Source organism: Leuciscus leuciscus, assembly GCF_965113295.1.
Source record: "Leuciscus leuciscus genome assembly, chromosome: 24".
In the NCBI taxonomy this organism is placed as follows: domain Eukaryota; kingdom Metazoa; phylum Chordata; class Actinopteri; order Cypriniformes; family Leuciscidae; genus Leuciscus; species Leuciscus leuciscus.
Genome location: NC_138723.1, coordinates 18579145 through 18644896, shown reverse-complemented (window position 1 = coordinate 18644896; position 65752 = coordinate 18579145). Strand labels below are relative to the sequence as shown.

Below are 65752 nucleotides of genomic sequence, written 5' to 3'. Positions count from 1 at the left end.
CAGTCATGAATTAGAAGTTTAAAATACATTTTTTGAGAAATGTCGAGGGATTTCAATATAAGAGAAGAGGAGCTTGAGTTTGTTGCCCAGCCCAATTTGTTTGAACCGTGAGAGGCATCTACTCTCACCTAAGCTTACGCTACAGATATTTTTTCATACAAAAACGCATCGCTTCACTTTAGAAGGAATTTATTAACACCCTGGAGTTATGGATTACTTTTATGATGGATGGATGTGCTTTTTTGGTTTTAAAATCTAAGGTACCATTTATTCCCATTATAAAGCTTGGAAGAGCCTGGATGTTTTTTATATAACTGTTTGGCTGAAAGAATAAAGTCATATATACTTAGGATGGCTTGAGGGTGAGTAAATTATGGGATAATTTTCATTTTTGGGTGAACTAATCCTTTAAAGTCACAATAAAATCAAAATTGACAATATTACAGCATTAATTATATATGATTTATTCATGCACAAGGGTATTTAAAAAAAAATCTACTTGGATTAAGTTGATCCAAGTTCTTAATCAAGTTCTTGGATTAAGTTGAATAGCAAACCACAGCCATCCAACGATTTAATCAATTCCCAAAGGGAAATAAAAACAAGCCCCAACCAACATTTTTTCTTATATGAGAAGCTGTTTCACTCAGATATACATCACAATAGGGAAGTAAAGACTATTGCTACTTCCGTTTCATGTCGACTTTAAAGGGATAGTTCCCTCAAATTAAAATTATTTCATTTACTCACCCCTTATGTCATTTCAAATGACGTTTTTTTTCTGTAGAAAGTTTTGCACAATCTCTGAGATGGTCACCATCTAATTTCATTGTATGGAAAAGGGCATTGTGACCACTCTGCTAAATATCTCCTTTTAATTTACACAGTACTAAATAAGTAAGTAAGTCACAGATTTTGAATGACATGAGGGTGAGTCATTTTAATGACAATGATGGGATGTTTAGGTCCCAGATTTATATATATATATATATATATATATATATATATATATATATATATATATTTTGAAATGAACAGCCAAACCAACAAATGGTTTTAGCTTTACAAAATGTGGGTTGCATTCTTGTCTTGGCATCCATGATGATTCTGGCAGTGCAGATGGTTGTGTGACTGGGTCATGCACAGGTCTGATTGGGTTACAGTAATTTGCAAAACACAGAAAAGAACCTCAGCCACCAAAATGATCAGAGAAAGAGAAGCGAGAACAGACAACACTGTGAATGCAGAAACTTCCCTTTTCTGCCTTCCTCTGTGTGGGCTTGAAAGACATTTTAAACATTGTGATTTTCTGTCCCTCAGGTGCATGAATATCTATAATTAGATGGCTGAAAATGGGACAGAGTTAAAGATTCCTTGAAGAACAGTGGGACTGTGGGACCAACATAATCAGAGCTCTGGAAAGACAGGTCAGCCTTGCAGGCTTTCTTCTAATGTACTCATTGACCTCACTATAACAGAAATGTGCACACTTAATGTAGTTCCTTTTATAAGGCAATTTTCAGACTAAATCCATTATATTATTGCATCCTGCATCCATCTATCCATCTATCTATCTATCTATCTATCTATCGATAGTTTTGTGGTCGAATGTTATTGAAAGCAGTATCATGCTTACCAAAGCTGCATTTATTTGATTATTAGAATATAAAATAAAAGTAACATTTTAATATATTTTAAAATGTCTGTGATGACAAAGCTGAATTTTCAGCATAATTTCTCCAGTCTTCAGTGTCACATGATTGTTCAGAAATCATTCTAATATGCTGCTTTGGTGCTCAAGAAACATTTCTTATTAGTATCAATGTTGAAAACAATGTTGAAAACTGCTTGATATTTTTGTAGAAACCGTGATACGTTTTTTTCAGGATTCTTCAATTAATAGAAAGTTCAAAAGAACGGCATTTATTTGAAATAGAAATACTTTGAAATATTACTAATGTATTGTCACTTTTGAATGGTAGCGTGTATATACAGTGGGGAGAACAAGTATTTGATACACTGCCGATTTTGCAGGTTTTCCCACTTACAAAGCATGTAGGAGTCTGTCATTTTTATCATAGGTACTCTTCAACTGTGAGTGACGGAATCTAAAAAAAAAAAATCCATAAAATCACATTGTATGATTTTGAATTAATTAGCATTTTATTGCATGACATAAGTATTTGATACATCAGAAAAGCAGAACTTAATATTTGGTACTGAAACCTTTGTTTGCAATTACAGAGATCATACGTTTCCTGTAGTTCTTGACCAAGTTTGCACACACCGCAGCAGGGATTTTGGCCCACTCCTCCATACAGACCTTCTCCAGATCCTTCAGGTTTCGGGGCTGTCGCTGGGCAATACGGACTTTCAGCTCCCTCCAAAGATTTTCTATTGGGTTCAGGTCTGGAGACTGGCTAGGCCACTCCAGGACCTTGAGATGCTTCTTACGGAGCCACTCCTTAGTTGCCCTGGTTGTGTGTTTTGGGTCGTAGTCATGCTGGAAGACCCAGCCATGACCCATCTTCAATGCTCTTACTGAGGGAAGGAGGTTGTTGGCCAAGATCTCGCTATACATGGCCCCATCCATCCTCCCCTCAATACGGTGCAGTCGTCCTGTCCCCTTTGTAGAAAAGCATCCCACATCAGACCACATGACCTTCTCCCATTCCTCCTCTGGATCATCCAGATGGTCATTGGCAAACTTCAGATGGGCCTGGACATGCAATGGCTTGAGCAGGGGGACCTTCCGTGCGCTGCAGGATTTTAATCCATGATGGTGTAGTGTGTTACTAATGGTTTTCTTTGAGATTGTGGTCCCAGCTCTCTTCAGGTCATTGACCAGGTCCTGCCGTGTAGTTCTGGGCTGATCCCTCACCTTCCTCATGATCATTGAGGCCCCACGAGGTGAGATCTTGCATGGTGCCCCAGACCGAGGGAGATTGACCGCCATCTTGAACTTCTTCCATTTTCTAATAATTGCGCCTACAGTTTTTGCCTTCTCACCAAGCTGCTTGCCTATTGTCCTGTAGCCCATCCCAGCCTTGTGCAGGTCTACAATTTTATCCCTGATGTCCTTACACAGCTCTCTGGTCTTGGCCACTGTGGAGAGGTTGGAGTCTGTTTGATTGAGTGTGTGGACAGGTGTCTTTTATACAGGTAACGAGTTCGAACAGGTGCAGTTAATACAGGTAATGAGTGGAGAACAGGAGGGCTTCTTAAAGAAAAACGAACAGGTCTGTGAGAGCCGGAATTCTTACTGGTTGGTAGGTGATCAAATACTTATGTCATACAATAAAATGCAAATTAATTATTTAAAAATCATACAATGTGATTTTCTGGATTTTTGTTTTAGATTCTCTCACAGTTGAAGATTACCTATGATTACAGACCTCTACATGCTTTGTAAGTAGGAAAACCTGCAAAATCGGCAGTGTATAAAAATACTTGTTCTCCCCACTGTACACTTTTTTTCAGACAGCGTAATAACAGAATCCCCTCTTATGTGTTCATACAAATGTACAAGCAGTAGAAACCATGGATAGAAAGAGGTTTTTGGATGAAACCAGTCCTGCTGCTGCAGTACATCCTGCTACAGACATTCATGTTGACCAAGTTGCTCAAGAGGTCAAATGAATTAGATAGAAAAAAATCTTGATTCTTTATGCCTCAAAAAGATTTAAAAATCACCATTAACAGTATCATTTACATCTTAAAGCCTCATCTTAATCCAATAAAAACACTTGCAGTGGTTCTCACAAATTAAGAATGACATCTAACTGTAAGTTAGAGTCTTTGCCAAGATGGTCTGGGTTTATTAAAACCCCCTGAGACTATTTTAATAGATTTTGTTTCAGTTTTGCAAAAGAGGCTTGAAAAAGCTTAGGTGTTCTTGCGAAACAGCCTCGGGTATGTAATACCAGTAGTTAAACACTTAGAACTAGGGGCCTCTGAGCGGTTTCCTCCCACACAGCTGAATGTGATAGAGTGTGTGCTCTACGTGCTCTTCAAGAGCACATACTGTTCATGTTCGCCACTTTAATGTTTACATAGTGCGATGAGCATGAATAATTTGTAAATGTTGCATTGTATTTACTTTTTGCATTAGATAATACAGACGTTCAGCCCACCATCTTCAAACTGACTGACTACTTTTTGCTCAGGGGCTGATAATGTGCAGCTTTAATTGTGCTTTAACTGGCAAGTTTACATGGAAAAACCCATCTTTCATGCGAGAAACTCAAGTCGCCTCTCAGCATGTGTGGGAGCGTTTAATCAGGCGAAATGCCCTGACTCGTAAGACTGACGTGGAAATGATTCTAATATGACTAAGTCTGACATTCCCGGACCAGGCGTCTGACTTTGGCTTTTCCAAAACTGCAGCACCCAATTGACGCAAATGACTGCTTCAAAATAGGCCAACGGATGCTCCACTCCCCTGAACAAGATCTCATTTGTCCACAGCTCATTTTTAATATGAAAAGGGATAGTTCTACAGTGAAATGGTGCCAATATTTTATCTGATCAGACTTTTAAATTGACTTTTGTTGGTAACCTAATGGAGTTAAAGGGATTAGTTCACCCAAAAATTTAAATTCTGTCATCATTTACTCACTCTCAAGTTGTACCAAACCGTTATGATTTAAACCTGTACTGACTTTTAAAGACTTTAGATGTCCGAATCTACAGTAGTTTACTTTGTTGCCATTATGCTATTGCATATTTGTAAATCATCTATTTATTTGTGTACATTGTGTGCGGCCAAATGTGTACCGTGGTTACGGCCTTGTTTTCTCCTCTTTACTGCCGTCTCTCTTCAGGCAGCACATCAGAAGTTGAAGCTGAGCCTACTGTTATGTAAGAATTATAAAATCTTTCTATCTATTTTAAGACTTCAATCTTGTCAAGTCTTTTAGAAACGACGATGAGCTGGTTTTGATCTCGGATCACTTAGTGCATGGATTTGATTGCATTAAAACCTTAAATGATGATGCCATTATTTTAAAGATTTTTATTTGTTTTTTTGTTTTTTGTGTGGTTGCGTAATGCCCTCTCTAGCTCAGCACAAAAACATGCCTTGACATCTCCATCTCTTCCACATAAACTCTAATTATTGCTAAACCTGACACCAGTGATTTATGAATGATGACTTAGCAGATTTTATATCATACTTGTATAAACAGTTTCTACCTGCATCTGGCAAAACATCACATTAAAACAAAAAAACCTATATATATTCAAATATTTAAAGGGATAGTTCACCCAAAAATGAACATTCTAGCATCTTTTACTCACCCTTATGTTATTCCTGTATTACTTCCTTTCTTCTGTTGAACACAAAAGAAGATATTCTAAAGAATGTTTCAACTATTTTTTCCATATAATGAAAGTCAGTGGGGTCCAAAACAACATTGTATTCCACAGAAGAAAGTCATACAGGTTTGAAACAAGAGGAGAGTGAGTAAATGATTACAGTTTTCATTTTTGGGTGAACTATCCCTTTAAATACAAATTCAGCAGGGCCAGTGGACAAACACCTTAACCCAGCTGTGACCTTAAATCCAAACCAAATCTTCACCAAAATCCTACTGTGCATGCTGTGTTTAATCCCTTACATTTACATTAGCCATAAAAGCAAACCAGCACGCTGCAATGGCTGTGAAAGGTCTACACTTACAACTTAATGTCACATGAAGTGGGGAATGAGACAGTTTTGTTTTACTTTCCTGGAATTCCAGTGTTGCAGATCTCTAGCCCTTTTCCAGAAACCCTTCAATACTTCCATAATATAAACCCACAAGTTTCACTAGAACTGCAAAACAACCTGCCCCCTTCACCAGCAGGAGATGGAGAGACCCAGAGGAACATTTTACAGCTCTTTCATAGCCAATTAATGGATTTGTCTCAGATGTTTCTCCTAAAATTCCTTAGTAGCAATAAATTATACAAAATTGTTGACATGCAGCAAGAGATTACAGCTATAAAATGAATGTGATTCGAATAATAAATATTGTGATGAATATATTTGGTGTCGTGGCAAATCTGAGCTCAATTTGAGAAATTATTCTCTTCAGAAACTCCAGAGACAAATCTAAGAGGCCAAATGAAAATCCGGTCTTCATTTACTCATCTTCCTCGTGTCGTTCCAAAACTGATTTTCTTTTTCTGTTGAACATAAAAGAAGATGGTTTGAGAAACATGGGTCTTTGTTTGGTTTACTATCAAAGTCTATGGTCTCTGATGTTGTTTGGTTCCCAATGCTTTTCAAAATATCTTTTGCAAAAGAATGAAATGCATACAGGGGTATGAGGTGGAATAAATGATGACAGGATTTTCAATTTTTGGTCAAACCATCCCTATACACAATTTGTAATGTATTTAAACTGGAGAGAGAAAAAGAGATCTAAAAGAAATCTCATTTTTGTTGGGAAGTGATGAAGAAAAAGCTGAGGGAAAGAGCAACCACATAACTGAAACAGAAATAGATGAGATGGAAAGAATAGGGAATCTGTGAGCGAGTTGGTGAATGAGCGAGCGAGGGAGGGAGGGAGAGATAGGCAGAAGGAACTTGCTGCCCCTGGTTGGTGTTGTGTAAGACTTGGCTGGCTGTAGCAGAATAACACTCTTATTCTCTCAGTGCTTTGAACTCTGGTACCCTACAGCTCCGACCACCCCTCTCTGCAACAGCAAGAACTCACACTGAGGTGCTCCTCTCTCTCTCTCTCTACCTCTCTCTCACTCTCTCTATCTATTTCCCTCTCCCCTTTCCTGCTGTGTCGCACTTCTCTTTCTCTTCCCATAAGTCGTATGTACCTCTCTGCTCCGTTCTCATTTGTCTTTCACTCTCTCCCACATGTAGTTGCCTGCTTCAGATGTGTCAGTGTACCCTTCACATATGAAGAAAGTTTGTGTTTTCTGTCCTGATGGACTGGGAACCCGCGTGCACAGCTTCTTCGTCTGGTAAGAACCACCTGCAACACGTCTGTGCCGTGCAAATTTGTTTTATAATAGTTTTATTTTATTTTGTAGGAGCTGCTGCATGCATGTATTTCAGGTTGCATCTTCCTAAAGGCGTGTGTAATGGTGTTTTTCTTGTGCAAGTGGTTTTGTAACACACACATTGCTTCCTTGTTGCATACGCGCCTGTAAGCAATGTCTATGTTGTTCAGACTGAAAGTGAATCCACGTGCGTGTGATGGGCTCACAGCAATGCTTGGGGTCTGCCTCTGTGTTGATCAGAGTCGATAACGGGTGATGTTTCGTGCTGTGTCTGTCTGTCTGTCTGTCTGTCTGTCAGAATGGCAAATCGTGTTTAGGATCGGTTGTCATTTCACGAGGCTGTTGGAATGAACGAACCCGTTGACCCGCGGTTTAGCTGACGACACGCCCCTCTCTCTGTCGTCGTCGTCTTGATGTTGTTCTCTTCTCACTCACACCTTGTGGTTTTCCCTTCGCCTTGCTCCGTCGCCGCTTTTTTATCTTCTATCACACAAATGTTTACGTTAAGCTTCTGTCTGACATACAGGTGCTGGAACGGCCACAGACAGATGCTTCAAACATCTGGTGGGTTTTAGGGAGGGCTCACTAACTGTGAATATCCCTCTGCGTCACACGCGCGCTACGCAGTTGCTGTTTCAGTTGGCACCGTCTCTGGATTCAAGTGCTGAAAAGAATGTACTAGAAACTTCCTCTGGAAAAAGAACTTTCCTGTCCTAAATGTAATCTGAGAAGGTTTAGTGACTTGTTTTTTTTACGGTTTGGCATGTTGCTGTGTTTCTTGTTATCTGCTAGAACTGAAGCGACACCGTGTGGTTGGTTATGTAACAGACGAACCCAGTGACCCCTCGGATTCATTGAGGTTTACTAGGAACTGATAAATTAAGTTAGTCATGCATAGACTTTAACTGTGAGCTAGAGTTATATATTATATATCTACATAAGGGATATTAATTATATCAACACAATTGTCGGACATTTATTTATTTGTTTGTTTGTTTGTTTGTTTGTTGTCTGGCATTTGATTTTTATTGGTTAAAATTGTTTCTACTTATTTTAAGATTAGTATTGCTATAATCTAGCACTAATTTAAAAGGATAATGGTGGATAATGGCAAATATTATCAGTTTTGTGTACATGTAGAACAGATATGTGTGTGTTTGTGCATAAAAATGAATGTGTATTTGTTCATATTTTACATTGTTTATTATACTGTTAATTAATTTAAATTAATTCACTTTAAATTCATTTAACATAAAAACGATTTACATTTTTAGTTGCTGGTTATGTATTTATTACATATAAAAGCTGAAAAATAAACATTTAGATTTTAAGATATAGAACATTTTAAAACAGACTTATCTAATACATTATAGAACTTCATTTTGTTTTGTGTTTTCCTTCAACTCTACACAATGTCCAGAAGATGGCGCCATAGACCACTGTGAGTTTTTGGCCCTGCTGTTACTAAAGAGTGCCATCTGAGACCTACACATTTTTACTCCACATTGTGTTTAAGAAATGACTAGACTTGTTACCTGTCGTGGCCTGAAACTCCTAAAGGGGGCATTTTAGAATTTTCAACACATGGATTTCTCTTTTCTAGAAAAATAATTCTTTCTTTTTAGCCTGTGAAGGTGTCATGTTTTCCAGTTTGTCTTTTGTGACAGAGCAAATGCACGGATCCATTCATATAATACGCTCTGCGTATATGATATATGTCATCTCTCTCTATACTTTTGAATACTATAGTAGTTAATTATTGAGCATGAACACATACATTGCTGGAAGAAAATACAGTTTTAGTGCAGGTTCTGATATATCTAGGTGAATCTTATGAAAACTGTCAGAAAAATCTGGGTCATCCAGATTACACTTTGCATAAAGAAATAAAACCGGAATCAGTTATTTTCATGTCAGTTAAAAACCTTTGATGCTTACATTGCAGATTCATTATCATAATAATTTTACATTTTAATTTGACTTAATGCATTTTGTGGTCACATTGAACTCTTTCATCTTTAGTATTTTTTGTTTAATGAATTTTTTTTTTTAAATCCGAAAAACGAGTTTGAGATCTGCTGCAATGTACAAAAAAATGATAATGATTTTATTTCAATTGTAAAGTACAACTGTAAACAAGTATACATCATGGTGGCATTAGTTGTATTGAACTTATTTACTCCTGATATTTTTTTAAAGGTCTGGACAGGGTGGGTTTCATTTCTGTTTTACACAGTATTCATTATGAGGAGGAAAATGAGCTTAAATGTTATGAAAATAATCTCACAAAAAAACTACAATGACTACTTTAATGCAAAATATAAATTCTTATTTTTCTCCCCTTTTTAATGTGAAATATAACCTGAACATGTTCCCAATTCATCATCGTTTAGCGCGTTTAACACATTTACTTTAACAACCAAATGTGTTTTAAAAGATTTTTTACGTTTTCTGAACATCACTGACTGTTTGATCCACCGAGTTTTGATTAAGTGATGAAGGACACACACATTTAGTTCTCGGTGTTGTCCAGCAGAGGGTGAAGGGTATAATTATTTAAAGAGGACCTGATGTTAATTCAATCCCACTCTTGTGAAGTCACTCTTTCCTTATGGACCTGTCAGTCCATCAGAAATATAGAAAGGATACATAAAACTGTGATGAAAATGTTCAATATAAATTTATTTGAGCTGTAAGTTTTTACTGGTCTCTAATGAATGACAGATGACCCACATCGCCAGCTCGTTCGAAGCCGCTAAAGACCGTTACTAACTGAACGAGCGCTGTGATAAAGGTCTTTATGAAGTTCTCGTGATTTGTGTTTTGTCTCTGTATCTCAGAGACTCGAGTGAGTCACAGTTCGACCCCAACATCTCCCTTTGTGTCTCTCAGTGGGAGGCAGGACCACGTGTACTCTACCCCCTCGCAGGAAAGTCAGTTGTTATAACTTCAACCAGCGGGCACTTTTATGGACCTTTGAACTGGTCTACAGACCACTATTTTATTCAAGTTGTAAAACATCATTCCTATTTCGTCTTACTTTCTATTTTAGAGATATTAACTCATCTTTAAGTTAAATATACTGTGATGTACTGTAAATCACGTCCATGATGCGTATAAAAAGAAGAAAAAAAGTATATATATAATGTAATCTAATAGTATAAAATAAGCAAATAATATTTATATATATCACATTCCTTAGTGTTTACATGACACCTTGGTACTTTATGAAATACCATGTCCAGTAAACATGGCATTGTCATGGTACCATGTTCAAAAAACACAGTAGTAGTGATTTTTGTGAATGTATTGCTGTCAGTAATGGCTGTTGTCATTGCACTTTTATTGTCAGTTTGGAAATTACCACACTTTACTGTAAATCAACAAATTTGACCATAAAAACATGGCATTGTATTTCAACATTTACACTTGAATGTAAGCCGTCATTTAGGCAATCTCTCATAAAAAGGGAGAGAGAGTGTGTGTGTGTGTGTGTGTGTGTGTGTGTGTGTGTGTGTGTGTGTGTGTGTGTGTGTGTGTGTGTGTGTGTGTGTGTGTGTGTGTGTGTGTGTGTGTGTGTGTGTGTGTGTGTGTGTGTGTGTGTGTGTGTGTGTGTGTGTGTGTGTGTGTGTGTGTGTGTGTGTGTGTGTGTGTGTGTGTGTGTGTGTGTGTGGCAGTTTTCCTCCTCATAGCCAGTGTATTCCTACAATGTCATTTTGCCGTAATCAGCTTTGAAACACTTTTTTTTTTTTGTAGGATGTGAGGAAAAGGGCCATTAGTCCATTTGAAATAACGCAGCTGGCATCCATCAATAAGGGAAGTACACTGCATTTCTCTATATAAAGTTTTACACCGGCTATAGAAAGTGATAAATGTGTTAAAGTGTTCACAAATTAAAAAGACTTTTAAATAAAACTGCAGTTGGTGCCCTGAAGCTGTAACAAACTATGACAATACAAATATCAAGATTTTTTTCTTGTCTATGTTTATCTTGTCTTGACATGTCAAAGAAAGGCTTAGTTTCTTCTGCGTTTCAGTGTTTTATGTTTAGTGCTTTTTGTGTGTTTTGTGTTCATTTTCAGATTTGTTGTTTACCTGATAAAAAGTTTTACATTTGTGCAATTTTATTTTATTATTAAAATTGAAATATTATTAAAATATAAATAATATGATTAATATACATTTGTAGTTGGTTAAAACATTTAACAGAACAATTAACTACTTGTAAACTGTTAGTGTTCAGTAACTTGCACGAATACACATTTATCTTGCTATCCTAATGTGGATGTGCCTTAAAATAATTTGAATGGGTTTCAAATGACTAGACACATTTTAACCAATCTCTAAACCTTTCATAAAAAAAATTGAATGTTCAAAATAAAAAAAAATTAATGTCAGGTTTTATTTTATTTTTTTCATTTTGAGGTAATCCCCCAAAAATCGTTTTTTGTGAGTTTGTTAACTTGTGGGCATATTTTCAAATAAATTTGTTTAGGCTGGACACACACACACACACACACACACACACACACACACACACACAGACACAGACACAGACACACACAGACAGATACATATATATATACACACACACAGATACATATATATATATACACACACACACACACACACACACACACACACACACACACAGATACATATATATATATATATATATATATATATATATATATATATATATATATATATATATATATATATATACACACACACAAACTGATGTTTGTTTCACTATGTTAGTGAAGACATTGCATAGACTTCCATTGATATTCATATCAAGTAAATTATATTTTCTATCATCTAACCCAACCCCTAAACATACCAATCCCAGAAACGTGCAAAACACTAGATTTAAATAAAAAAAAAATTCTAGTGAAACTTTTTACGGTTGTCATGATATTTCACTATATAAATGAAGACATTTCTCTTTTGCAATTGTCGCAAGTATAGCCAAACCTGTACACACACACACAATTAGTAAATTAGTAAGTACAAAATTACACACACTATTTACCATGATCCAGATTCTGAAGCCCATCTCACTGTTTTGGGAAATTCTTTTTGTGTCTGACATGAACTTTGCTAAACTATCCCAAATCCACTTGCAGTCCTAAACGTGAACACCACTGTCCAGGTGCACACAAATACACACTCCGATACCTCACCCCACCCTGCTAACCGAGCATGTCATTCATGATTGTGGGTGAGTTTGAGCTGTGAGTCAGATCTGTACCTGCTCAGGGCCGTAAAACCGCATTTTAGACACACGAAAGGAAACAGCCAATTCATATGGGTGATGTGACAGGTGTAAATGTGTGCAGACGTGCCTGATTTTGTGTTAAAGGTGAAGCAGTGCTGATGTTCGGCACGAGATCCCAACATCTTTTCTCTCAATTTTTAACTAAATGTTTTTTAGTTTTTTTTCTGTTTGTGCTTAATCATAGACAAAAGCTCCTTTTATATTGTTTTTGGGATGAATGAAACAGGCGCTTTCATTGATTCTTTTTCTCATTCACCAGAAGGACTATGACATGACACGCATCCCACGTCTGACTTACTGCTGATAAAACAAAGGGAAATTTGTCAATAGCTCCTGTGTTTATGTCTGTGCATGTGCATGTTTGAGTAAGTTGAACTGTTGTACAAGATTGTAGGTTTGTAGTAGGCGTTCTTTTTCTGCTGCTGTATGCAAATTAATTAGGGGCGAATCCCTGTCCGCAATCCCGTTGGAAGTAGCTGCTCATTTGCATGTATTGGAGTTTACAGCGTATTTATTTTGAATCTTAAAAATGTTATTTAATATATTTTATATTTTTGTGACATAAACATCACATTGTACTACCACAGCTAAAATATAAACTCTTTTTGTGTGTTTTCAGCTTGGCTTATGAGCTTAGCATAGCGAACATATTAGGAAAAGCTCTTTTGATTATCTAGAACGAGATAATGCACAACATTTTTGATTGATAAAAGGTGATAGGATCTGGAAGGGGATTTCCTAAATCACACCAAACATTGGCAACTCTCACTAGGAAATATAATATGTTTTTTTTAGTTTTTTTTTTTAGGTGAGGGTTTAATAAGAAATATGCTAGAATCATCCGTATCATCTGAATTCTTGGTTATATCCTGTTGCCCTTTAAAACATTATTCAGTAACAATTTACATTTAATGTTTCATTTGTGAACATTACTTAACTAAATGAGTTATCACGAACTAACAATGAACAATACTTCTACATCCTTTAATAATCTTAATTTCAACATTTACTAATGTTTTTAAACCAAAAGTTGTATCTAATAACATTAGTTATTAGGGACATGATTAATAAATGCATTAAATCTTGCTCATTGTTTATGTTAGATATTATAATGCATTAACTAATGATACCTTTGTACATTGACTTCACTTTTCAGTTGCAGTTCCTGTTATTTGTCAATTTATGATGTCACCTGCAGACCATTGTCTCTAAATATGTGTAAGAACATACTCCAGTAGCGAGAGAATCTGGTTGTTTGCCTTTCTGAATAGGAGAGTTTGGCAGTTCTGTTCATGATGAGGCCAATAAATTATGAATTACAAAGGCGTTGGTGTTTGTGCCGCTTGATGTCTTTCTAGAGCAGGACACTCCCTTCCCTCCCGACAGATCAAAACAAATTAGGGCATAAATGGCTGGACTTTTAATTGTCTTGTAATCTTGTGATGCATGAAAGACCAAATGTGAATGTAACCAGTCAATCAATGCACATTGTGTCTGTTTTAATGCCAAGTATAGTCATAAGAATTGTTTGAGGTCTGTCTCGTCGACGGCCTCACCTAATTGTCCTTGGGCCGGACAGCATGTGTGTGTTCCGGTGGCATTGCAGTGGGTGGAGGAAATAGAATGAGCTCATGTGGTTGAAAATCCCACATTGATAAATCATGGACTAACCCCCACGCATGCACACACACACACCCAACCACACATTATTTCAACCCGGGGGACGTTGTCTCATAGTCAGTGAAACACACACATACACTGTCCAGATTGCAATCCGAACATTCTCTGTCATCAGCGATTGATCATGCAGCCCAACGTGATTTGGATGATGTTTCGTACACAAATCAAGTAATAATGAATTTCACAGAAGCTTTGTTGGTGCCACAGACACTGTCTAAGCTTGATATAGATTTTTTTTTTTTTTCTTAACTTTGCATTCTTTTAGTGTGTGTTTGTGTGTGTAGAGAGAGAGAGAGAGAGAATTGAAAGTTAGGTAATCAATACATTTTCCACTGAAGTAGAACAAAATGTGAACACGCAGACTGTTTTAAGTTTTGTCAGTTGTGTATTGTCTAATGTTATATTATTATATTATCAACCTAATCCATGTTTTAGATGGTTGAACAATCTACTTTGAAAACAGCAGGTTTCTTCAGTTATAATAAATATGTAATAAGTAATAAATAAAATAAGATAAAAAAAACATCATAAAAATGACACAGTTTTAATAAACTTATGTGAGAATATTTGTCAATTGTCAGTCATACATAAATGAAACGGGTAAGAAACCGGTAAGATTTTTGTAAAAAAAAAAAAAAAAAACATGGCATAGTTTATTATTAATGATTTGCATCTATTTAATTAAACTTAAATCATATTTTCATAATGCATTTATTCAGTTGCTTTGATTCATCAGAAACCTATTAACTGAGAAAACAATTACATTTATTCAGTTTATAAGTGTTAACATGTTTTAAATACGGCTAGCTGTGGAACAAGCAATATTCAGTTAGTGAGACTGTATGATTTTTTCAACAAATTGGATTTATTGAGGAAAAATATAAATCTGGTTAGTGTATATTTAAAAACATTGTTTATGAGTAGTATTGCAGAAATCCTACCCGTTTTCTGACAAATATGCATCACAAGTCCATTAGTTTATTAACTATGTTAACAGTGTAATCCAAAACATCTTAAAATTTGTATGCAATTCAAATACACAAATCTTATATATTTACGTTTTCACATACATCACAGTTTCACTTGTATAAAAAAGGTATGATAAGTGATCCTATGTTTGTTTTTCTTATTATGTGCTACAAATTGCACATGTGGTCAGGCTTTGTTTTTCTCCTGTTTCCTTTGAGATTAAAAATCAACATTAATAAAAGTCTGATGGGCTTAATAAAGAAAACGTTTCTCAGATTAGCAATAATACATCACTTTCATTTTTCATAGCTCCGCATCAGTTCGAGAGCAGTTCACAGATCATAAGGGAGGGCTGCCAGACCCCACGTCCTTCCCTCCCATGTGGCAGAGTTGGCTGCATCTTTCCCCTGTTTGAACGTGTACACTTTACTAGTGATCTCGCCTGTCTTTATTGCACGGCCCGGGTTTCTGTGGGCCGCCACAAGAATGTCCGCTATTTTCTTTCCATTATCCCATGGCTTAGACTTCTGGACCGGTGTTTGGTGCAGATGGGCTATTGTGGAATAAAAGACAAGTATTAGGCCATTTTATAGACTTCACAGTTGCTGACATAATTCAACTATTTTTCCCCCTGTGGAACGTCAGGGAGGGTAAACGACTCCCTGTGTGGAGGCCGTTATCCCAACGCCCCTCTTGTCTCTTTGTTTTCCTCGCATCTTCTCACATTCACTCCCCTTTTCTCCACTCATCCCTTACTCTTGTCTTGTTATTGCTAGACGATTGCGAACTCCCACTCAGATTAAGAGCCAAGTGCCTGGTTCTCAATTTCTGCAGTCCAATTTAATCTATTACTTATAAATGTATTGTATAACTCCAACATGGCTGCTGCAAAACTTAGATTTACACCAGACTCAGAATATCGAGGGTAGATGACATGACATTTTAAAATTATTTTATTGCCTGTAAGGTAAGAACAATTATTTAGACATGCATTTTATTTAGAAAACTTAGTTTAAAAATGTATATATTCTAAATCTAAATATATATAGTTGAAATCTCCTTGGTAATCAAGATAAATGTACTTTTCCAAAATTGTGTAATACGTTTTCCAGTGTTGCTGTACTTCATAGTTTTTTTTAAATTCTTGTATAATTGCATGCAGTTGTAATGTTATATATTAATTCAGAGAATTTATATCATTTGTCACTCCACAGACTAGTAAAAAGCTATTAAAAAAAATTATAATAATTGGTGACAATTTACTGCATCTGCAATTAATATATTTTGTGGGGTGCAAAAGTCCATTAGTGAAAATGTTTCGGTTTTGCATTGTGATTTAAATGATCAGAATAACAATTTGAGTGAAAAGGTTAAAAAAAAATGTTTTAGTATATGGTTTTTCCCTTTTTATTTTACCTAAATATCATGTTATCAATATAATTCGGTGTGTCAAATGTACTGAAGTAATCATACAATAAATTTATGTATAATCAAATAATTCCTTTTCTTAGTTTTAGATCTTTTAAAATGCAAAAACTTTTTAAAACCATTTATTTCTTGTTTTTATATAGAAAAAGATTATTGTGGTCTCTTTAGAACCCACTGAATATAAATTTGAACTTCAATTTTTTGTTTTTCATCAACTACCTTCAAACACTGAGAGCACCTAATCTTTAAGGATGTATACAGAGTAAGGAAATGAATTATTATAACTTCAGTTTATGCATTCATTTAAGTAAACACACCTATCTTCTATTCACAACTCTGAAAAGTTAAGACTTTCATTTAACACATGTTCTGCTCTATTTGTTCATCTCCCACTATATTATTTCTACACACAGATGAAGACAATGAGACCTCTGAACGTGAAGTTGAAAAGAACACCAGGTCAGAGGTGAACACTTCTAATGCACGCAATACAGTCAGAAATGCTCATAACTTCTCACATTTAATCACTTAAAGATTTTTTTGGAGCTGCCTCACATTTACAGGGCCTATAAGCGAAAGTCATTCTGTGCATTTTGATAGTAAAACTGAATTAGGTTTAACTACATCTGTTTCTTTTTCTCTATCACAGTTTTAAAAAGTGAAATCTTCATTGTTAAACAATTACAACATCTTCCTTTCATTTGGCGTAATGGGCCGTTGCGACAAATCCTCTCTAAGGTGGAAACTGAACCTCAGAATCACTTGCGTTGTTGCGTAATGCTCACAAACTCATTCGATTTGAGGAAGCTCTCGCCTTTGCTCAATATCAGGAGTACTCTGACTCATTAAAGCCTATATGAAAACCCTGGAAAACAAGTGACAGTTTGGTATGATTTCTCAGATGATTCAGACTCCAAGAAGCATTCCTGACTCGAAAGGAATATGCCCGCCGGTGTCAATGCCATTATTAAAGGATCTGTTTCTCGGTCCTGGGTTACTCTTGATGGTTTTGCCCTACTTTGTACCGGAAGTCAGATCCCCGCCCTGTTGCAAAAGGCCTTTTCAGCATTCAATTGCATAATCCTCCTCTGGCTTGTTTGTAGAATGTGCGTCAGCGAGCACTCCTCTCTTACACCCTGGTAAATAACCAATCAGTCCTAAACAAACTACCTGAAAGAGCCACGATGTTTACACAATAAAAAGGCCAATGGCGTTGAGCTTTGCTGAAGTTCCATGTGAGTTCTGTGTCGGAGAATGTATCGTCGTCAATTCAAATATTGTGCTCTTCGCGATTTGTCGGGACAGGCTGGATGTTGGTCATCAGCTGTGCGTGTGTGTGTGTGTGTAAAGATGTGTTGAAACAAGCTCAGGATTTATCATCAGAATTCCGTTCTTTCCTTCATGTGCTAAGTCATTCAGATTTTTTTTCTGACTCCTTTAAGGGGAAGAAACACGGCAGAATCAAAACAAACATGGCCAACTGCAGCTGTGCTCATGTAAAAGTAATAATAATATCAGACGAGACTTTAATCGTCACTGTAACTATTTTACGTCTTCTCTTTACATATATTAGAGCATAAAACCCATTTATAGCTACTGTATGGAAAAATACATACTGTGATATTATAAATAAAATCATTGCCAAAATTAAATAATTGTTTTTTATATTGCAAATTGCTAAAATATTATCAAAAAAAAAAAAAAAATGAATTAGGTGTGTCTGAAAACAATTGAACAATTTTCAGAAAACGATATGCTCATATGTTTTCTTCCTCATAAAAACTAGTTTATGTAAAAAAATATATATATTAGGCCTACATTACATATCATTAATATTTTAACGTTGCACGTCAACTTTTGTAAATGACATTATGTAAAAAAAAAAAAAAATGTTTTTTAAAAGTATGTAAAACATTTTTTTTTGTCATTTTTCCCCTTCAGGGAACCCCTTTGTTGGTTATCAGTTCCAGTTTGAAAGTATCATAAAAGTACCATCCTCCCTCAAAGTACCATAAAAATACCCTTTGTGTAAATGTAGTAATCATTCAGCTGTGTCTTGAAAATATAAAAAATCTTTTAAGTTTTATGCAGAAATAAGATTGTTAGAAGATTAACAAGAGACCCTCTTTTTATGCTTTATTTGTTAGTTTGTTTGTAATGAAATTGTATTTTTTTTATTTGTTTAATGTCGACAAAGGTGCGCTGTGTCGCAGATGATTGAGGTATCAGTGTCCCAGTGTTGACAATAAAGGCCATTGCTAGTGCCTGGATTCACACCTTAGGGAACTAGGTAGGGTTTCAGAGCTTCTGATTAAGGTCACGGGGTCACTCTGCATCATCTCTCCCACTCTCACCATGCATACCTTACATGGAGCCACAGTTGGCTGGTGACACATCATTTCTGTATTTGTGATATGAATGGATTACAGAGAAGCAGTGAATGTGTGTGTTTCTGTGCTTTTGTTGTGTGTGTGTATAACGGAAAGTTATCTGATGCTCATTCATGCTTCTGTGGCTTTTTGGCACAGGTGCAGGACAATCACCCTTATAACGGCCGTTTCTTCCCCAGAGTTTCTTTTCCTCCTTTGATCCGGGGCTCGTTTCTGCCCCCCTGGGTTTCCAATTATCACCTCCCTCCATTTCGGTCTCCCACTCATGTGTTACTAGGGTTAATGATGTGACGCTCATTTCTGTCTCGATCTAAAAGGTTATTCAAATGCTATTTGTGTGAAACATTACAGCATTACACAACCTCTATGGTCTGATATGTTTTAAATTTCTGAATTAAATACTATTTTGTTGTTTCATTTAAAGGCTGAAATATTTGGAGAAGAAATAGATAGAAAATATGAAACATATATTTATGTATACAGTACTGTGCAAAAGTCTTAGGCATGTTAATATCTCTCCTCCCCCCTCTCCTCCTCTCCTTTTAACATGCCTAAGACTTTGGTGGTCGTTGAGGAGAGATCCCCTGAAATGCATGATATGATATGAAAGCGCTATATAAATGCCTCATTCATTCATTCATATACAATATTATACTATTTGAAAAACTTTAGTGTGAAAAGTTGGTGTGGCATCACCAAACATGCTATTTTATTGTAATGTGACAAGTAAGCCATAAAGCGGGGAGGACTCATATAGACCCTCATCACTGTGGTTATCAAACATTCATTTGTAAAAACAAAAACATAAAAAACAAAACAAAAACATAATGTATTTGTGATGTAAGGAAAGTATTGTATACTTTAGTACTTAATTATTGTACATTTTCAGAATTATTATTTTTGGAACAAATATTAAGCCAACATGAATACAAATATCATGAATACAGAAGAAAAAAACTGTGTGTGTTTCAAACTGATTTTTGAACTGATTTTGTCTTCTTTTTAACCAGCAGACCGTTGTGCTTAGTGGTGCGATAAAAAGTAAAAAATCTAATAAAATATTGCATATTAAAAAAATATGTTGATATTAATCCATCCATCCATCCATCTTCTACCGCTTATCCGGGGCCGGGTCGCGGGGGCAGCAGTCTAAGCAGGGATGCCCAGACTTCCCTCTCCCTAGACACTTCCTCCAGCTCTTCCGGGGGGACACCGAGGCGTTCCCAGGCCAGCCGGGAGACATAGTCTCTCCAGCGTGTCCTAGGTCTTCCCCGGGGTCTCCTCCCGGTGGGACATGCCCGGAACACCTTCCCGGGAAGGCGTCCAGGAGGCATCCGGAAAAGATGCCCGAGCCACCTCAACTGACCCCTCTCGATGTGGAGGAGCAGCGGCTCTACTCTGAGCTCCTCCCGAGTGACCGAGCTTCTCACCCTATCTCTAAGGGATCGCCCAGCCACCCTACGGAGAAAGCTCATTTCGGCCGCTTGTATCCGGGATCTTGTCCTTTCGGTCATGACCCACAGCTCATGACCATAGGTGAGAGTAGGAACGTAGATTGACTGGTAAATCGAGAGCTTCGCCTTGCGGCTCAGCTCCTTCTTTACCACGACAGACCGGTACAGGGACCGCATTACTGCAGAAGCTGCACCGATCCGCCTGTCAATCTCCCGTTCCATCCTTCCCTCACTCGTGAACAAGACCCCAAGATACTTGAACTCCTCCACTTGAGGCAGGAACTCTCCACCAACCTGAAGCGAGCAAGCCACCCTTTTCCGACTGAGAACCATGGCCTCGGACTTGGAGGTGCTGATTTTCATCCCAGCCGCTTCACACTCGGCTGCAAACCGTCCCAGTGCATGCTGGAGGTCCTGGTCTGATGAGGCCAACACGACAACATCATCCGCAAAGAGCAGAGATGAAATCGTGTGGTCCCCAAACCCGACCCCCTCCGGCCCCTGGCTGCGCCTAGAAATTCTGTCCATAAAAATTATGAACAGAACCGGCGACAAAGGGCAGCCCTGCCGGAGTCCAACACGCACCGGGAACAAGTCTGACTTACTGCTGGCAATACGAACCAAACTCCTGCTCCGGTCGAACAGGGACCGGATAGCCCTTAGCAAAGGGCCCCGGACCCCATACTCCCGGAGCACCCTCCACAGGCCGCCGCGAGGGACACAGTCGAATGCCTTCTCCAAATCCACAAAGCACATGTAGATTGGTTGGGCAAACTCCCATGAGCCCTCCAGCACCCTGTAGAGGGTATAGAGCTGGTCCAGTGTTCCACGACCGGGACGAAAACCACACTGTTCCTCCTGAATCCGAGGTTCTACTATCGGCCGGATTCTCCTCTCCAGTACCCTGGCATAGACTTTCCCAGGGAGGCTGAGAAGTGTGATCCCCCTATAGTTGGAGCACACCCTCCGATCCCCCTTCTTGAAAAGAGGGACCACCACCCCGGTCTGCCAGTCCAAAGGTACTGTCCCCAACCGCCACGCGATGTTGCAGAGGCGTGTCAGCCAAGACAGCCCCACAACATCCAGAGACTTGAGGTACTCGGGGCGGATCTCATCCACCCCCGGTGCCTTGCCACCGAGGAGTTTCTTGACTACCTCGGTGACTTCAGCTTGGGTGATGGACGAGTCCGCCTCCGAGCCCTCAGCCTCTGCTTCCTCAATGGAAGACGTGACGGCGGGATTGAGGAGATCCTCGAAGTATTCCTTCCACCGTCCGGTGATATCCCCAGTCGAGGTCAACAGCTGCCCACCTCCACTGTAAACAGCGTTGGTAGGGCACTGCTTCCCCCTCCTGAGGCGCCGGACGGTTTGCCAGAATCTCTTCGAGGCCGACCGATAGTCCTTCTCCATGGCCTCACCGAACTCCTCCCAGGCCCGAGTTTTTGCCTCCGCAACCACCCGGGCTGCAGTCCGCTTGGCCCGTCGGTACCCATCAGCTGCCTCAGGAGTCCCACAAGCCAGCCAGGCCCGATAGGACTCCTTCTTCAGCTTGACGGCATCCCTTACTTCCGGTGTCCACCACCGGGTTCGGGGATTGCCGCCTCGACAGGCACCGGAGACCTTACGGCCACAGCTCCGAGTGGCCGCGTTGACAATGGAGGTGGAGAACATGGTCCACTCGGACTCAATATCTCCAGACTCCCTCGGGATCTGGTCGAAGCTCTGCCGGAGGTGGGAGTTGAAGATCTCTCTGACAGGAGATTCGGCCAAACGTTCCCAACAGACCCTCACAGTACGTTTGGGTCTGCCGAGTCTGTCCAGCTTCCTCCCCCGCCATCGGATCCAACTCACCACCAGGTGGTGATCAGTTGACAGCTCCGCCCCTCTCTTCGCCCGAGTGTCCAAGACATACGGCCGGAGGTCGGATGAAACAACCACAAAGTCGATCATCGACCTCCGGCCTAGGGTGTCCTGGTGCCATGTGCACTGATGGACACCCTTATGCTTGAACATGGTGTTCGTTATGGACAAGCTGTAACTAGCACAGAAGTCCAATAACAGAACACCACTCGGGTTCAGATCAGGGGGGCCGTTCCTCCCAATCACGCCCCTCCAGGTGTCACTGTCGCTGCCCACGTGGGCGTTGAAGTCCCCCAGTAAAACGATGGAGTCCCCAGTCGGAGCACTTTCCAGCACCCCTCCCAGAGACTCCAAGAAGGCCGGGTACTCTGCACTGCCGTTCGGCCCGTAAGCACAAACGACAGTGAGAGACCTATCCCCGACCCGAAGGCGTAGGGAAGCGACCCTCTCGTTCACCGGGGTGAACTCCAACACATGGCGGCTGAGCTGGGGGGCTATAAGCAAACCCACACCAGCCCGCCGCCTCTCACCATGGGCAACTCCAGAGTGGTGAAGAGTCCATCCTCTCTCGAGGAGTGTGGTTCCAGAGCCCAAGCCGTGCGTAGAGGTGATCCCAACTATCTCTAGTCGGAATCTCTGAACCTCACGCACAAGCTCAGGCTCCTTCCCCGCCAGAGAGGTGACATTCCATGTCCCTAGAGCTAGATTCCGCGTCCAGGGATCGGATTGTCTAGGCTCCCGCCTTCGACTGCCGCCCGATCCACTTAGCACCGGCCCCTTACGGTCCCTCCTGCAGGTGGTGGGTCCACGGGAGGGTGGCCCCACGTCACTCCTTCGGGCTGAGCCCGGCCGGACCCCATGGGGGGAGGCCCGACCACCAGGCGCTCGCATACGAGCCCCAACCCCGGGCCTGGCTCCAGGGTGGGGCCCCGGCTGCGCCATACCGGGCGACGTCACGGTCCTCCTTTTTTTGGGCATCATAAGGGGTTTTGAACCGCTCTTAGTCTGACCCGTCGCCTAGGACCTGTTTGCCTTGGGAGACCCTACCAGGGGCATATAGCCCCAGACAACATAGCTCCTAGGTTCATTCGGGTACTCAAACCCCTCCACCACGATAAGGTGGCAGTTCAAGGAGGGGTGTTGATATTAATATTCAAATGATTTATCTAGGGACCGGTTCACCCAAAATGAAAATTCTACCATTATGTCTTTGGAAACCCATGTGACTCTTTTTCATGTGAAACACAAAAGAAGTTATTTATAGCAGAAAGTCCAAACTTCTCTTTTTCGTACAATGAAAGTGAATGGTGACCACAACTGTCAGGCAAGATTTTCAGAGCAAGATTCTGACTTTAAAAAAAAAAAAAAAAAAACACTTCTTCAGCCCCTGATTCCCATTCACTTTCACAGTGTGGAAGATAACAGCTCAAATATTCTGATTCTCTTTTAATGTTCCACAGAAGAAAGAAAGTCATACAGGTTTGGAACCAAATAATTAAATGATGACAATTTTCCTCCTTTTTTCTTTTCTTTTTTTTTCTTTTTTTTTTGGGTATAGCCTTTTTAATATGAAAAATCATGTAGGCATATTTGTTAATGCCTATCCAGAACCTTACTTTTCCTCTTTTTGTCTTGCAGTGTCGTCAACTAGCCCATGTGATGCTACCTGCTACCACCAAACCAGATCTGGACAGCAGAAGAGTCACACAGCTGCCTGGAGGCAAGGAAATCATATAGTCAATGCCTCAAGTTTGCCACAGTATTAGTGACTTATAAATAGTGTGATATTTCTTATATCTCTGATATTTTATGTCATAAAGTTTCCTCATTTTGAATTTGTTAGAAACCCCACAATTCCATATGTTGACTAATCTCAGACTTTTTTTACCACATTGAGAATTCGTTTAGCTACAAATGAGCTTTTTTAACATGTTAAAATGAATTCAGCAGATTCGAAAGAACAGCCAAAAAAGGCTGCAGATTCTGTCTGGGCCTGCTTGTGATTCATGGCCCAGTTTAATGCTATTAATACTAAGGTCTTATTTCATTGAGGTCTATTTTTTTCTGAATGATAAGTGTGTGTGGTGGGGAAAGAACCTGTCAATGTTTGCGAATTTCCCTGCTTGCTGCTGCTGCTTACTAGTGGTTTCACACTTCTCACACCAGACATGTGGTTTAGCATTTTTTTACTATGAGTAGTACAACCTGTTCCTTTAGACACACGCTCCTCCAATCACACCCGCATATGCGCGACCCAATGAGGAAGTGATTCTATTGACAAGGCAAAGATGGTACAGACTGATCTAGAAATGTTCTTACCATCTTCCTGCCACTCACCTCATTTATTATGTACGTATGCAGTGTTTGCGTACATTGTTGTACTTTAAACCTCAGGGCTATGTTACAGGTTGTCATGTTATCATTTCATCTTTACATTAGAAATCCACATTTTAAAATCTAAAATTAAGACCATCAGGTGTCCCCAAAAAAATCTTACTTGTTTGAAATAATTGGAGAAAGATTATGATCTTTAGCACCCCAAGTTCTTAACCTTGCCCTAGCTTGCAGATAATAAGCCTAGTATGCGGGAATCACTGATTGGCTGATTGCAACCCCACGTAGGTCTGTCTTCAGTCCAAAGGCATGACTTGTGTTGCTTTCTTAGAAAATTTGGGGGAAGTTTTGATTACAGAGAAAAACGGCGCTTTGGTTGCAAACGTTAGAAGAAATGCTGAGAAGCCTCCAGTAAATGATGCTCTTGAGCTATTTTTCCACTCAGAAATGAGAAGTGCACTCGAATATCTGTGACGTCATTATCACTTCATGTCTATCAACAGGTCATGTGCAAAATAGACTTTCTCCAGAACTGTTTAACTTTAAGACATAGAAAAGGAGCAGTGATGAGTCATATTCCAAAGCATGTATCATGAGCTGTATGTATATAAATCTCTAACCAATCATGAATTCATAGAAATTGCTAGTTTCACATATAGAGATATATATAGATATAGATATAGAGAGACCATCAGGATGTTTGTTCCACACAGTAAATATGTTTTGCCGCATTCAGTGTTTATGATTTTGTAGCACACTCTTTGTTAATGATTCATGATGTGCTGCTCTTGTAGAAATCTCTGTGAAAAATAAATATCATATTGCACTGTACAAACTGTTGTGCTTGTCAGGATGCAGCATTTGGCACATTTGCCTGCTGCAACTGTAGTGCTTGTGGGGATGTAGGGTTGAGTTCGGCCTGCGCTATATACGCTATAAAGGCTTATGTCACTCATCTTTTCTGTTATTTTATACTGCCCTGTCTAATGAAGGCAAAGTGGCATAATAGACACCCCCCCCCCGAAAAACACTCCATTCCATGTCTACAAACATGTAGTTCTGCCCCAAACTCACAACATTGGTTTTGATAAAATATACATTTTATTATATGTATCAAATACTTTTTCTAATTTGTGTTGCAGTTTTTTACTTGAACTGTCAAATATTAAATGATAGTTAGTTAAACAGTAATAACATTTCAAAGCCGCCATTTGAAATTGTACAATCATTTATTGTGCAATTACGTATGTTCATAATGTACAATTAGCAGTTTGATACATTATGTTTGATCCCTGTTTGATGTAACAAATGTATTTTTTCAGTGAGTAACACTAAATAAGGCTTTTTTTAATCTTTCGGAAGTTGACGGTTTGATACACTTTGAGATTAATACAAAAATAGTGTACATTCATATTTGATTCATACATTGAGATTAATACGAAGAATAATGTAGATGTTAATATTATAGTTTCAAATTACATTTAAATGCATTCAGACAAGTTCAAAAGCCTGTGTTTGTTGGGTTTCCTAAATGGATTTATTTTATACCCATCCAAAATATATATTTTTAATTCTGAGTCTGTGCCTAACCTGCGTTAGTTTCATTTGTGTAAAGCAAACCGAGAGTGAAGGCAATATCGGTCTCGAAACACCTGGCAGTGCCAGACTGTCTGCCAGGCTGCGCCCAGTCTCAGGAGACTGACGATGTCATAACTCTTGTTTTTAGCATTGTCATTGGCAGGAGAGACATTAACTACACATTATTGTGTGTGTGTTTTCACCCTCAGGGCTTTCTACGGTGAAGGGGGCAGAACTCATGCCGCATATACACACACAAACACGTGTTCCTGTCTGTTCAAAGGTGAGAGTTCTCAGGGCAAGGGTTACTTGCTTCAACACGTGCTCACACAACACCCATCCATCCATGTTGGAGGCGGTTTATCAGGGAAAGTGGAGCTCTCCTCTCCTGCAGAGCTCATCTGTTCCTGTGCCACCCTGCAAACCCCCTGTAGACATTAGTGGGCTTTCCACACTCCCCACCCAAGGGGCAGGTGGAACACACACTCACACTAACCAAACACCTCCTACTGAGTGGCATTGAATAGGACAGCTGCCCAGGAGATTAGGGCCAACTGCCTTGTGAGTAATGCAGTGTCGGCCACCATCAAAGCCAGTTGTGTTGAAGAGACAGGATGTGAGGCAGGATGTCCAGATTAAATAACAGACCTATTAATGTCAGCATGACAACAGCTCGAGAGAGGAGAAAACTCGTCTGAACTTAAACTGTCATAATTCGATATGCCACGGAACAATGCTTTTTGATTTCAGATGAAATAATCCTAAATCACGCGTCTCCTTTTTTATGCGCAGTCATGTATACAGTCATAAAATGACATTGATCATGTGCGTGTGTTCACAGGGTGTAGGGTGTGGGAATGGCGATAGGGGAGGCCCCTGCGTTCTTCACGGCCCGGGCTGCCGTGTTGTCAGGGACGGGCCCGTGTGATGAAGGCTGTAAGAAGTTGGCAGAAATGTTCCACTCAACAATGGTAAGAGCAGTCAGGTGGGTCATATCACATGTTTGCCTCCCTCTCTCTCACCTTTTCATTTGACCTGCTTATTCTCTTGCTATCTTTTATTTCAGCACTCTTTTTATTCCTCTTTTCTCTCCTGCATTCAATCCACAACCACACCCCCATGTTTCACATGATGCCTGTTTCTTGTTCTCCTTTTCTCAAAACTTCTATTGAATATTATTAGAGGCGTTTGGTTAAACAAGCATCACTGCTAGTACTAATACTTATGGTTAGGGATTTAAACAAACTCGGCATGCAACTCGTGAATGAATGAAATTTCACATATAGCACAATCCCATAATACTCCAGGAAGAGGTGGTGGCTTTTTGCCTATCATTTCCAGGCATTACCAAGGAAACCTATCACATGGTTTATCCCTCTGATTAATCTGCAACCAATAGGTGACCTGTCGCCATGGCAACTGTGATAATGACTGAGAGGAGTTTAACCACAATAGCCTCATCCACTTGTAAACACAACCAACTGTTCTGGAAACTGGTGTCAAAGAATTCGTCTTTTTATTTCACGAATTGATCAAACACTTGTTCAAAACAACACATAAGTCGTCCTGCACCGTTTGTGCTATTTGTTGAGGAGAGGTTTGCTATTACCTTTCGAAGCAAAACAATTGCATAGACTTACATTAAGGCAACCACATAGCAATGTGTTGACAACCATTCAAACAATGTAGCAATGCCAAATCAACGTGATAACCATTCAGAACATCCTACAAATGGCATAGCAACATGTTATCAACCATTCAGACCACCATATGGCATAGCAATGTGTTAGCCAACCATTCAGAACATGGTAGCAATGGTGTAGCAACTTGTTTAGAACACCTTAGAAATGGCAAAAGCCATTCTGAACACTCTTGAAATGGCATAGCAACTTTTTAACCATTCTGAACACTCTTGAAATGGCATAGCAGCTTTTTAACCATTTTGAACACTCTTGAAATGACATAGCAACTTAATAACCATTCTGAACACTCTTGAAATGGCATAGCAACTTGTTAACCATTCTGAACACTCTTGAAATGGCATAGCAACTTAATAACCATTCTGAACACTCTTGAAATGGCATAGCAACTTGTTAGCCATTCTGAACACTCTTGAAATGGCATAGCAACTTTTTAACCATTCTGAACATTCTTGAAATGGCATAGCAACTTTTTAACCATTCTGAACACTCTTGAAATGGCATAGCAACTTGTTAACCAGTCTGAACATTCTTGAAATGGCATAGCAACTTTTTAACCATTCTGAACACTCTTGAAATGGCATAGCAACTTGTTAACCAGTCTGAACATTCTTGAAATGGCATAGCAACTTTTTAACCATTCTGAATACTATTGAAATGGCATAGCAGCTTAATAACCATTCTGAACACTCTTGAAATGGCATAGCAACTTTTTAACCATTCTGAACACTCTTGAAATGGCATAGCAACTTTTTAACCATTCTGAATACTATTGAAATGGCATAGCAACTTGTTAACCAGTCTGAACATTCTTGAAATGGCATAGCAACTTGTTAACCAGTCTGAACATTCTTGAAATGGCATAGCAACTTTTTAACCATTCTGAATACTATTGAAATGGCATAGCAACTTGTTAACCAGTCTGAACATTCTTGAAATGGCATAGCAACTTTTTAACCATTCTGAACACTCTTGAAATGGCATAGCAACTTGTTAACCATTCTGAACACTCTTGAAATGGCATAGCAACTTAATAACCATTCTGAACACTCTTGAAATGGCATAGCAACTTGTTAACCATTCTGAACACTCTTGAAATGGCATAGCAACTTGTTAACCATTCTGAACACTCTTGAAATGGCATAGCAACTTGTTAACCATTCTGAACACTCTTGAAATGGCATAGCAACTTAATAACCATTCTGAACACTCTTGAAATGGCATAGCAACTTTTTAACCATTCTGAACACTCTTGAAATGGCCTAGCAACTTAATAACCATTCTGAACACTCTTGAAATGGCATAGCAACTTAATAACTATTCTGAACACTATTGAAATGGCATAGCAACTTGTTAACCATTCTGAACACTCTTGAAATGGCATAGCAACTTAATAACCATTCTGAACCCTCTTGAAATGGCATAGCAACTTTTTAACCATTCTGAACACTCTTGAAATGGCATAGCAACTTGTTAGCCATTCTGAACACTCTTGAAATGGCATAGCAACTTGTTAGCCATTCTGAACACTCTTGAAATGGCATAGCAACTTGTTAGCCATTCTGAACACTCTTGAAATGGCATAGCAACTTGTTAGCCATTCTGAACACTCTTGAAATGGCATAGCAACTTAATAACCATTCTGAACCCTCTTGAAATGGCATAGCAACTTGTTAGCCAGTCTGAACACTCTTGAAATGGCATAGCAACTTGTTAGCCATTCTGAACACTCTTGAAATGGCATAGCAACTTGTTAGCCATTCTGAACACTCTTGAAATGGCATAGCAACTTGTTAGCCATTCTGAACACTCTTGAAATGGCATAGCAACTTAATAACCATTTTGAACCCTCTTGAAATGGCATAGCAACTTGTTAGCCAGTCTGAACATTCTTGAAATGGCATAGCAACTTTTTAACCATTCTGAACACTCTTGAAATGGCATTGCAACTTGTTAGCCATTCTGAACACTCTTGAAATGGCATAGCAACTTAATAACCATTTTGAACATTCTTGAAATGGCATAGCAACTTTTTAACCATTCTGAACACTCTTGAAATGGCATAGCAGCTTAATAACCATTCTGAACATTCTGGAAATGGCATAACTTTTTAACCATTCTGAACACTCTTGAAATGGCTTAACTTTTTAACCATTCTGAATACTATTGAAATGGCTTAACTTTTTAACCATTCTGAATACTATTGAAATGGCATAGCAACTTGTTAACCAGTCTGAACATTCTTGAAATGGCATAGCAAATTAATAACCATTCTGAACACTCTTGAAATGACATAGCAACTTGTTAACTGTTATGAACACTCTTGAAATTGCATCGCTACTTAATAACCATTCTGAACACTCTTGAAATGGCATAGCAACTTGTTAACCATTCTGAATACTATTGAAATGGCTTAACTTTTTAACCATTCTGAATACTATTGAAATGGCATAGCAACTTGTTAACCAGTCTGAACATTCTTGAAATGGCATAGCAAATTAATAACCATTCTGAATACTCTTGAATTGACAAAGCAACTTGTTAACTATTCTGAACACTCTTGAAATGACATAGCAACTTGTTAACCATTCTGAACACTCTTGAAATGGCATAGCAACTTTTTAACCATTCTGAATACTATTGAAATGGCATAGCAACTTGTTAACCAGTCTGAACATTCTTGAAATGGCATAGCAACTTTTTAACCATTCTGAACACTCTTGAAATGGCATTGCAACTTTTTAACCATTCTAAACACTCTTGAAATGGCATAGCAACTTTTTAACCATTCTGAACATTCTTGAAATGGCATAGCAACTTTTTAACCATTCTGAACACTCTTGAAATGGCATTGCAACTTTTTAACCAGTCTGAACATTCTTGAAATGGCATAGCAACTTTTTAACCATTCTGAACACTCTTGAAATGACATAGCAACTTAATAACCATTCTGAACACTCTTGAAATGGCATAGCAACTTTTTAACCATTCTGAACATTCTTGAAATGGCATAGCAACTTTTTAACCATTCTGAACACTCTTGAAATGGCATTGCAACTTTTTAACCAGTCTGAACATTCTTGAAATGGCATAGCAACTTTTTAACCATTCTGAACACTCTTGAAATGACATAGCAGCTTAATAACCATTCTGAACACTCTTGAAATGGCATAGCAGCTTAATAACCATTCTGAACACTCTTGAAATGGCATAGCAGCTTAATAACCATTCTGAACATTCTTAAAATGGCATAGCAACTTTTTAACCATTCTGAACATTCTGGAAATGGCATAACTTTTTAACCATTCTGAACACTCTTGAAATGGCTTAACTTTTTAACCATTCTGAATACTATTGAAATGGCATATCAACTTGTTAACCAGTCTGAACATTCTTGAAATGGCATAGCAATGCGCTAACTAACCATTCAGAACATGGCGTAGCAACTTGTTCAGAACACTTTAGAAATGGAAACAGCTTGTTAACCTTTCAGGCCACTCTAATGCCATAACAACTTGTTAACCAGTCAGACCTTGCTAACCATTCAGAACATAGTAGCAATGGCATAGCAATTCTCTAACCACTTTAGCGACTACATAGCACCACCCTGGCAATTGTGCTGACGTTATGGAGTAGGGTTTTGCATGGGCAATATTTCCTCAGAAATTGTAAATATCAAATTTCACTTTTTTTTGTTGCACCCATCTTAAAAAGTTATCTTGATGAAACTAATACAAATATCTATGAACACATTGTGTGTGTTTGTGCTATGACATATGTTATGACAGATGTAGGTCTTTCTCAACAGTCTTTCTCATGAATGGTAAGTTTAGTCATGTCAGACTTATAGGGAACCTTTATCTTGGTGTTAACCTCAAACCGTCACTGATGGAAGTATGTATCGTGACTCATTTGTCGTGGTCATTTTGTTTCTGAATTACTCTGCACCTCAACATATCACTTACAGAAAAATCATTTAGATTTTTAGACACATTTTTCCATCAAATGTGCAAGCCCATATTTGTTTGGTATCTGTTTGCTTTGGTATTATTTTTACATCATTGCTACATTAAGGCAGGCCTGGTACTCAAACTAGTAGTAATGTATGTGATCTCAGAAATGGTGGTTCAAAAACTAGTTTTGCTTCAAGTCTTCAAGTGAACTTGTGCAGTACAGTAAAAAAAAAAGGATTTAACATTTTTAAATGTATTGATATTTCAAGATTTCAGTAATTTACTGCACAAAACACATTGTGTTGGCATTTAATTTGGCTAACTTTTAACAGATTTATTTGCACTGAAGCATTTGATTGGACGCACAGCCAACAACATAAGATATGGGAGGAGTTTTCTCCTCCCTAAAAGCCTATTTATTTAGCTGTTTTTGATGATTAGTTGCATTTTATTAATTGCATTCAGCATAGTTTCTCCTTTAGTCTGTGACTCATCAAAACAGATTGGGTCACGACCCACCAGTTGAGAGCCGCTGCTATATATTTGAATAAGTGTGTGTATTTATTATTTATAAATGTTTATCTGTGTGTCTATTTGTGTTGTCCTATCCTCACATTTCTCCACAATACCGAAAGAGTATATAATATAAGATGTATATATAATAGAGAATATAGTTGTTTGAAGAAAACTAACATTCATTTTTCAGGTCTCTCGACAGACTTTTTCGAGTTGCGATGTGTCTCCATTGCTTTCTCTACCTCTCTGTCTCTCTCCTGCGCTCGCTCTCTCTCTTTCTCCCTTTTTCTATCTCTCACTCCCTCTCTGTAGCTGTTTGGTCATTCTGACGTCCGCTTCTGGATCCCAGCATCTCTTTCTGGCGCTGCAGGAGAGTTTCCCTGTGCAGTCTGAAGCCTGATTCCCCCCAAATCTCTCGTTTTACTCCTCATTTGCTCTGTGACTGAAGACGGCACGCTTTCTTCTTCTGTGGCTTTCTTCTGCTGAAATCTTCTGCCACTTTGAATCTGAAATCATCCTCCAGTAGCGTTGCGATCGAAGACGATGCGGGTCCCTTTTTCCAAAACGGATTTGATTTTAGCTTGCTTTCTAATGCTTTTTTGTAAACTACATTTTGTCCAGGACAATATCCACAAAAGCATTGCAAATATTTGTTTTATCGATTTTTCAGCTTTGACAGCGCACAGGAAATTATTAAATGGGTTTTTTTGCGTGTTTTACTCATTTGTTTGTTTCTATGTGTGTTTCTGTGTTTGTGTGACGTCTCTAAGTCTAACAGAATGGTTCCAGACATCCTTTGCCCAAAGGTCAAGGGCATGGGATTATATGTCAAGTGTCTGTGTCGTCATGATTGGTTTCTAGAGTGCACCAGACATATCGCACGTGTGTGACTGAACACACACAACCCAGGCTGGCACAAAGCGACGAGACATCATCAGCTGCATCCGTTTATAGTCATGACCAGCTGTTTTAGTCACAGGAGTGCATTGTTTTAAAAAGAACCTTCTTTTTCAAGTGTTAAAAAGATGTCTACTTCCTTATTTAAGTTGAACAAGCACTGTTAAGAAATGCTAATTTTGTTTTATGAATCATTATCTCCAGCACTTAAAGGGTTAGCTTGTCTGTGAATTCTCCCCTGCCAACTCCCAGGCAGTCGAGTAAGTAACCCGATTCGCAGGCATCTGCTCGGGGAAGGGCGTGTATCTGCCTCCCCCTCGCCCTGATTCCTCTGTTCCTCTCCTCCTCCCGGAGCTGTGGTTAGCCCTGCCCTTTATGGGTCACGTGACTTCTCTGAAACTCCCTCCTCCCCCTGCCTCCCCCCGTGTTTCCAGTAAACTGCTGAAAGGAGGGGCTGAGTCAGTCTTCAACCAGCTTCCCTTTGACCACAGCTTGTTAAAGAATTTGTCAACGTGGACTCCAGGGTGCACATTTTTTTCCTCCTTGTGATATATAGATTTGAATTTTTTTCGTCTCTCCCTCCCTGGAACGGTCCGATTACGTCAGGCACACATAATCACTTCCTGCGCTACGCCGTAGAGAGAGAGAGAGAGAGAGAGAGAGAGAGAGCTTGTATAATGGACTTTGATATTTGGCGGCATGTTGTGCCAGAGACGTTTGTCTTGGTGCCTGTCTGAAAGGGTTTCATTCAAAAAGAAAAAAAGAGGGGATAATAATCTGAGAAAGGTGGTGGTGGTGGTGGAGGTACAATTTACTTTATAACCTGATTACGGTCTTCCTGTGATTCTCCCAGCTGGCGGTCTGATTTTCTGGATCATATTAGATCATCCGTAATATTTGCTTTTGCAAACTCACTTGCTCCACAGACGGAACAATTAACATTCCATGCAAATGAACATGGAAAACGATCCAAATAACCTCATCGAAATCTATTACCTGAGCAATTTGCCTTTATTAAATTAAGAAAAGACAAAATATTTGGTGTTAAAGGGTTAGTTAGCCCCCCAAAAATGAAAATTCTGTCATTTACTCACCCTTCTGTGATTAAAAACCTGTATGACTTTTTTTATCCTTTTGTGAAACACAAGAGAATTTTGAATAAATACATATATATATATATATATATATATATATGAAGAGTTCAGATGCAAAAGCCTCTAAGTGCCATCTGACATTTTCTTCTAGAATGATCATTTTTATCAAGTTCGTATATTTAAGTTCAGTTCACTTAAATGACAATAGGTAATTTTCATTTTCATTTAGGTGAAATTACTGAACTTAAATATACAAGCTTGATAAAAATTATCATTCTAGAAGAAAATTTCAGATGGCACTTAGAGGCTTTTGCATCTGAACTCTTCACATATATACACATCCTTATAATGAAAGTGGTGTAGTAAAGTGTTGTTTTGGTCCCCATTGACTTCCATTAAATGCACAAAAAAGTTGTTTCCACAGAAAAAAGAAAATGCATAAATTATCATAGAATTCAAATTTTTGGGTGAACTGTCTCTTCAAATTGGCTCTATTAGCGTAAGTCGGGCTAAGGTAAATGTTGATGTTGTATGTATAGGAGTGTTGCTATTGTTACCAAGGTGCTATTGACGTAAGGGGAAGTTGTAACTGTAGAATGTGGCGTGGAAAGAGGAATATTATTAGGTGCAAATGTGGATTAGGGAAGTCTTTCGTCTATATGCGTCAATACTCGTCATTTCTCTGGTAACAAAAGCAGGCTGTGACTTATGGTGCTTCGCTAAATATATTAAGTAGAGAATTTTAGTGGTAAAAATAATCAGAAGCCTTTCCAGCGATGGATTCTGGTAAATCGATGTCCCGACCAAAAAAAATAAAAAAATTGCTTCCAGAAAATGATATGCCCTCTGAACTTCTGAACTTGAAAACAAGCCCTAAGTAAACAAGATAAAGGTGATGATGACCAACATCAAAAGCTTTAAAAACAAACAAACAAACAAAAAACAGCTGAATAGTGCTGGAAACATATCAGAGAGCCGAAACTGTCTCCCATGGTTTTACTGAAGGCGCACCTTTGACGAGATCTCTTAAATGTAATTGCTGGTAAACCCTGCCCTGAGGGATGCTGGGTCGGAGCTGGTAAATGCAGGGAGGTTGTGGTGGCTGAACGCTTTGCCAAATGGTAATTTTCCATGTGCATGAGAAAAAGATTGAAATAGATTGAAATAAAAAAGAACAACCAGCCTGGTTATTCATTCATCATGTCAGATGGCCACTGTTGTGGTTAGAGAAGGAAACTTCCCACTAGAATTATGAATACGTCACATAACGGCATGATTACATGTGTACCGCTCTATAAAACGCTGAAATAGCTGCTCGATTTAGCTCTCATCAGTTTTCTGCGTTGTTTTCTGGGTAAAATGATTAAGGGAATTAGTCAGCAATACGAAACATTCTGAGAATAACTTTGTCCGCCATATGGGGTCCGTTTACTTGCTACATTGGGCATTAACACATTTTGCCGCATCTGTTCTGTGTGGGGTATGGACGGCGAGAGATAGTGTATACAGATGTCTGGAGATAAAAGATACCTTTGAAGACAGATGAGAGACTTGTGACTGGGCCTGAATGCAGTGATTTAGTCTTGACATTACTCAGCAGTTTCTTGTGCCCGACCGAAAGTGACTCACTGCTCGGAGCAGAATGATGTGTTTGTAATGGGGATGGGCATGAATGTTGCTCTTTAATCAAACACTTTCATCCTGTGGTTTAGAGCTGATCCAGAGTGCTCAAGCTCTGAACAAAAGACATTCCTCTCTCACCAACCTGACATTTTCGACAGCCATTTTTATGTCTGGTTTACTGTAAAAATGAACAGAAGAATCTATAGAGAGAGAGAGAAAGAGAGAGAGAGAACGGCAATGGAATGAAATGTGCTGTTGCTATGTGTCCAACCAGTCTTTGTGATTGGACAGAACAAATTTGGAATTTTCGAGTTCGTCCAATCAAAACACAGCTGTTCTGTCTGCTTCCCGTCACCCCTCCTTTCTCTCCCCAGACAGCTTTTCTTGGACCGATTTGATGTCCATATTAGGTTTGATTCAGTAAAAATCCCCTCCCATGCCCTTCGAGTATTATAACGAGTGCTAATGTACTTTTATCTCTAGCAGCAAAAAGCATTCTCAACCTGTGTACAGTAAATGAATTAAAGATGATCTCATTGGCCCATGCCATCAATATATTAATTGTATTTGCCACCTGTCAGTGATTTTCTCAGTGCCTTTGCTCATTTTTATGATCAGTGGGTGTTAAACATTTATTTTCGATTTTTGGAGATAATTAGAGCATTATATGTATGCCCTGAACTGTAAAACATTATGAAAAACTTGTGCATGCATTGATCCTGAGATGAATGGTGAATGTTTCATATTTGCAGAATGATTATGTTAAAATGCATTTCTGGAAGAATTACATACAATTCTTTAAATTGCATGAATAGGTAAATATTATTTAGAATAATTGTTGTCATTTTCTTAACACGTTAAAATGTCTATTTATTAGCCTAATAATTATTTTTACCCGTTTAATTTGTATAATACAAATTAAGACACTCTTACAGGTGAAACTCGAAAAATTTGAATATTGTGGAAAAGTTTATTTATTTCAGTAATTCAACTTTAAATTTGAAACTAATATATTATATAGAAAATTACATGCAATGTGAGATATTTCAAGCCTTTATTTGTTATAATTTTGATGATTATGGCTTACAGCTTATGAACATTTTCAAAATTTCTGAGATTTTGAATTTGGGGTTTGCATAAGCTGTAAGCCATAATCATCAAAATTATAACAAATAAAGGCTTGAAATATCTCACTTTGCATGTAATGAGTCTATATAATATATTAGATTCACCTTTTAAGTTGAATTAATGAAATAAATGAACTTTTGTATGATATTCAAATTTTTCGAGTTTCACCTGTAAATGCTCTTAGATTTTCATTATGAGATATATCCATGTATATATGAAGAATTAAACTTTAAAGGAATTTAAAGGAAGCATAAATCCAGCTGCAAATTCTACTGTTTTAAATTTTATTAACTTGATTTGTTTGTCCATCTAAACCCGTCATTTAACTGTAATAAATGCATAAAATAAAATGAAATCTGCATATTTGTTAGTTTGTTACTTTATCAAAAGTATTCATGTCTGCTAAACATTAATGCGGGCATTCATACAAACATCCAACACAATTTCCTGGAAATTTCCTATCATTATCTTTTTAATTATATAGTTTTTTATATATATATATATATATACCACCCCTCTTCCCAGAAAGGGTATCTGCAGGAAAATCCTTGTCATTTCTGTAAAATAGCTTTTTGTGAGGAATAAAGCTTCTGTGACTCACTGGAAGCACCTAGGCGTCTGGTCTTGTCCCTTTCCAATTCAATGAAAATGTAATATTTGTCATTCAAAGGTTCATGGATCTTTCTGGTAAGGGTTAAACATTTGGATGTTTGTTTTGTAAAAATGATATAGAATGGAGCATGAGAATGAAATGTGTTGGGTAAGACATTTTACTGTTTCTAATATCTTGGGAACAAGTCCTGCAGAAAATATGCATTTGCAGAATAAGATTATGTAGTTCTTAGAATAGTATTACACCAAATTATTAAAAAATTTGTACTTTTTCTTTTTCTAAGTGTGTTACAGAACAGTAGGTTGATGTAATTAGTGTAGTTGAACTTCTTGCTCTTAAATGAACACAGACCTTCTCTTTCTCTCTCTCTTTGGTTTTCTACAAATAATGTAGAAGTCCCTTCTTATGGGGAGATATCATGCAACAAAAACATGCTTAGAGAATAGAGCTTATCATTGAACTGTTACAAATCTTTTCATGCTAAAAACATCCCAATATATTTTCTATATTCTCTAATCTATTCTTCTCCTGCTTTGTCAGTTTGTATGCTGGCTAAAATCCACCTAAATCCTCCCTTTGATTCCTTAAATTCTTAAGATGCTACGATTTGTTCTAATTGTTTCATCAAGATCAGTTAATTCTGACTTTTTTTTTTACGTTATCCGTTGCACACAAACAATTTTAAAAGTGTGTTTTTCAAACTAAATGATTGTGTAAAATATTCTCCGAATATGTGGCAACATTTTGTCCTGTATGTGTTAACAGAATCCTCCCAAATCATTTAAAATAATTAAACCTTGCAAAATAAGATTCGTAAATTACTGTGAAGTAAACAATTAAAGGTTTATTTTTTTAAAGATCGAAAACAGTTTAAGACAAGTGTTTAGAGTTATTTTAAACTGGGAATGATTAAATGAACTACCTAGTTGAGTTAATACATTTAGCACATTGTCAGAATGTCTCTGCACTGCAATGTGGTTATTATTTCATCAAGAATTTGATATACTATTCAGATATGTTTTTTAATACAAAAATAAAAAATAATGATGCATGACAAAAGCATGAAAGAATCATTTTAGCAAGCAGTTTATTCCGATTTGTCTCACTTTTATGGACGGGTTTAGATGAAACAGGTTCATTGACTAAAAAACAAATGTGAAAAAATTGTTAAATGTATTACTAAATCCCTAAAATATATTTCATTTAAGCTTTAATTGAATCAAACGGTTCTTATGTTAAACCGAATGACAAAATATATTTTTCATCACTGTTTTTGTTACTCTCTTATTTGTTTCTGTATTATCATAACTTCATTTCTATTTGCCTGTTGGCATAGTAGTATATAACTATTTATTAACTAGACGTTAATCATTTTTAGAGTTCTGTAAAATTAGTTTTGCTCTGCAAAGACCACAAAGTGTGCGTGAGCATTTCCCAAAAATAAAAATAGATTTATTAGTAACGTCAGTTTTTTAAGCCTTTTTTCCTTCCTAATGTCTCTAGACAATTGTGGGAAATTATTTGACTGATCTCTAATTATTCGTTTTTGATAAAAAATTTAAAATAAATGTAAAAGCTCAGTTTTAAATATGCTTTTCCTCTTTTTCATATATAATGTATATTTTGGTTAAACCGCATCAGATCTTTGAATATTATTGCACATCAAATGCATCATTTTGATACTTTAAAATATTGAATTATAAATTGTTTCATCTGTGTTATGTTTTCCTTTCGGTAGTAAGATAACTGTTTAAAAATAGTTTTTTCATCCGTTTCGTAAGGGTAAACTCAATGTCTAACTCTTAATTTTCAACAGTCAGATAAGTTCATTTGTGTCTAAGTCATTTTTATAATAGCACTATTCTCTTACACTTTTTGTTTGAACTCTTTTCTTCTTAAGATCTCATGCAATCAGAACAAACTTTGCAATCTGAGACATTCCTCAGGAATTCTTGCCCGTGTCTCTGTTAGTGTTCTGACGAACCTTTCAAGGTTATTAGTAATAGCAAGAATATGTCACTGTTTGACAGTGATGAGTAGTTTTATTCAGAGCTTCCACTTTCAAAAAATCTAAATTGTATTATGGAATCAGACTGAAGGATACTTGCTCTTCCTTGTGTGTTTTCCAGAATTTAATTACTAATGCTAACTTATCTATTTTACTGTCATAAAGAACAAGGTAAACATCACTGTTACTATATTGCATTACATTGATTTCAAATATTCAGAACAAAAGAATTGTACGTTTCTTCCCCTTGTGCTTTCCTACACCTTTATGGTCTTTTTTTATGTTTCAGGTCTCATATCTGTGTCATGGATCAGCTCTGGACATTTTCCCAAACCCTTTCTGGACTTTATTTTCAGTGCTGTAAGGAAGACAGTGGTAAAGACACACATTGAGGTGAGTAAAGACTTTGTTTCTCACAAACATACAAAAGAAATGCTGATACTCCAATTGAAAATAAACTATTTCAGTCATGCAGGTTGTGGGATGTGTGTTCACAGACTTACCTCTATATGTTCATATATATATTGTCATAATTGTCATCTAACAAGAATTTGACAGTACAAACATTAACTTGTGTCTGACATTCATATATTTAAGAAAATATGCAACAATCATGTGTTGAGTTATTCTTAGTTACGTAAATGCAAACCAAGACAAATAAATAGGTAAAAGAGAAATGTACATTATTGTAAAGTTGTATATGTTTGTGAATATATGAACAATTAATATGTCTCTATATGTAGCCTATATGTACTCATATATTAAAAGAAATATATGTATCAATACAAAAATAAGCATAAGGTTTTCATCCTTTTTCTATACAAAGTATAATGTTTCCATAACTTTATATTTGTGGAGTCAGGATGCCAGCTGGAGCATTCACATTAACTTTGACTCTAAAGTAAAGTCAGAGGCGGCCATTTTGTGTTTATCTGCCTCCATTTTGTGAAAGTTGCAGCTGTAGCCTCTCGATTGAGACACCCGGACATTCATTCCATACTCAGATGTATTAAATTATGGTGGAAATTGTCCAAAGATGCTGTAATGCATACCTTGAGTAGTTTCAGTAGAACAATGTTTAGGAAGCAAGTTTAGGAAGTCAGACTCAATTTGAACATATAGCCTATCATACAGGGTACTCCTTGTTTGTGCATTTAAATGTATTTAGATGTTTGTATGTGTATTTAAATACCCGTGCACTAAATGCCTACAGATAAGATTGGGGGGGAAAGTTTCCTCGTCACATTCACCATGACGATGAAGTGGGCCTGAAAATCTTTCATCTAGTAATTTCAGCAGAGTTTACTCACAGCTTGTTAACATAACCGTTATGACAGCTGGCAAAACACTCAAAGTGAAAATGAAAAATGACTGCCTTAATATCATTTGAAATCAATCCTCGCAGTGATAAATAAACATGCTGTTATATACATAAATGAAATTAATCTCATGAAAATGTGTATTTATCTGGGATTTTTTTAATCTGTCATTGAAAAACCCATTTTGATGTTCCTCTCAAAGTCTATTTTGCTTATAGCATTGCATTATGACGTACACTAATTATTTTCTTTAAGGAATATCTAAGTTTGTGTACTTAGTACTTTCTCTAGTCTCTTTAATATCTAATTAATAGATATTTCCTATAATAATTGTATTCATGTGCTAAGCTGCACATTTAGAACCAAAAAATGCAGTGATGAGAATAGATCTGCACTGTTTGGACTGAAGTTGTGTGAGTTTGCGAGGGGGACAGAGGGAAAGTGAAGTGATGGAGTGTGTGCATTGGTGTGTATGTAAGTTGAAAAGAGAGAATGTGAACGTATGTGTCATCGAGAGAAATATGAAGTTTAAGGCAGACAGAAAGTGTGTGCATGTAAGTGCGTGAAGGGTGAGGCGGACAGAAAATGTGCGAGTGTGTCAGTGTTAGTCATACATATACTATGTCTGAATGGCCTCACCTGTGGATCAGGTGTATTCAGACACACAATCTGTTTTTGCATATAACATGATACACTCGTCTCAAATGTTTTCTTTTATTTCATTGGGATTAACCCTTTCCTATTCTGACTAGCACTTACTGAGATCTGGTGCTGTACTTGTGTTTTAGTATTAGCATGTTTTGTACATTATGCTGTTTTGTATATCATGATTGGATATGAAAATGTATTCATGCTGGTATGCAACAACATAACCATATACGCCATGTGTGTTTTTTTCAATGTTTTATTTATTTTTTATAATTATAATTTACTATATATAATGGTTGTTTATATATAATGTTAACCCCTCGTATAAAACATCATTAAATAACAAAAAAAATTTATATTTATTTATTCATTATTCTAAATTCCCCTAAACCCACCACAATTGATTCAAAAAGAAACAATTTATGCATGTACTTTATACATAGAGCATAAAGTGATACAACTAATTGAAAGTACCTCCAGATGTGATAATGCAGGCCCTAGACATTACGGAGTGTTTTTGTGCGAATCAGCTATGACAGCCGTGACAAACACTGCAGCATGAAAACATAATGAGTAAGTCTTGACTGATAGTTGCACCAGGCACCAGCCAACAAAACCCCGACCCCCAAAACACCCACGCCGCCCATCCTGCCTTTTATCATGGCTGAACTTGTGAGTCAGCAGGATCCAGACTGGACAGGAGCCATCTTTGATCTTGCTATACTTTCAGTCAGGTTTTCAGACATGTTTTTGTTTCTTTTTTTCCTTTTTTTTCAAAGTCCCCCCCTCCCGCGAGTGTATTAGCTGTAGCCCTGGGCCTTGTAAGGCTCACGCCATCTGTATAAGGCCTTGTCTGTCAGCTCTAAGATGTGTCATGTTGTGCTTTAACCTCTGATCACAGAAAAAACTCTCTTTCTGCTGACCACCGCCTGCTCATTTGCTGTGTTAGAAGGTCCATAGGGGGGCATCTGATGTGGTTATGAGTGTATCACCCAGTACCACTCCCAAATGTGCACATGGATAACTGATGAAGTGACTTCTCTCTCTCTCTCATACAGAAAGTCTTTGTGATTCCTTCAGCAAGCACATATAGTGGAGCAGATGGTGGCCCTCATTGGGTGAGTAATTCAAGACATTGACTTATATCTGGAGGCCCGTGAGCAAATGGAAAGGCAGAATGGTGTGTGTGCACATGCACATATGTGTGTGTGTGTGTGGTTTCGGTGTGTCAGAGAGGGTGGGCGGACTACTTAGATGTATAGCAGAAAAATGAAAGAGTTAAATGAAAACAAGGAGAGAAAGTCAGAACTTTGTTCTGTGCGCTGGGGAAACCCTGTACATAGTCTGCAAGGTGTCTACCTACAGTTCCCATAAAACATCAAATTGCCAGTTTGACTGTGGAAATTAGTATGGTGGTAGTGCCATTGGTAAATTACAGGCCGAAATGAGATCATGGGGTCCAGACTTTGTCCGTTGCTCTGAAATTCCCATCATCTTGTTTTCAGAGCTAAATGGCCTAGATAGACGAGAGTTGTTGATGCTGTACGCCCACATGTTTCTTGTTGTTGTTATACTCACTGTGAGATCGCTTTCACAAACATAGACTAAGCTTGAGCTTGTATGTGCTAAATATGTGTTTTAAAACCATATATGCTTTATGGAAGGCATTAAATGGCGCGTGGATTTAGCTTTTGGGTTGACGCAACACACTACAGGTGAATAGGTTAAATATTTGAATTAATATGCACTACTATTCTTTCCCCAGTTCATTAACCACAGTACATTATAACAGTTGTTCATGTTTTCTGAAATGTAATGTTTAGATATGCAAATGAGGGATTATCTAATTAAATATGCACACTTTTCCAGAATAGAAATCTTAGCATTGTATAAATCCTTGTTTCACTTTGCTGACATATTAGAGTTAAAGGTTTTTACATAGAGGATTTTGGATATCTCTTTTTATCAAGTATGTTTTCAACATGTTTTAGGAGTAACATGTTATATAAAGCAGGTGAATAATATATGACAAACTCCTCTGAAACCTCTAGTTTAGTGAATGTAAGTGCTACTGAAGTGGACATTTCTGGCTCGGTGCAAAAGGAAAAAACGAACTCATAAAAAGATAAAGATGTGTATGAAATTAAAATCTACAGATGTGAATAGATCAAGATAAATAAACACTTAAATGTCTATGTTGGATGTTTTTTCCCCAGTAGTCTGAAAGAAGACATTAAGTAAGCCAAATAGCCCAAAATTGACCAGTGCATGAAAAAATAAAATTTTCCCTATCGTGTCTTGCCTTAATGCAACTTATATTTTTCTTGTATTAGTTATTGTTTTTCCACAGGGATGAGTAGTTGCACCCTATATCTGATGGCATAGCTCAGGTTGGTCCTGGTTTGTGGATGGAGTTTTGTTGACAGTGCAAGATGGTGATTTGGCCCTGTCATGTAATGGGTCTGACGTTGTCTCTGTCATTGGCCTGTGGCCTGTGGTCCTTCTAATCTGAAGATAACGCCCACCCAGAGTGTTTCATATGAACCGCTACTACACATAAAGATCCCATAATGGTTAAATGGACTGTTTGGAATACTGTGAGTGGGTGTGTGTGAGAAAGAATGAGAGAGAGATGGAGACAAACACTGAGAGAGACATATACATGCAAACTAATGCAACTTATGAGAAGCAACTTATGAGAACCTCCTGTCTAGGGCACATAAAGCCCCCTAAACATATTGGACACAGAACCACACTTAAAAGTAAATTTCATCGCATTAGATAACAAAACAGCTTCCTTTTTTTATTATTTGAAACCAACTGGTATTGATGTTATTTTTCATGCATGTAAGAAGTCAGTTCCTCCTCAAGTTCACACACTAATAGAAGAACCACCGTTGTAGTTTATATTATGAACATGTTCCGTAAACATTTACAACCAGATAGTGTCTAAGACTTTTTGCCATTATTGTGAATTTGTGAAATATATTGATTGAAAAGTGGGCCTGTGATTATATATGGAAATATACAGGGGTTGGACAATGAAACTGAAGCACATACAACGTTCTGGCATGAAACTGTAGATGGTGCAGGCTAATAGGTCCTTTTACTCACTTATTCATAATCACATCGTTATCTATAGGGCGCAGCTGATTGGTTCCTGCTGTATCAGTAGCCAATGAGCTTGCTGCTCAACCTTCAAATACTTGGGTAGCATTTGCCTTAGCAGTGCAGCGCGCTTCAGAAACCCTCCACCTTCCCCAGCACCACCTGTATAGATCTGCTACGGGTAATTCATGTACGCTATATTGTACAGCAGCAGCATGTCTTACTTGCTCACAGCAGCGTGTCGTGTATGTATTGGCAGTAGCAAGTCCCGTACTGAGACCAAAACATACAACATTGTCATATCCATTACCATGCCAATCACTCCGAGAGTTGTCATGACAGAACTGGTTTTAGACCACAATCATTTATTAGTATGGTGTTTTGCAGCCAATACAGCATCAATTCGTCTTTGGAATGACAGATACAAGTCCTGCACAATGGCCACAAGGACTTTTATGAGTCACTCCTCCAAAACACCTCAAAGTGACTCACTAATATTCAGATCTGGTGACTTTCTTTACTTTCGTGTTCATCAAACCACTCTGTCACGAGTCTTGCTGTGTGTATTGGTGCATCATCATCCTGATACACTGCCCCACCTTTAGGGTACAATGTGTGCATTGGGTGCACATGGTCCTCCAGAATGGTTCGGTAGTCTTTTGCAGTGTATACACCCATTTAGCACAAGTTGTGGGCCTAGGGAATCTCATATTGCAGCCCAGACCATCACTGATCCACTCCTGTGCTTCCATCAGGGGTATTCAACAGTCCGGGTGTTAAGCTTCTTTGGGCTTTCTCCACATTGTAACTCTCCCGGATGTAGGTAAGATAGTGAAGGTGAACTCGTCACTGAACAAAACATGTTTTAGATTTTCCACAGCCCACGTTTTCCTCTGCTGGCACCATTGAAATCGGCGTTTGGCATTGGCACGAGTAACCAAAGGTTTGGCTATAGCAGCCCGACTATGAATATTGATTGGAGCTCCTGATAAACAGTTTTTAGAACAGATTTAATTTCTTAATTGTTTCTCCTAAAGAGATCAAATTAATTTCTTAATTGTTTCTCCTAAAGAGATCAAATGAAAGACTTTTGCTTAAACTTATTGTTTCTCAGATTTTTTATCTTTAGAAAAAAATGTAATTTGCGTTTCATAACAGATCTTGTTTGTGTTGTTTCTTATGGATAAAATTAAAATCAAAGACAAAAATGTCTCATATTCTCAGACTTGACAATACCACAGTCTGCCATCAAAAGTCAGTGAATCTCTACAATCTCATGTTTTGATGAACTGAATGTTCAAAAGAACAGCTTTTATTTGAAATAGATTTTTTTTGTTGTAAAAAGGCAAGTCTTTACTGTCAATTCTGATCAATTTTATGAATCCTTTCAGAATAAATTCATAAAAAATAAATAAAAAATCATATTGACCCCACACATTTGAATGATAGTGTATAGGGAGGGCTTTCCTGTAGCTCAAACAGTAGAGCGCTGGCGCTTGCAACGCCAAAGTCATGGGTTTGATTCCCAGGGAAAGCAATAACTTTGTAAAATGTGTACCTTGAAATGCAATGTAAGTCGCTTTGGATAAATATAAATATCTCAAAACACTATTGCTATAAATTAAAATTAAATTAAAATAATAAATTATAAATATTGTATTACAATATGATCTAAATTGCTACATGTTACTTCAAAATAAAGATAATGTATTTGGACACTATAGTTGTTAAATGTTAGTGAATCATGTTCATAGTTAATGAACAACATAGTTAATGACACCTGTGTGAACTTGAAAGGGAAATTCATATATCTAATAAAAATCACCTTAAGGCCGAAGTTTGTAAAGAAGTTTGTAAAGGCCTCTCGGATAAATATCTTGTTGTGTAATTCCATGAAATTCATTTTAATTGTGGCTTAAGTGTTTCTTATGGGGCCTCTGTACGTGCACACTTGCAGACCTTCATATGCAGTACATTTATGTTGTGCAATGTTTTTTTAGAGACTGTCCACAGAGTGATTGGAAGTAGAGTTATATAAATTGAGCTGTTAAGATCCACATTAACTACCATCTGCTGTATGTTGAATTACAAACACATGGTGAATTGTGTTAAACCCCAGACTCTTCAAGCACCTGTGCTGTGGCGGTGGCCAGTAGTGTTGCAACAGGGAAATAGGATGCTATAGGTGGTGTTCGGTCCTGCTGTTTTTGGCTTGTGAACACCTGTCTTCGGGGCAGCCCCATCTGACAATGCAAAGCGTCAATCACCCCGGCCGTAACTGCAACAGCACATGTAGATTGCATCAGCACTCCGCTTTGAAAACAGCTTGTTACTCTCTTACTTTCCAAAAATTGCTGATGCTATAGGGAATTTCTTACAAATCTGTTTCCAATGAAGAAGAAAAAAACATTATTTTCCTCACTTTTTGTCCACATGATGTTTTTGACCCTAAATTAAGTGGAGGGAATATCAGCAGATTTGGGTTATTTATGGACTTGTTTTTCTTCAGAGAAAATGAAGATGTATTCAAGGAACTGGATGTGATTTGAGAGTTGCATTTACCGTGTCATTACTGTTTATCTCTCTGTGTTCTTTTGTGGTTTTACCAAGTACACACTAAAATATGATGCAACTCAAATCTATTTGAGTGTGTGCGTGCGTGCGTGCATGCGTGCGTGCGTGCGTGTGTGTGTGTGTGTGCGTGTGTGTGTGTGTGTGTGTGTGTACATAACCATTTTGAGGACAAATTTGTGTGGACAAAAAAAGGTTGCATATAGGGTTGTTGCGGTATTGTGTGTGTGTAAGAGAAAGTATAGGTAAAGCTGCAGAAATGTGAAGTTTACCACAGATCAGAGTGTTTACTTCAGGTCTTTTGTAGAAGTGTGTGTGTCTAGGTCAGGTACCAAAAGTCCCCACAAGCATAGTGAAAAGTGGAAACACCTACATTGGGGGCAGCAAACAGAGAATGTAAAAATTCACAAAGGGGTGTGTAAGGTTAATTTTAGGGTTAGGTGATAGAAAATATTATTTACTGAATTTTTTTTAAAGAAATGGAAATTCCCCATCATGATAGAAAATCAAAGGCATGTGTGTTGTGAGCCTGTGATTTTAAGATAAAACTGCGAAACCAAAGGCTTGAGAGCAAAGTGGATTTCTTGAATAAATATCTATATTTCTTAGAAACACCCCCACTTTTCTTTTCTTTTTTTAATAGAAAAAAAGCCCGCTAATGTACCCTTTTCCGAGCAGATCTGTAGGATTGTACCCAGAAAAGATCTTGCTTCCCTTCCTCATTTTTCCTCAAGGCATCAAAAGATTAATTTTATTTACTGCCATTTTAAGTCATTTTTCTCTGTCGGTGAAACAAGTTAAATTGGTTTTCTCTGTCCTCCTTTCTCCAGATTTCACATTTTTGGCAGAACAACGCTATACATTCAGCTCTCTTACATGAAAGTGTGTGTGCATTTACTAGTTTTTAAACTCCTCTCATAAATATCCCATAGAGAGCATTTAGATTTACACTACAATTATCCAAACATCACGCAATCAAATAGAAATAAAATGCTGTTATTTCTGGAATATTCTTGTCATCGCTATAAACTTTCTGGAGCAATAAATTTTTAGTATTTAGTCGTAACCCAGTAAAAAGTCATACGGGCCTTCCTGTTTCAGGCCTGGATGGTGTGCTGCACCGTATCCTGTGCTTTATGACACAAATGTTAATGTTTACCTCTTTACTACCTTCTACTTATGAACTCTTCTTCCTCTACATTTATTGTCCTGCCTTGCTTCTGTATAGCCTTCTCCTTGATTTTATAGGTGTGAAAAAACCCATCAATAATCACTGAACTTTGTTCAACTTAATAACGTTTGTACAGTGTTTTTAAAGTGTTATTTAATTGTTTATAGTGATGTGAATTTAAGGAAAGACATCTTTCCTGAGACAATCCTTTCAGATGAATTGAATTTGTGAAGTGAAGGCTATCAGTGTATCTATTGAATTATCATACTCAAAACAGTATTTTGTACATTAATGGGAAAATCAAGGACATAATATTGAATTATACAGCTTGAAGACATGCACATCTTTTTAAATGTCTGTTATGTGTTTTTCTTATGTTATGTATTCACAAACCATTTTTAATTAACAAGGACTCCTGCATATGATAAAAAATTTTTTTTTTTAAATGTATTACCGTGACAAGCAGGGTGTGTAAGTATTTCTTTCTCACACAACTGTTTAAACTCTAAGTCTCTGTTTCACAATAACTCTATGCTTTTGTTTCATTTATTTTATTGGTTTCACACCGTATCTTGTTGTTGGCGTTGTGGAAGCATGTGACGAAAATGAATTGCCTGTAAACTAGTGTTGATATTTCTTCAGAAAGTGTGAGACTTTTAGTTTTTTAAAGGCTTTTTTGAATCCTGTTTATCATTAAAACTATTGATATTATGTGATATTATATTATAGACACTGTGGCCATGTCATTTTGATACATTATACCATCATTGAAAAGTTCAAATATATAAACATGGTGATGTGAAATCTAAGATGACTTTCTGGTGTATTTCATGTTTGCAGGATTTTTATTGGTGATGCAAATATGGGATAAGCTTTCAGTTCTCTTTCCCTCAAAGTGAAACTGAGTAAATTCTTCATTTCTTATACATGAGGTTGCCGTTTTAGCAGGGTAAATGTGCTTCATTCACACATGTGACACAAATGGCTAAACATTCATTTAAGTTTGAATGTATAACGGTAAAGATGTTGACCCTGAATTGTGAGCAACGTGCAAGCAATAGATTATGTAACCTTTTTATATTTAAGATATAAGAAAAGATTATTTAAAGTATAGTGATTTCCATAAATTCATTTTTTAAGTGATTCTACATGCCAGTTTATGTACTAGTATAATTCTGACCCTTCGAATCTGGTGAAAAATTTTTTTTTATTAGCTGGCATTCTTGTGTTTTATTGTTAATTTGCTGGTTCTGAAGCACATACTATATGTAACAGATTTTATAAATGTTCATTCCATTTAAAAAACAGGAAAGCAGTAATTATGTTTGTACTTAAAGTCTCTAGAATTTAAAAGAAACAAAATAATTTAGTTATTTGTACTGTAATAAATGGACATGTAGGCCTAATAGTATGTTCAATAACAAGAAATACTCATTTACTATTTTCAAAGCAAAGTTCAATCAATGAGAAGATATTATAGATGGAAAAATAGCTTAAATATTTGTCCAAAGAAAAATAAGGGGAACAAGAAAAACAGCCCTATTTAATGCATCCTATCTGTGGGACATAGAGGAGACACATCCATTACTATTTGAAGATTAATACCAATGAAATGCATTTATACATTGTTTGCCAAGAATTTTTAAAAACATGTAGGCTACAGTTTCTGCATGTATTGTATTTCATGACCAGGTCAATGGTTTTGGCCGAGGTAGCCCTAAAGAATTGTTTAAATGAAGAACAAACACACGATTAAATGATGGATGTCTGTTTTCAGTCCGGTCAGTGTGTGTTCTATAACTGTATGTTTATTGCTATATGGATTGTCCTGTCTTAAAGTGGAATATATATAAATTACAATTGCTGATAATGGAAAATCTTTTATCTTTGCAGTTAAGAGTTATTTTATGCATTACAGTTTGGCAAAGTCTCTGAAAAGCTGATTTGTGAGGACCTGTGTTGCTAAATAACTGTGACGTCAATAAGTTAAAGTCTCGCTTTATTTTTGTGGAACTACACTTAACCAAATTATCTATTGTGAGGAGATACCAGGGTCCTGAAGCAACTTTTTACAGGATGTGGGGGGTGGGGGTGGGTGGGAAGGGGGGTGATTTCAAAAGTCGGAACAAAACGTGAAAACAAGCAATTACTGGAATGGAACCGTGTCCTTGTTCACTCAGTGCAAATTATCTTCAGACTATGCATGATTTGACATTACTGTAGTCTAGTAGTCCTGAAAGGCTTTGATTTCCTGTTTAAGTCTTTTTCTTTGTTTCAGATGGATTGTGGCTTATTGTTCTCTTATATTAATGCTATTTATTGTTGTTATTTCCTGATTTGCAGGCTAATCGTGAGTGAGATCTAATGCCTTGCCAAGGGCAGGCTTGCTTGTAGATATGAAACTGCTCCGTCTGTATGGGCTTGCTTTCAGGTTGTGTAAAAAAAAAAGAAGGATGAATAATAAAAGAAAAGACAATGTTGTCACATTTACTGACATTTTTTCTTCCGTGCAACACAAAATGAGATATTTAGCAGAACATCTGAGCTGCTCTCTTCCATACAATGAAAGTGAATGGAGACCAAAGTTGTAAAGAAACATATTCAGAGAATAAAGACTTAAAATTTTCATATTTTTGAAAGACTTAAAGCTTGACCCTGGACCCCATTCACTTTCATTGTATAGAAGAAAGCAGCTCAGATAATCTGCTAAACGTCTACTTTTGGAAAAAGAATTTTTATTTTTGGCTAAACCATACCTTTAGGTGTTGGCTTGGAGTGTTCCTGTGTTAAATCATACTGAAACAGTCTGTGGTCTCACCTCATTTAACCCCTCCCATCGATGATAACGCGTCAAAACCGTTGATTGGTGAAGCCAGGCGCTTGTTTTCATTCAAAAAACTCTTTTGTGTGTGGCTCATTTTGTGCCTATTCAAATACAACTTGCTGTAAGAATTGTATTGATAGTCATGAACTATCAGTATATGAGCTCAAAGTGAGTGGCGGCTAAGTGATTAACAGAGGAATGCTTCCTTTCTAAATGCACCTCATACATTTCCATCTGACAGCATCTCCTGCTGTTCCTTAAGAACATTCGTGAATAGTCACATTATCAGATTAAAGAATATGCAGATGACCCTGTTTTTTATAAGTACTTTAAATGTGACTGATGGTGACTGGCCAAGAAAGATAAGAGAAGTAGAGAAAACAGTGGGCGGATGGGAAAAGAGATGTTCCTGACACGAGAAATCAAAGCTAAAGTCGTCTAATGTGATTGGTCAACTCATTCCAGTGCTAATAGGGGACATTACTAGCTGACCACCCTTGCTATTTCTGGTACGCTCATTGGTTTAAAATTGTGGTCATAAACAACTAATTTGCCGTTGCATTCCTGGCATGGAGGAGTTAAATTCTTGCTCTTTTCTGGAAAAGCACAGAGGGCAAAGTCACCTGTTCGAGAGGCATCACTGGACAAAGACTGCATTGAGTAGAAGGTCTCAGGATTGAGTCCCCGTAGAGGGTGACTGGGTGGTGATCGAGCTTTTTACTGGAATGTTAGTAAGAGTTGTCTTACAAAATACTGACCGTAATAATACGCAAGACAATAATCAGCCCTTTATTCTAAATATTTATGAGTAGGCAGATACTGGATCAGAATCATAAGGGGATGAATAAACCGATTGCACATCAAGTTGAACACTTGCGACGTGGCATAGTGCACTACAGAAACTAGGCTTTGCAAGCGTTAAACAGTGAACAAAGGTCTTTAATTGTCTTACTAAGGCTTTAACCAGCAAGACAGAGCAGAATTGATCAATGACTTATTTCATTAGATGTGAGCAAGATGACAGCTTTATCTGCAGCTGCTGCCCTAGGCCTCTTTTCATGCGGGAAGCCGTGCGAGTCATTGCCGCCCCGTCCAGTTGAGAATCTGAGTCATGAGCCTGTTTTACCGTCCTCTTTCAGGTAGACATGTTTAAACTGTGCATGGGGGTCAATGTTGGTCAATGTAAGTGCGAAAAGGGGGATTTTTTGGGGGGTGGGTTGTTTTCACGCGCAGCAGTTTGAATTTAGAAGCGTGTCGCACACCACGCAGGAATTTTGAAAATTTGCATAACAATGTATAGGTGCTTTTTTCAGGAGTTTTTGTTTTTTGTTTGAACAGTTTGAGATAAATCAGAACCAAACCTGAATCACATGAAAGTATATTTTGTGCATTTAGGGGAAAAGGAGGGGCATTTTGTTAAATTCTTCAGCTTAGAGAGCTCTAGATGCATGTGCTCTTTGTTCGTGCCGTACAACTAAGTAGGCCTACCGTTAAACTAAGTTTTTTAACAACACCCTTCTTGTTGCATGACCCCACAAGAGTGGTAAATCCCTTTTCTCGCATGCAAGTTTATTTACATTGGAAATCCATTTCATTTAAATGTTTTATATCTGTGTATATTATTTATGGATCTTATTTATTAGCTTATTTATTTATCAGAATGACATAATTTTGGCAAGAAAGTGGAATGGGAATGGGTCTGGAAATATGCTTTTTGATTGTTCCAGAGAAAGTATATGAATGATCAGGGATTAAAGTTCTCTGTCGCTACGACGGATTTCCATTAATTGCAGCGAGTCTACGACAGATTTCCGTCAATTGCAGGGTTCCTGCCTATCCTTGTGTATTAAATTCGCTTAAATTCATAATTTTTAGGCCGTAAATATGCTTACATTTCTCAAATAGTGTAATAAATGTCTTAATTTCAGTTTGAATAGGTCTTAAATTAAGGAAAGGTGAGGTGTATTCACCCTGCTGAGGGGGATGTGATCAAAGCCTGGAGTGGAGGCGCCTATAGAGAGAAATGTACATTTTATACGGATTACATAAGAGAGTAGTCTGTTTCTATTCGTTTTGAATTGTTTTGCTTAAAAGTAGACATTTCAAGCTTTCTATATATATGCATATATATATATATATATACATAATAATGCCTGTGAAGTAGCCTATACGCTCAGTTTCGGTTCATTTATGAGATGCACTCCAGTTCACGTGCAGTGCAATATCGCGCCGGCGCCTCCATGTCCTGATTATATTGTCTGCCATATTTGCTTCTAATTAATCTCGGCAATTTGTTGATGAAACATCGATTAAAATTAAGATACAATTTATAAAAAACGAAATTCACTTTAAAGAAAGGTTTTATACAAAACAAAACTTAATGAAGTGGTCAAAATCATGTCTGACCCACTCCATATGTCTCCCGATATATTGCACATCTAATGATCCTATCTTACTCATCATGCTGTTCACTTTTCATATAATCAATCATAGATAAAATGAAAAAAAGAACATTATATTATTTATTTAGAATGGCTAGGTTAAAAACATAGTTTGTGATATTAGCTCACTTTTCGGCAAAAGCTCTGTTGGCTTTTATTATTTGAGAAATAAAAACTTGTGTTAAAGTTATGCAAATGGTTAATTATTTGTATGACTACATCACAAAGAGTCAAGTCTTGTAAAAGCATTAGATTGAAAACATTGAAATTTCATAAAATGTGTAAATAATAGAAACGCAGTTCAAAATGGCCTTTCTTAAAATGCAAATGTTCTTTGAGTATTTATTTAATTTGTGAAGGTCAATCATGTACTCACTATACTCCTAATTACAAGAAGAAGAAAAAACTGATCTTAAACTGGGTGTGTGACGGGCTGTGGAATGGGGTTTGGCCAAGGAAAAATTTTCTGTCAAAATGTGTGTTTTTTTTTGCTTTAACCCCTGTGAATGCAAAGTACATTTCAGTACAAATTCATGTAGTTTTAATGCTAATGTTTTAACGCATCTGAAATGACCAAATAAATTAGAATAAATCAAACAAACTAGTGTAAGGCTATTTTCTTACTTGAAATGAATAGTATACATTAAATGTATAAATGGGAACAATCTATAAATCTAAGAAGATTTATATTCATAACTATATTCAAATTATAGTTAATTGTGCTTAAGAAAAATCCTAATAGGACTTCTTAAAACTGTGATTACTTTATCATATTGTTGGTTCATGATATCATATTGTTGGTTTAAAACATTTTAAATGATAGTTATCTGATTTGGGTTCTGTTGATCTACTTGTCTGTGTCACGGGTGATTGGTTAAGTGACATCCTGTTGAAGGTGAGCACGGTTTACCCGCAGACCTAGAGCTCACCGGATAACTCAACCTACAGCTGCCTCACTGTATGACTGTATGAGAGCACCGTTCCTGTGCGGTTACAGCTCTGGAGGTGTGTGAATGCATTCGTCTCGTATAACTCTTCTGCATATTTCAGAATAAAAGTTGTGTGCAGGTGAAATGTCATTATGGGAACCTTGGCATGCTTCTGTCGCGAGCGACAATGCAGGTGACAATATGCTGGATTTGATTGGATTTCAGGAAACGTTCTTTTCGCCGCAAAGGTTGCAGGTTCCAGGACTAATTTATCAGATCACTTTTCAGGACATCTTTATACCCCAGCTTGCACCCTCCGTAACCTTAAAATGTACCTAATTGGAAGCCTATTATTTTTCCTTCCTTTAGTATTATCTCAGTAGTCCTATCAGGCTATTCCAAATTTGTTTCCCTGTGTGATATGTTTGTGTTGATAAATGTATGTTAATGCATCTCTGTTGCTGCTTTCTTTGTGTGTGTGTGTGTGTGTGTGTGTGTGTGTGTGTGTGTGTGTGTGTGTGTGTGTGTGTGTGTGTGTGTGTGTGTGTGTGTGTGTGTGTGTGTGTGTGTGTGTGTGTGTGTGTGTGTGTGTGTGTGTGTGTGTGTGTGTGTGTGTGTGTGTGTGTGTGTTTCCGTTTCAAAACTCTTGTTCTTAATCATCACTCCCGTCAAATACAAGTCTAGTTGCATGAACCTATATCTCACGTCTGTTTTAGCTACAATGACAGAGCAGCCGCAAGTGCGTCAACATTGGATGCCGTTCTGAGTGTTGCTCTGACGTTTAAATATCCTGTTTACTTGTTTGCGCGATTTTCATTATAACGAAATTGACCTTTGATGAGCGTAATGTTTATTGATCTGTTATTAATAGCATCATTGGTGACGTCTTTTCCACTTTAACTGTACAGTTATAGAGGGTCTCCAGTTCAGTGGTCAGCTAGAATAGGCAGATCGCAGACTCACCGGCCAGTGTGTCTCATGGTCATGCCGAAGTGCCAGTGTTTTGTGATTGAGAGGAAGGGAAGGGCATTACAGGGTGGACTGTGGCAACACCATCCTCACATCCTCCTGAACTAGACACCCCAGCTTTACCACAGCCTGGCCTTGCCCGCACAGTCATCCTGGGCATGTTTGGTCCTCCAGTGAGTCAGTAGACAGTCCACCCTTTTGATTTTGTGAATTGTGTTCCTGTGTAATCAGAGCTCGCTTTGAAGGATGCCTGATGTCTGGCTGATCTCTCGTGCCCTAGCTTGTTGCATGGGCACATAGGAATGATTTGTCAATTGAAATTTTCAGCTGATGTTTTGGCACAAACAGCTTTCATCGCTGGCGCTCTCTTCCAAAACCAAGTGAGCAGCCGATTTGGAGACAGCATTTTAGCCCTCACATTACAGAAGCAAAAGCTGTTTCGAAATGTTTCCTGAGAAACATGCTTTAGCCAAATTCTAAGGCAGCAGTGAAGAAATGTATATATGGCTCAGTGACATGAAGTGCATATTTTTGTGTCCAAGTGCATTATTTCCTTTTTTTTAAAAGTGATAACTATAGAAATGTGACACTTTAATCTTGAAAACCTATTTAGTTTGAACTCATTTGTTGTACATTTAAATAATACATATTATTTTTTGTTTTGTTATCTTATACACCCAAAATGTCAGGTGATGCAATTGTCCGAACAAATAAACAGTCAGAGAAACTATTTAAAATGGTGTCTTAATAATACAAAATTTAAAACTAAACACTATGTCATCATTTTAGGTTTTGTAACCTTTCATATAAACAAATGATTGAATAAATCAGTAGTTTTAAAGCTGTTGAGATAATTGAATTGTATGTCAGGGTGGCACAGCTGCAAACATGGCTTTTATTATGAATTGACAAGGTAATAACAGTAAACATGATAATGCATCATCCAGAGGACCTCAGCTGATCCTTGTGGCATGAGTGAAAAGGTTTGTAGATCTGCTTAGTGTATTATATCTATGTTATATGCTGTTATATCTAGTTACCGTGCTCGTGAAGAATGATTCATAGTGCTCTCTCCAGTGTCGTGATCTAAACTGACACCTTGTAGAAATTAACATGATTTAGAGATAAAGAGCATGATAAAGTAATTTTATGCGAAACCATAACCCTTTGTCTACAGATCAAGTGTATTAGGAACACTGAATCTGAATCATTTTGGAGAGAGTTTCATCGTGCGGAGGGAAGCGTTTACGTGAACTTGAATTTAACGACTCACATTATACTATAGAATGGCTTCAGAACACTTATAATATAGTGCACGAAAACTTTGTTGCTTTAAAATGTGTTTGTGCCTTTTGTGGTTCTTAACAATAATAGAGAATAGTATACGTACAATATCGGATTTGAATCGGTCCTGTCTGACCGACACCCGATCCGGCAAAGAATGGCAGAATCGGAGCCGATACCGATACTGAGTAATGGATCGGTGCATCTCTAAAATGTTCCAGATTTGTCTCTTATGATGTTCCATGACAGTTCGGATGCTTCCTTAGTAGACAGTTGCCTATGTAGGCTGCAAGGCAGATCACTAGCTTTGTGTCTTTTATCAGATTATTTGGGCCTTTTGATTTCACAGCCTGTCCATGGATAAACTAAATGTTGTGGCTCTTATGTTTGTGCGTTCGAGGTGACGAGTGTCTAGCCTGTGTGGTGGGAAGTGACACTTGTATGAGTGTGCTATAATTACTCAGTTTTTTCCTCCTCTGAGCAGGCATAGAGCCCCAGAGGGGACGAGATCAGTATTCCCTGTCTCCCAGTCCCGTGCTGATAAGTCTTTTCCAAAATAGGAGTGATCTCACCCCTCTCTTTCTGTCTTCCTCTTCTCCTTTGTTTAGTCTGTTTTTTTTACTTCATTCTTACTGTTTAAACATGGGACTGGCGCAGCTGGTGGAGAAACAGGAATGAGTGTGAGCACGTAAAGCAATGTATGTGTGTGTGTGTGTATGTGTGTGTGTGAGAGAGAGAGAGTGATTAATACCCTGAGTTCGGGGATCTCCATTCAGGACGCGTCCTCGTGGTTTGCTCATGAGGTCATTGGGAAAGATCCTCATGTAACATGGAGCTAGTTTTAACTGACACCAAGAACCAGACCAGAGGTGAACAGCATTGCAGTTATCAATTCCTCCTCACAGCGATACCTTCTTTTGTTTTAAAATAACTGCACTGTAAATGATTATTGGTCAAACTGATCAAGGCCTTATTTAAAGCCTTTTACTTCATTAGTGCGAACAGATGTGTCTAAGTTGGTAAGAAGCTGTAAATGTTCGTGCTTAACGTACACTGGTGTATGGCCTCCACCCTTTATTTTAAAATGGCTGTCCTCATCAGCTGGCGACATTATTCCCTCTAATTTCTGTTCTGCTGAGCACAGCCTATTTTTATTGGGCGTGTCCTTCATCCACCTGAACAGAGAAATATATATGATATAATATACATTTTAAATTAATTATATAAATGTAGATTATTAATCAGACTTTAAATAAAATATAAATGAATGATTTTAAAATATATATATTTAATTTTTAAATAATTAATAAAAAAATATAAATGATGATTTTTACATGTGTGTGAATATATTTAATTATTTAAAATATTAAATAATATACAGTATGAATAAATTTAGATTAGAAAGGTTTTAATTATTACAAAATCAGATAAACTTCTTTTTTTCAAACTCTTGTTTTCTTCAAGATTACTCATTTTGTCATGATAACATTTGCCAAGATCATAAAACAAGATAAAGAGCAATGATGCATTGCCTGTGCAGATGACAGAAATTTTCTAGTAATGCAATCTTTATCTTGAGAATTAGTCAGCCCTGCATGTTTACACATAACATTTCTCACAGCTTCAGTTCTGGACTGAAAATCGATGGTCTTGAAGTTGAAATCCCATCCATTTATTTAACCCTGATTCCTTAAATATCAAGGTTTTTCTCACTTTTTTTGTTTTGTTTTTTTTGTCTACATTCTGTGCAGAATTTATTCTCATTTGCGCGGGAGCGACATCAGAAGTGTGCGACTTCTTAGAGGGAACATTGGCTGGCAGCTTTAGAGGGGACCTGAGGTCAGAGGTCACCTGTGACTCAAGACTTGAGGAATTCAGTCTCAAGGAAATGAATAGCATTGGGGGGGGGGGGGGAATAAGAGACAGAAATTGTAACGGCTACAGGAAATGATAGGTCATTAGAATGTTGTCAGATGGTGACTGAGAATTATTAACTGTTTTATAGAGGGACGAGAAAAAAATAGGAAGCAGGAACCTGTTTACCTCCTAAAATCCCCATTTTCACCTTCCTGCATGCTGATCTCATAGTTCTTCTTGCATGATGTTGCTTCTGGGTATGTTTTAGTCACCTCTCCAAATATTACAGTGTGTATAACACAAGTATTGACAAGTAATTCTGTTAATGGTGTTACAAGGCCTCTTTATGTTTTTGCATCCATTATACTGGTTCAACTTACACTAAAAAAATGTAGTTAATTTATTATTATGACCAAATTGAGCACAAATTGTAAGTTAATTTTAATACATTTAAATTGGTCAAATATGAATTTGCTTAGTGCATTTGCAACAGAACATGGATGATGTTATTCATTCAGGCAGGGGATTTCTAGTTGCATGCTTTGTATTGGACTTAAAAGGCAGGTATATTGTTGAAATGAAAGTGTTTGGCCTATTTATGCGTTTTTGAGCAAAATGAAGATAGGAAAGAGACTTTGTTAGTGTAATGTTCTGTTATGTTAAAGGGTTAGTTCCCGCAAAAATGAAATTTCAGTCATTAATTACTCACCCTCATGTCATTTCAAACCAGTAAGACCTTTGTTCATCTTCAGAACACAAATTAAGGTATTTTTGATGAAATCCAAGAGCTTTCTGTCCCCCTTATAGACAGCAACATCCTAACCACTTTCAAGGCCCAGAAAGGTAGTAAAGAGTAAAGTCCATGTGACTACAGTGGTTCAACCTTAATTTTATGAAGCAAGACTGACACTGAAAAGAAGAGATTGTTGAATAAAGTCGTTATTTTATTTTATTTTATTTTTTGCGCACTTGAACCACTGTAGTCACACTATTTTAACAATGTCTTTACGACCTTGAAAGTGGTTATGACGTTGCTAGGGGGGTCAGAGAGCTCTCGGATTTCATCAGAAATTTCTTAATTTGTGTTCCGAAGATGAACGAAGGTCTTACAGGTTTGGAACAATATAAGGGTGAGTATTTGAGGTGAACTAACCCTTTAAGATTTAGAGGAGGTATTGGTATGTTCTGGTAGCTTGTGTTTAGCTTGGATACATGCTAATGTAAGTGAAAATTGAGGTATTTGCAGTTAAGTGTGTTGCTAAGAAAACCCATTTCCTACTGTCCACAATTTAATTAATTTCAGCCAGAGAATTACAGTTTCGAGCGTACTCTCATGCTAATCTGTTTAGCTAATCCCACAGTCTTCCTCTCCTCCACCATGCCTCACTCCTCAATAAAGTGTGTCAGCCTGTCATCTGTCCTTGTCTGGAGAGCTTCTGTTGCTCTCTCTCTGTTTCTTTATTTTTCTCGCCCGATCTTGTTGACGTTAGCAAAGACTTGGAGCTCGCCGAGTCAGAAGTTTGTGCGGTCAAACAGGCCGTGAGGAGAAGTTGCCTGCACTGTCATGCTCTAGATTTCACATCGCCGATGACCGGCATCCTCATCATCCTGTTCTTCAGGATCATCATCCTTCCCTGGAGTTTGAATCATCTCCCATTTCCTGTCACTGATGTCACCCAGCAGGGAGATGGACAGACACATAGGAGCCAGTACTAATGAATTGACCTCAGATACCCGTCTGCTCACCTGTGCTTTAATGCTGGCCGTAACATATCCTCAGCATCACTTAAATGTGACTAATCCATACTAATCAATATGGCAAACCTTGATAACATTGTTAGCTTTCTGCAGTCATCCTAGGTGTGAGTGAATAGGCATTGTGGGAAGACTTGGCTCTTGATCTGCTGACACGCTCATAAGGTGTATTTGTCTTTGTGTGATTGCAGTGTATTTCTGCGGATTCAGAGTCTTGTCAGTTTTTTCGTGATTTTAATTGATAGAATAAATTATACAATATGATGTGAATTATAAATAATTAGTGCTTGATTTTTAAAACATATAGATAGATTATATAAAGGATACATTACTAATTCACCCTAGATTTTTAGTTCATATTTTAATGGATATTAAAAAATTTATATAATTTTTTTTTTTTATTAAAAAGGAAACTCTTTTTCAAATATAAGTGTTTTGCTGGCTTTTTACTCATTGCAAGAAAGCCGTCTTGCGAACAGATTTGAAAAACAATGACGCATGGCTTTCCTGTAAATCCAGCATAACTGAAATGTTATTTTTAATTATTGACTCATCATCCCTGGTCATTTTTTACATACACAACATACAATAGTTTTAATGATTGATTTTGAACAATAATTAATAATTGATCTGTTATTGCTTCAGTATTTTAGATAATGTAATTCAGTTGTATGTGTGTTGTGCAGTGTTAAGCCTTTTACTTTCCTAAGAAAACTCATAAAGGAATTTTCATACATTAAAGGATGTAGATAGTTAAAAATAGAAAATATGACGCAATTGCAGAAAAACAAGTCTCAACACATTAAAACAGTGTAACACACATTTCAATTAATACAATTATTAGGGAAAATTACATGTTTATCCACAATATACATAGACAGTGTGCATTGTAGACTAGAGGGTTTTTTTTACAGTTAAAAACAGGAAATTACACCTTTAGAGTATTTTTTTCCTTATTAACCCACATTTTAACAGTTTTAACAAAGCAAGCAGTTTATCTAATTGACTTATTTGCAATTTGAACTTTTGTTTAGATATGACTTCTTTTTTTTTTTTTGCCAAGTTGATAATTGGCTTCAATTTTGAATTTTCCATTTTTAACCTTTTCACGTTACTCACAGTTGCAACCACAACAATATTTTTTTTTACTTTTTACTCACAAACGGGACAGAGACAACTTTAGCAAGTAATTAAAAATGTATAGCTAGTGTGTAGTGTTGGAAATATCTGAGGTTTTGAGGTGTCTATTCATTTATATCATTTAATTCAGCATGAAATACATTTTTAACACAGATTTTTACCATCTTTTATGCACATTTTTATTACTATTATTATTAGCTAACACATCTCTCTGCAGAATTTACATTACATGTCGTAACAACTCAAAAATAATTTTCCTCCTACTCAGATATGCACAAGAATTGTTGTTGTGGCTATACGTTGTTTTTCTTCTGATAACCTCATGATATACACTTTCAGGGTTGTTGTTCAGCAGAAATAATACTTTCCCACCATAAAATATGTTTTCACTCCAAAACCATGCCAGATATATTTTTGGAAACATTTCAAGTACTTACTTTTATTGCCCCTCATTGTACAAATCGCATGGGTTCCACCGTGAACAAAATCTGCCTTTAAAAAAGCATTTTCCAAGACATATCACAAAACATTTTGTCATCTGAAAATGTATATATGACCAGATCATGCAATGTTGACAGTGAACATATATCTCTTAGTCCGGCATGTTTTTCCAAAGAGATCTCTGCCCTAGAAAGTTCCAGAAGCAAAGTGAAAATCCTTGTTTTATGGACATGGAGATAGTCCTCATGTTTTAGTAGCGTGCTTCTGACTGTTGGTAGGAGTGTAATATCTGACTCGTACAGGCACTGACTCACCGTGGCTCATCGGACAAGGCTCGATTGGAGCCCGCCAATTTCTCAAACACAAAGACACAAGTTTTTGATCTGACTCTTTGTTCTAGCGCAACAGCATTTCACTATACCTGTGCTCCAAAACCCCACTGACAGAAAACAAAACTAATGAAGGTTTAGATCTGAGATTATGCTTCAGATGTGCTAATGCTAGCTTCTCTGTGTGTTTACAGTTGGTTGGATTTTGGTATGTTCTCCTCTGAGGTGTGTGGGTGTTGGTTTTGATGGTGGATTTTCAGTAACGTCCTTATAAACCTGCATCATTTTGCTTCTCCTTTTGGGCTTTTTTTGGGCTTGATGTGTTTGCGCTTAGTTAACCCACATCATGGGTGGATAATGATAGTGCGTTTGGTTAATGATTTAACAAAATAACCAGTATGAGCTCATCTATTGTTTATCCGTGAAGTTGCACTTTCAGAAACTTGAGTGGGCAGAGGGTCCTGTTTGCGTCTGTGAAATGTAGAGTTCAAAGAGAACGTTATCGGGCACATGACCGTGTAAAGTGATAAAACAAAAGTCCAAGTGTGTCAACGAGCATCAGGTCATGAAAAAAAAGTTTAATTCTGACTCAAATGTCATTTTATCAATAAATTCCCTGAAGAATCTTACTTTAAGTTTAAAAAAGTGTATATGATTTTTTTTTATTTTATTAATTTCCTTGGCTTGCTTAGCCATGCCAAGGCAATCTCCTTCTCTTTTCCTTTCCGTGTGTGTGTGTGTGTGTGTGTGTGTGTGTGTGTGTGTGTGTGTGTGTGTGTTGTGGGGGAGGGGGGGGTGGGGGGGTATGGTTAGGTAGTGACTGAATCTCATAAAAGGGTTTCCTAATATGGGCTGTCTCTCACAGAGCCCCGCCTTCCTGCTTCAAGTAGGTGGGGTTTACACTCTCTCTCGACCAGTAATGACACGCCATGGACTTACTTCCTCATTAATTGGCTGAAACCAGTTCTTACAGGAACCGCTGGTGATAAATGTGTGAGTTCTGAGAAATCATTCATTTCTTCCTTCAGCCTGGCTGAGGGACATTACAGGAGAGTGTGAGTGAGGATGGCTCCCTGCGTGAGCATGCCTTCAGGACAAGCTTTTTTTTTCTTTCAATTTGTGTGCGTCTCTCTGCGTTTTTTTTTTTTTTTTTTTTTTTTTTTTAAGTGCTTAGAATATGTAGTTCCCAGAACAAGCTGTACTTTTACAGTTTTTTTTTCCCTCTCTTATTTGAGTTTCTGTCTTTTGGGATAAACTCTGTAACAGCTCGGTCTCTATCTCCCTCTGTCTGCGAGCGGAGAGAGAGAAAGGAGAGGCAGGGTAAAGGAAACTCACTGACCTCTCGAGTCGGTAAGTGAAATTTATGTGACCTCTCTCTCTCTTCCCCCCCTCCCCTCCTCCTCCCTTTCTTTCCTTCTTTCTTTCTCCCTCTCCTGTACCGTCCCCTCCTCCTTTTCTTCTTTTCTGTCACAGAGCTCTTCCCCTGTTTGGCGCCTCTCTACAGAAGCCTTTCAGGGAGTACCTTGAGGCCCAGAGGGCAAAATTACAACACCGGACGGGACGGGCGGGCGGGCGGCTCGAAAGGAGAGGCCACCCCAATCGTAAGTCCCATCACTCATACAGAGTTTCTCTTAAATTTACCTAATTTACAGACGTGGCTTTTGTATTTTTGTATATTTGCCCTCCGTTCCTCCTTTTAATTTATTACACGCACCCGTATTTCTTTTTTGTTCCACATCCTAATTACCTCCCTGCCCTAATTATCGCTTGGAGACTGGTTTTATTCTACCGTGTGATTCCAGTGAGGTGTTATTGTTTGCATGTGGCAGACCGTAGTGTCAGGGGCTCCGCGTGGGCCGTGCGGTGGTTGGTCGCGGGGGCCTGTTCGGGGTCTGGCTGAGGAGGGATGCTGAGTCATACTCCGAGCTCTTTGAGTGAACCGGACACTCCCCCGCGTCACACTAACTCCCCCCTCTCGACAGCCGAACCCTGTTGAACCCAGCGCAGCCGGAGACGGGAGGGGCCCCTGGGAGTAAAAGAAGGGGGGGGGGGGGGGGGGGGGGGGGGGGGGGGGCGTTAGGAAGGGAAGCGGGAGAGAGAGGGGGGGGGGATTTGAGGCTGTACTCTCGATTCCTGCCACTGATCCCTCACAAGTGCGCACGGAAACAAAGAGCTACACCTTCTTTTTTTTACCGTCATCTGCCCGTGTGCGATCCGTTCGTTTTATCTAAAGCGCTTTTCCAGCTCGTGAGTGCATGCGTGTGTACGTGTGGGAGGAGGAAATGAAAGAGAGAGAGAGAGATGAAGTTGCACAATGAGAGATTACGGATGTTTCTGGAACAATGTTCCTTTTTTTTCTGGTAACTTGAACCTCCTGCAGTTACTTAAGGAAAGCTGTAGGCTTGTTCAACCGGCAGGAAGAGACGATGCCACTGTGCGCGTGTCACTAACGTAAATCTTGTTGCAAAGGAACGTAGAGATTGGAAGGAAATGCACGTGGAGATGAGCGATTGCTTAACCTGAGCTGTTTCTGATGAGTTAATGCAGTAAAGAATATGCATAATTGATTGTTTTTTCCCCCCCTCTCTCTCTCTCTCTCTCTCCTTACAGGTTTCTGAAGATGATGATAAGTGTGGTTTGTTTCTCATCTGATGCATCTTGAACTTGTGGCACCTAACAGCAAACACAGAGCTAAACTAAATCAAGAAACCCAAAATTTTACCTCAGTCTGATGAGTTAACGCTAGAATAGGTTTATTTTTCTCAATTTTTGAGTTTTTTTTTTTTTTTTGGTTAACATTTTTACTTTTTAATGTGCTTGGTTAGCTGGCGGATTGTGCTGAGATACTCATGTTCTCAGCTCTGTGTCTTGCAGAGGTTATCTGATCCCATTGGTGGGGATGTTAAGGTGCGCAGTGGCTTATGTTGTTTGTGGTCTATTACACTTAAGGGACCAACTGCATTACTTTAGCTTTAAATTAGTTGAAATTAAAAATTTTGCTTTGAATCGCTGCATATTCCAGTGTATAGTGGTTTTCTGATACTAGATTCGAAAATCGATTAAATTAAGGCATAACAGGAAGTGAATGTAAAGTAATGCAACCAACTCTTAAAGTCATTAAAAGATGTTATGCATATTGACTGGTGCTTGTATTGCATTACTTTTTCTGAGCTAAGATCTTCTGGTGTTCTAAAAGCTTGGTGAATCATAATGTTCCTTTCGTCTAGAGTTATTGTTTTGTTTCCAGAGATCCATAGAGGAGAGGGAGAAGGAGTGTGTGTGTGTGTGTGTGTGTGTGTATGTGTGTGTATGTGTGACCACATGACTCACTACAGGGCCACTCCACCAGATGCAATAACGCATTCAATCAGATTAAGAAGTGCGTTTGTGTTCAGGCACATATGTGCGTGGGTGGCTGCCACGTTTCGCGCGTATAGCTTCTTATCGCACGTATTCTT

General features: G+C 37.8%; 3 long non-coding RNA genes across 4 annotated transcripts; 1 reads left to right on the top strand and 2 right to left on the bottom strand.

Moving 5' to 3' along the window:
* The first annotated feature begins 6719 nt into the window (after positions 1-6719).
* Positions 6720-39554, top strand: LOC309488813. 2 transcript variants are annotated; one of them, XR_014202278.1, is made up of 4 exons: positions 6720-6963; positions 23703-26259; positions 26818-26947; positions 32458-39554. It is a non-coding gene; the product is annotated as an uncharacterized lncRNA (long non-coding RNA). The 2 variants fall into 2 exon arrangements; XR_014202279.1 differs by lacking the exon at positions 32458-39554 and having other exon boundaries at positions 26818-28074.
* On the bottom strand, positions 11891-17671 carry LOC309488816. The gene is made up of 2 exons (XR_014202282.1): positions 17531-17671; positions 11891-15485 (listed from the first exon to the last, which is right to left on the bottom strand). It is a non-coding gene; the product is annotated as an uncharacterized lncRNA (long non-coding RNA).
* On the bottom strand, positions 23422-26811 carry LOC309488814. The gene is made up of 2 exons (XR_014202280.1): positions 26180-26811; positions 23422-23778 (listed from the first exon to the last, which is right to left on the bottom strand). It is a non-coding gene; the product is annotated as an uncharacterized lncRNA (long non-coding RNA).
* Positions 39555-65752: the final 26198 nt, after the last annotated feature.